This window comes from Mesoplodon densirostris, chromosome 2 (genome assembly GCF_025265405.1).
Source record: "Mesoplodon densirostris isolate mMesDen1 chromosome 2, mMesDen1 primary haplotype, whole genome shotgun sequence".
Taxonomy (NCBI): Eukaryota; Metazoa; Chordata; class Mammalia; order Artiodactyla; family Ziphiidae; genus Mesoplodon; species Mesoplodon densirostris.
The window spans coordinates 81237280-81309368 of NC_082662.1; the positions used below are offsets into that span (position 1 = coordinate 81237280).

General features: G+C 37.7%; 1 protein-coding gene across 5 annotated transcripts; it reads left to right on the forward strand.

Moving 5' to 3' along the window:
• Positions 1 to 354: 354 nt before the first annotated feature.
• ZNF326 (zinc finger protein 326) lies at positions 355 to 37748 on the forward strand. 5 transcript variants are annotated; one of them, XM_060090087.1, is made up of 12 exons: positions 355 to 503; positions 2429 to 2473; positions 10844 to 10879; positions 10975 to 11086; positions 13233 to 13638; positions 15990 to 16188; positions 23030 to 23141; positions 25298 to 25445; positions 26588 to 26687; positions 30576 to 30706; positions 32196 to 32291; positions 36999 to 37748. In XM_060090087.1, the coding sequence occupies exons 1-12, from the start codon at positions 488 to 490 to the stop codon at positions 37356 to 37358; spliced, it is 1761 nt and encodes a 586-aa protein (XP_059946070.1). In that variant the 5' UTR covers positions 355 to 487; the 3' UTR covers positions 37359 to 37748. The 5 variants fall into 5 exon arrangements, with proteins under 5 accessions (XP_059946070.1, XP_059946073.1, XP_059946071.1 ...); XM_060090090.1 differs by having other exon boundaries at positions 13497 to 13638; XM_060090088.1 differs by lacking the exon at positions 10844 to 10879.
• The last annotated feature ends 34341 nt before the right edge of the window (positions 37749 to 72089 follow it).

Here is a 72089-nt window from a genome sequence, read left to right on the forward strand (position 1 = left end):
AGCCAATAAAAAGCAAAATGTCGGCACGTGGTATAATATATTAGTTCGGGCAGGAGGAAGGTATTCCAACCAGATCCTTTCGCTCTTGCCAGAATCAAACATGGCGGGCTGCAGGCAGACCTTGCAGAACACCCAGCTCTCTTTCCCACGACTCCGGCCAGTCTCTGGGGCTCCTTTTTTTTCCACCTTCCTTACCCCTCGTCCGCTCCGAGAGGGTCAGCACCTGGGAGCGTGACAGCAGACCTGCTTCCCGCCCCCACTCCAGGGCCCGCCCACCAGCCCGCGCCAGCCAATCGAAGGCCGCGCTGCGACGCCGGCAACGCCGGCCGGCCCCGCCCCCCAGCCTCACTCTGGCCTGCGGCTCCCGGGCCGGTAGCGCCGCTCTTGGTCGCGTTTACTGGCTGTGTGTAACCGCGGGTCACGGACACTCGCCTCCCACCGCAGCTCACCCCAGCGCCACCGAGGCCGTCGGCCCCGAGCCTCCGCCATGGACTTCGAGGACGGTAAGCGCGGCCTCTGGATGGTCGGTGCGGCGGCGAGAGGCGGGGTGGCCTGCCCCGGGGGTCTGTTTACCGTCTCAAGATGGCCGTGTGGGCTTTGTTCTGTGGGCCCGGAGGCCGCCCGCCCGCCGCGGGCCCGGTGCCCGGAGTCGGCCTCAGTGGGGACCCGCGCGCCCGATCCCCCGGCCCGGCGCCCCCTGTGGCCTGCGACCCTGGAGTTCCGCGCCAGCCTCGGTGTGGGTAAGGACGCGCCCAAAGCGCCGCGGCCTCCGGACTCGGCCCCAGACTGGTCCCCGCCCCGCTGCGTGGAAATTGCCCGGACGCTTCCAACTTCCCGGTCTCGGGCTAAGCGGCAAGTGGGCCTCCCTTGCCGCGGCTCGCACTCGCGCCGTGGGCAGCGACCCAGATCGTCCTTTTAGTCAATCCCCAAACCCAGGTTACTTCTCGCCAGATAGGATTTTCAGAGGCTTGTTCATGGTCGTGTTCCTGGTTGTCTTAGTTTAAGATGAGTTTAAAGGGCATCTGTATAGGTAGATCTCTATCCGGAATGGAAAGTAAGGTATTTCTGGTTAGCAAACTGGGATATTTATCCACCAACAAACATTGCCCGGGCCTTAATCCCTAATTTGAAATATGTCTGTGAACCGAAGCATTTATCTCTGGACGGTGTATGGATGGGACTTAAGTTAGTCAGAATTCTGGCACAGCATCACATGCCCTTCAAATTCAGACCTGTGCACAACCGCCTGGGTTGGACTTGCTATTTAAATAAACCGTATTTTAGCAGTACCTTTCAGTCGTCTCTCAGGCCAGTTCTTTAAAGCATTTTCATAGGCTCACGAAGTAAAATTAATTTGGTTTTCAACTTGTCTTCAAATCTTGGCCAACTTTATAGGAACGGGTGTCAAGGTAAAATGAGTACGTAATGACAGAATTAGGGAGACATGAGAAGGGGTGTGAATAAACTGAATTTAGTCCTGAGTAACCAGGCATTTCTAAATAAAATCAGTTCACTACCTAAGCCTCTAACCCAACCCCCAGAATTATCTTTGAATGTGCTGTGAGTCCGACTAAATGATCTTTTGATCTTTGATTTGATTTCATGCCACAAAGAGTTAAAGCTATCAAATCTAAGTATATGAAAGAGGATTGGAATAACCTTTTTGTGGAGAGTTTTAAGTTACTTTGAAACAGGAGGTTTAGGTATTAACAGTAGCACACTCTGGTGTTTTTTTTGTTTTAGTTGGACTTTGACTAATCCTGTGTAGTGTAGTTGGATTCTGTTATATCCAAATGACCACTCTGTTAAATTCTTTTCTTTCAATATTTATTAGTAAAATTAACTAAAGGATTTAACAATTGCCGAATTCGTTTTGACAGAGAAATTATCAATATGATTTTTTTGGTGATGATACCACATCCTGGGTAGATACAGCACCACACATATATACATGTATGTATATACATTTCTCAGATAAGATCTTGAAATCTTTCGAGAGCTAAAGATTAATTAAGTGCTAAAAGAAATATTAACTTGGAAAAAATTATATATTACATAGAATCAATTCTCAGATGTCCCTGCTTTTTGCATTATTTGATACATAATATATTTGCCTTCCTTTTTGTTACTCCATATAAATCAGTACTGGATCCCCTTTTTTGGATGTTATTATATATTAGGTTTTATAAACTAATTTTTACATTACCATGATTTGGATGATAAACTTGCCATTTGGGGAGATAGTGAAAAGAAAGGGATATGTATTTTCCCATATGAAATATTTATAATTATTTACACCCTATTTTTGCAGATAATTGCATTAATGGCATTTTAAAAATTGTGTTTGTTTTTAGTAGATGGGTATATAATTTCAGATTTTTGCTAATATTTTTGCACTAATTCCTTTCTGTTAAATGTGTCTTCATAGATTACACACATTCTGCTTGCAGAAATACTTATCAGAGCTTTAATGGTGAGTATCCTCTTTCATTTGCTCTGAAATAAGTTAAGGGAATGCATTTCAGTTTTTCTCTTCATCCATATAAACTACCAATGTAAAAAGGGAATTGTGCCTTGTTTCAGTCATTGTTTGGTCTCTTGATGTATCAGTGTTAATGTTGTTATAATATCTATATTATTTGTGTTAGAGAATTTGGAATCAGAAAAACTTAGGGCTATTGAGATTAATTTGACTCTGTTTTATTTGAATTATGAATCTTTTAATTTATTCCAAAAGGCCCTGACTGCACTGAGTGATGACTTAACAAGCAGCTAGCTGAGTTATTTTTGTTGAATTAGAGGTTTTGGTATTGAGTAAAGTAGATTAAGTGGATTATTGGCTTTGTTTTATACTGCTTCTTTTGTAACATTTTGACCTTGTTTCTGAGGTCATTTGCTTTAATATGTCCAAATGTGTTAGTATATAAAGAACTGTCTAGAGGAGCACATAAAGAAGCCTGATTGTTTATTGACATAAGCATGACATTAGAATTGTGACTACAGAGCTAGGTAAAATCATAAGAGGTATGCAGCATACAGTTGGGGTGGTGTTTTGATAGTTATTAGAGTTAAGGCTTTACCAGACAGGATAATAACACAAAAAGAACATGGAACAATTCAAAGAGGTTAAAAAGCATTATATGAATGACACCAGGGAGTGGAATTAAATATCCTAATTGCCAGAGAAATGCAAAATTCATCTGTTGTACAGGATGTAATATATTCACTAAATAAAACTGAAGTAAATGTACTACTACGTAAAGAAGACCATGTCATTTTATGGGAATAATTAACATTCAGTTAATTTCTATTTATCATATCTAAGAATTTAGAGAAACTTTGAATTTGATGTTGACTAAAAAGGTTAAACATATAGGAAGTAGTCAATGTATATTGAGTGCTGAAACATATATTTTCGAGCAGCAGAGTGATATAATAAAATTACCAGAAGTTTAATTTGCATCCACATGTAGGTTAGATTGAAAACTGGAAAATTATCAAGAAGGCTGTTTCGTAAATTCAGGTGTAAGGATTTTAGACCTTGAACTTGGGAGGTGATGATAGTAATTTAAAAAATATTAAGCTATTTCTTGAGCAAATTAGCAGAACTTTCAGGCTGCTTAGTAGTGAGTAGAAAATTGAGAAGGATGAATAAAAATGAATCCAGGATTTTAAACTGGAATCAGTAGGACTAGTACTTTTACCAAAGAGGTTTGGAATAATAGAAGGCCATGATCTCCAGTAGGATGTAACAGAGAGTTGAATTTAATGCCTAAATATAGGGCTTTGAGATGCAGAATCATAGAGGGCCAGAAGTTTATTTTCTTAATGTACAGTGTTGTAAAAAGAGCTTCAGAAATTTCTGTTACTAATGTTATGACCTTTTTAAAACATGCACTTTATTTTTAAAAATTTATTTATTTATTTATTTTTGGCTGTGTTGGGTCTTCGTTTCTGTGCGAGGGCTTTCTCTAGTTGCGGCAAGCGGGGGCCACTCTTCATCGCGGTGCGCGGGCCTCTCACTGTTGCGGCCTCTCTTGTTGAGGAGCACAGGCTCCAGACGCGCAGGCTCAGTAGTTGTGGCTCACGGGCCTAGCTGCTCCGCGGCATGCGGGATCCTCCCAGACCAGGGCCCGAACCCGCGTCCCCCGCATTAGCAGGCAGACTCCCAACCACTGTGCCACCAGGGAAGCCCGCACTTTATTTTTAATTGAAGTATAATTGACATATAACATTATATTTCAGGTGTACAACATAATGATCCCATACCTGTATCCATTGTGAAATGATCACCACAATAAGTCTAGTTACCATCTATCACCATACATAGTTTTCCTGTAATGAGAACTTTTAAGATTTACTTTCTTAGCAACTGTCAAATATGCAATACACTATTACTAACTATAGTCACTGTGCTATACATTACATCCCCATGACTTGTTTAATTTATAACTGGAAGTTTGTACCTTCTGACTCCCTTCACCCATTTCACCCACTCCTATACCTACCCCCCTTCTCTGGCAACCACCAATCTGTTATATCCACGAGCTTGGCTTTTTTGTTTGTTTTGTTTTGATTTGATTTGTTTTTTTAAGATTCTACATATAAGTGAAATCATACAATATTTATCTTTCTTTGTCTGATTTATTTCACTTAGCATATGCCCTCAATGTCTATCCATGTTGCAAAGGCAAGATTCCATTCTTTTTCATGGCTAAGTAATATTTCATGTATATACATACATATATATCACATCACATTATCTTTATCCATTAATCTATAGATGGGTATTTGGGTTATTCCATATCTTGGCTATTGTAAATAATGCTGCAGCGAAAATGGGGGTGCATATATCTTTTCAAATTAGTTTTTTACTGATGTTATGACTTATTTTTCTCTTAATTTTAGTTCCAACAGTGGTTCTCATTTAAGGGTGATTGTTAGACTTCCCTGTGGAGCTGTTTCAAAGTGTATCTGTTTAGGTCATACTCTAGTCCCCTTGAATCTTAATTTTTAGGGTAAATGGTCCCAACTGTGTAAGTTTTAAAGAACTACTTAGAATGATTTTGGAAAGCACCTTTAAGTAAACACCACTGCTTGACACCACTTTGAGGTCTGAGTTATCTACATTTTATAAATGAGGAACTTAATTTCAGGGATGTAATTTGACTTCAACAGATATTTATTGAGTGCTATGTATCAGATACTGTTCTTGGAGCTAGCAATATAGCAGTGAACAAAATGGACAGATATTCCTGCCTTTGTGAAGTGTACAGTCTAGTGGGGTGAAATAGACAGTAAACAAGAAGTAATATATATTGTACTATTGCATTGCTAGGAGAATAATAACACAGGGCAGGGTGTGTGTGTGTGCGTGCGCACGCGTGTGTTACAATTTTAAAGAGATTAGCTAGGGAAAGCCTCACTAAAGGGGTAACTTTTGAGCATAGATTTGAGGGAGATGAGGATGCAAGCCATGAAGCTATCTAGGGGAAGAATGCTGTAGACTTTAGGAAATAAAAGGTGTGTAGTAGTTACCAGTTGAAGCCAACAATGCATTGATTGTTAGTGTTGTATTTTCCAGCGACTGAAATGAAGTAGAAGACACTGGAAAACATGTCAAGCTACAGATTTCTTGGAAGGAAGTTGTATTTCCAGTGTCTTCATATTTCCTTCTTGCTTTAAAATAATTCTTCTTATATAAATAGCAGACAAAAAGAGGGAAAGCATTTTGGTTAGAGGGAAAGCAGGAACAAAGGTAGGGCTGAGTACACTGTGCTTCAGAGAGACTTAAGAAGCTGGGCTTGACTATGGCAGATGATTTTTGCTGAGTAATCTTAAAACAAGGTTAGAATAGTGAGGTGTAGCCAGAAGGCACTGAAAGTCAAAGACAATTTGCTTATATCTAGGAAGCAATAGAAGGTGAAGACCTGAAAGAGTTGAGGGTGTGAGCAGCACAGATACAGAAGAAGAGCATTCCAGGCAGAGGGAATAGCAGGTGCAAAAATAGATATATGCCTGTTGTAGTCTAGGAACAGCAAGGGACCTAGTATAGCTAGAGTGGAGTAAGGGGAGACCATAGATGATGAAATTAAGAGGCAGTGGGGTAGATAAAGTTAAGAGGTAATGGGCAGGATTTCTCAACTTTGGAACTGTTGACATTTTGGACTAGATAATTTTTCTTTGTGGGGGAATGTGCTGTGCATTGTGGAATGTTTTAGCAGCATCCTTGGCCTGTGTCATTTGATGCAGGTAGCACCCACTACCCATTTTGGTGACAGCCAGAAATGTTTTCAGACATTACCAGATGTCCTCTGGGGGGCAAAATTGCCCGTGGGTAAGGGCCACTGGTGTAGGGCCTTACAGATTATCTTAAGGCTTTAGCTTTTACTTGGAGTAAGATGGGAAGCCATTGGAAAGTACTGAGCATTAAACATAATGTAACTTACATTTTAACAGAATTCTTCTAGCTATTTTCTTCACAATAAACAGAAAGGGAGCAGAAGTGGAAGCAGGAAAACCAGTTGGGAGGCTGTTGCAATAATGTAGATGAGAGATGCTGGTGGCCTGCACCATGATGCTAGTAGTGTGGAGGTGGTAAAAAGTGGTCTCATTCATGACTTAGTGTCATACAGCTTGTTAGTTATTTTGATCATAAGTCAGTTGTTTTTTCATACTACTCCACAGCTCTTATCTTGTGATTTAATTATACATGAGTTTTAACATTTGTTGAGCTTATCATTTATATGATAGCATAATCAAAACAATAGAACAGATTTGATTTAAAATATGTCAGTTTAATTTTTGAGTGAGTTACTTTCATTTAATGTATTTTTTTAATCCAGAAATAGTTGATGGAATACTATATGTTTCAGATGTATAACAGTGATTCACAATTTTTAAAGGTTATATTCCATTTATAGTTATTGTAAAATACTGGCTGTATTCCCTGTGTTGTACAGTATATCCTTGTTCTCATTTAATATTAATAGTAAAGGTATGTTATAGTCTTACAACTTTCTTTTTAAAGTGATTTTTAAATTCATTCGGTAACCTGGAAGAATATTGTTTATATATAAATGGTCATCTTATAGAATCTATATCCCTGTAATCACACTGATTATATGCAATACGTATAAAGACTTTTCCTCTTTTCCTTTTTAATTAACTGAATAGTAACAGTAGTGTGAACAGTAAGCCCAAGTCATTGCTATATAAAGATAGCTCTATTAATTTTTGTGTACTCCACAGTGCCTGGCACAAGGTGAGTGTTCAATAAATGTTAGTAATTTATGACTCTGTAGTGAAATAAAAACACACAGAATCAAAAAACTGAAAGATTTAGTATCCAGAGGCAGCCTCTGCTGACTTAAAATAGAAATGAGCAGAAATAACAAAATACAAGTTTTTTTGTTTTGTGTACCTAACTGAACCTAACTCTAAAATTACATTTTAATATGAGGCCTTTAGAGGAAAGCTTTTTATTTTGAAAACTTTATTTTAATGTTGAAATTGTCCCCTATATGAGATATGAGCAAATTATATTGTATAATTACCAACTCTAAAGACAGATAACTATTTTATTAGTCTAGAACTGTGTTATCTGATATGGTAGACACTAACCACTTATGACTATTGAGCACTTGCAGTGTGGAGAGTCTGAATTGAGGTATGCTGTCTTAGTCTTAGTATGAACTTGACTTGAAGTCTTAGTATGAACAAAAAACAATGTAAAATACCTCAGTACTTTCTGTATATTGATAAACTTTTTGTTGTATTAAAATGCATTTGTATGCCTTTTTTGAATGGATCTTTTTACGATTTATGATCCTGTAATATCAGGCATTAGTTATTTGAAAAGTACTGGTTTATTGAGTTATTCAGATTTTCCAAATATTGACAGATTTTATTGTACAATGTAAAAAGTCATATTCAGTAATACTAGTATCAGTTTTATCAGAAAAACCTTTAAGTATTGGGAAGCTGTCAAGCTCAAGTTTTATAAAATTCTAATTTTCACGTGAGAGCTTGAATTTCATCTTTGGCAACAAATATTGTCACCTGTTTTCTTTGAAGTGAGTTTCACTTCATTTTTGAGAAAGTGTCTGCCAGATGCTCAAGTCTGAAAGCCATAGTTTTTGAATGTCAGTCTTTCCTTTTAGTAAAAATAGTATTCCTTGTAAAAAGTGGCTAATTCAATGGCTTTTCCTGGAGAGAACTATGGCACTTAATGGAACTTTATGCACTGATATGCAGCAAAATTGCTTTACATATACTTTCCATTTTACTGAGCAGAATATCATAAAGAGAGTGTACTCAAAGGTCATGATTTAATAAAATTAATAATTCTTACTGCTTCATCAAGGGCATTCTTTAAGCAATGGTGGCATTTTTATTTTATTATTTTTTACTGCAAGTGTGCAGTACAACTACTAGTGTGGTCTGGTGTCACTGCCTTGATTTGTGCTATAGCACCAACAGTTTTATCCACCAGTGCTTTTGCATCTTCAGTGCAAAAAAATTTTCAACACTGTGAAAAAGGCAGATAATATCTTAGTACTATTTATAAAAGTAGTTTGATCTTATGGACCCTCTGAAGGGGTCCTGGCAACTCTCAGTAGTCAACAGGCTATTGAAAACTTCTGTCCTAGGGTGCATAAAAAATTTGTGAAAAATTAGACCCTGACCCCAAGTCTAGTGTACATTTAAAATGAGGCCACAGGACTTCCCTGGCAGTCCAGTGGTTAAGACTTCACACTTCCAGAGGACACAGGTTCCACCCCTGGTTGGGGAACTAAGATCTCCGTATGCCGTGTGGCACAGCCAAAAAAAAAAAAAAAAAAAATGAGGCCACAAATAGCAGAATACTGTATAAGGCAGAGTATCATAAATACCATGTAAGAGCTACAGAGTTTTGTAGATATTCAAAAGAAAGAGATGATAATCAACTGAGACAACATCAGTAAAAATGTTCTTGAGGGCTTCCCTGGTGGCGCAGTGGTTGAGAGTCTGCCTGCCGATACAGGGGACTCGGGTTCGTGCCCCGGTCTGGGAAGATCCCACATGCCGTGGAGCAGCTAGGCCCATGAGCCATGGCCGCTGAGCCTGTGCGTCCGGAGCCTGTGCTCCGCAATGGGAGAGGTCACAACAGTGAGAGGCCCGCGTACCGCAAAAAAAAAAAAAAAAAAAAAAAAATGTTCTTGAAAGGATTAGTATTTGAAATGGACTTTAAAAGATTAGAAAATTTCAACAAGCTGATACTTGGGGTGGTAGAAGAGAGTGTTTCATGTAGAAGCGACAGCATGAAACTAGAGGGGTGGTTATTTATGAGACTTTGGGAAAATCATTTCATCTCTTTGGACTTTTTAGTTCTATAATCTATAAAATGAAACGATTAAATTTGATCATTTAGGTTGCTTTCAGGTTTAAAGTTGCAAGATTTTGTTGTTAGGACCAGAAATCATATTTATATGATTATAATTAAAATTTAGCGTTTTTAAAAAATAAAAATTGGGCCTCCCTGGTGGCGCAAGTGGTTGAGAGTCCGCCTGCCGATGCAGGGGATACGGGTTCGTGCCCCGGTCTGGGAGGATCCCACATGCCGCGGAGCGGCTGGGCCCGTGAGCCATGGCCGCTGAGCCTGCGCGTCCGGAGCCTGCGCGTCCGGAGCCTGTGCTCCGCAACGGGGGAGGCCACAACAGTGAGAGGCCCGCATACCGCAAAAAAAAAAAAAAAAAAAAAAATTAATGTATTTGCTCCGTGTATATTCTTACATTTATTAGTGCATGAAACTTGAAGAGGGTGATAAATGAAGGATCTTAAAGGACTTTATAGGAAACACATTCTGAATGGTTTTTGAATTTTTTCAATTTTATAATCATAGTAAATTCATTTTATTACCTCTTTTGTTGTATTTGTTTTTCATGTCAGAGGTTGGGATGTAAGTGGAATTACAGTGTAATAAAATATACTTAAGTGCCTCGATTGTATCATAATTCTTTTAGTGTCTGCATTGCTAGAATTCACATTTATTCCCTTTATTCAAAGTATTTGAGGATTTAAATATTTGTTGAGTCATTATTTATAGGCACAGTACCACAGATTGGCCCTACTCTGATTTTACTTTTTTTTTTTTTGCGGTATGCCAGCCCCTCACTGTTGTGGCCTCTCCCATTGCGGAGCACAGGCTCCGGACGCACAGGCTCAGCGGCCATGGCTCACGGGCCCAGCCGCTCCGCGGCATATGGGATCCTCCCGGACCGGGGCACAAACCCGTATCCCCTGCATCGGCAGGCGGACTCTCAACCACTGCGCCACCAGGGAGGCCCTGATTTTACTTTTTAAAGATACCTATTTCAGTTAGTAATATGAACTAATTTCAATTGGGCTAATTTACAGTGTGGCTGCTTCTGAGTTTTTAGACATTTTGAGAGGAGTTAGATGTAGAAGACTATACTTGTAACAAAAATTTTTCCTTTTGACATTATTAAATACTGACTTTTCTTGAGAATAGGAATTATTAATTATGTACCATGTAGCACCTAACACAGGGCCTTATGGTAGTACCCTAGTCAAATAAACATTGGCTATATTGAAGATAATTTTAATATAGAACTTTTTAGTTGATAATGTTTTTCTTTGAAAAATTAGGTTTCATTAGCAAATCTGATTGTTCAGTAGATTATAATCTGTGTGTTTTTTCCTTCAGTGTCTATTGTGACTTTAGCTTAAATGTTAATGATGAATTATCATCTCAGATGATTGGTATGAATATCTTGTGTTTTATGCAAAGATTCCTGAAGAGAATAGTATCTTCCTGACCTTTTGCTATTGACTCTTTTAGGAATGGATCGTGATTATGGCCCCGGATCTTATGGAGGTCTGACATTCAAGGATATTTATCTAAAAATTCTTCTTTTGAGTGCCAGTAAAGGTGAGCGTCATTTAATTTTTTTCTTTTTAAACTCTTTGTAGGGATGGATCGTGACTATGGCCATGGATCCTGTGGGGGTCAAAGATCCATGGACTCCTACCTAAACCAGTCATATGGCATGGACAGTCACAGTGGTGGTGGTGGGGGTAGCAGGTAAATTGCTTCATCACTTGGCCAAATAATTAGATGACTGTAAGATTCTGGATATTCTAATTTCCTATTCCTTAGGCATGTGACGCTACTTGAACTTTGCTATTTAGAATCACCTTAAATGTTGAAAGGTGTTAATGGTTCTAAAAATTATCTCAGCATTACTGGCAGACATTAGGAAAATCTCAGGAAAACCTTTTTCATTTCATTATAATAGAGTAAGATTTTCTGTCTTTAGCAGTGAGCATTTTTTTTTCTTCTTTTACTTTTAACTGCTTATCAATCAGAATGTCCTGAACAAATGATATAAAAATGTTATTGGAAATACTATTTGTGAAGCTTTTTGTTATGAATTTCCAAAAATCTTTACTACTGTGGGGTACTCTATAAAGCAGCAAAGCAGTCTTTGACTAGAATGGGTTTAACTGAACCAGTCTAGCAACATTCAATTTCTAAGAAACATTTAAAATAGTTATTCTTTTAATTTTAATTTTAAAGTAAGTTACAAGAGCATATTGTAATAATAAAAGTGTTCTTTAAATAATGTCTAGATTATTTACTGGCAGGTACTGCTTATACCAGAAACACTTGTGCTCTAGACTAGGAACATTATATTAAAGCCATGAGTATGATACCTTTGCTTATTTTAATGCAGTAGAATTTAGATTGTACTTATGTTTCACTGTCAATGCTGTGTAAAGCTTAAACCTAGTTGAACTCCTACACGCTTTAGGGTTGACCACATTTCAGGTCAAGGGGGGTCTACTTTTTGAGGCACAAAGATTCCTACTAGATATAAGTAAAACTAGTTAGGAAACATTTGAAAATATTGTCCTTCTTCATAAATTGAAGGATCTGGATTCCTTAAGGATGGACCGAATGATGCTTACTTTTCTTTTTTCTGCTTCAAGTGTGCCATTATGGTTTATAGTAGAGAAAAATCAAGAAAATAGATACAACAATTTTGCTTACGTGATAGATGTTTTGAAAAATGTAGTTGGAAAGAGGAATAATTTTTATATGGTTACTAGGATTCAGAAGTAAATAGTACCTTCTATTTAGTGATCTGTAAATAATTGAAGTAACGTAACACATTTAAATGTTTTACCATATCTCTTCCTGCCCTATTACATTGTAAATGTAATGTGCGTAAACTATGTAGATGTTATCATTTATCTCGTGTAATTGTGGGCCTTTATAAAACTATGTTGTAAGATAAGTGACTTTTGTAATCCATGCTTTGGTGAGAAGTAAGATGATTTGTTTCTTCTGTTGATTCTATTAAAACCTTGAGGAGACTGTACACTCCCTTTTTAAGAGTAGCTTTATGTGATAATTTTATGTGATACTAGGGAATAATTTTTTGATAATAGGGAATAATTTTTCAAATAATTGAAGACCTTATAAAATGTATTCTTTCTAATCTGCCTTGAAAATTCATATGCAGAGGGTATATGTTGGTGGTCTTTTACTTTTATGTTCTATTTTATGTGCTTATCCTTCTAGATTTGTTAGATTTATTAGTATACAAGTAAAAAGTGACTGAGGATTGATTACTGACCTTAACCAAAGTTTGGCAGGTTGCCAAACTTTATAACCAGATAATTCTCCCAATTTTGACTGCTGTAGACACAATGAAGCAGTTTTGTCATATAGATTATTGGGGGTGCAAATGGATTTCTTCTGTGTCACAAGTAGCCTACATCTGTGTAGTCTTCAATTTGTGTCCCTATTGAAAACCAAAATATTGTAAATATTTTGTATTTTCCAGTATTAGGGATGGATTCAAAGAAAGTTTGAGTAGTTTGTGAACTTTAACAAATGACTTTTCCCAAGACTAGGGCTGGGCTTAAATAATGACAGACAAATCTTTTCTTTCTAATAAAATAGAAAGCTGCCAAAAAGCAGATTTTTAAGCTAAGGTTTACTTAACTCAATTCATATTTAAACGCTGACTCAGATAGCTTTCTATCTGGTCTCATGTTGAACTGCCCAGCCCTAATCAAGTGTGAACAAAAGTAGAACTGTGCAAACCAGTATGGTATAAATGAATTTTAGTTGATAAATGTCATCTGATAATTTGTCTTTTGAATTGTCTAACATTAGTAAGCTTACTTTTGTTTTTTCCCTCACTGTGCAACTCTTCCAGGTTTGGACCTTATGAGTCTTACGACTCCAGGTCTTCTCTGGGTGGGCGAGATCTGTACAGATCTGGCTATGGTTTTAATGAACCCGAACAAAGCCGCTTCGGAGGTAGTTATGGTGGTCGATTTGAGAGCTCCTACCGGAATAGCCTTGACTCTTTCGGAGGTAGAAACCAGGGCGGGTCTAGCTGGGAAGCACCTTACTCCCGTTCAAAATTGAGGCCTGGGTTTATGGAGGACAGAGGAAGAGAGAATTACTCTTCCTACAGCAGTTTTTCTTCACCCCATATGAAGCCTGCACCTGTAGGCTCTCGGGGGAGAGGAACGCCTGCTTATCCTGAAAGTACGTTTGGAAGCAGAAACTATGATGCTTTTGGAGGACCATCAACAGGCAGAGGCCGAGGCCGAGGAGTAAGTACAACAGAATCTTTTCAGATTCTTTTCACTAGTCACTCTTTTAAACCCTTTCAAGACCATGGTTTTCAACTAGAATAAACACTGTTCATCCCAGTGTATTTTGAAGAAAAGCTGAGTCCTAAGCGTAATTTTTAGGTTGCCTATAAAAGTTTTTCCACCTCAGAAAATACTTGGCAGTGTGAGATGACTGTTCATAAAGTTTTGCCAAATCTCCCTTTATTAAAAAGGTGAGGATATTAGGTTTGGTCTAAAAGGGGTTAAAAGGAGTTGCATTTTTCCTTGTAAACACTAGCAATTTTGCTAGTGGGACAGTTCTTGGATTATGTAAAGGTAATGAACCCTTCTGGAGTTTTTGAGTAGGTTAAAGGTGCAATGTATGATAAAATGTGTATATTTTGCTGCTAAACTCTAGCACGTAGAATTTCTTCAAAGCTTCATATTTCACGTTAAACACAAGAGACTAAAAGTCGGTGATAGTTGAGGGTAGCTTAGCCATGTTTACATGGTGAAGAAGTTGATATGTATTGTAGATGACTTGTGGTCAGTATAATTTTGCTAACTTACTCTCTTACAGTATGTCCTATTGCTGGGTGTTCTGTTTTACCTGTGTCACTAGTTTTACTATTGAGAAATAATTTCCTCCCTGTATAAACATGTCTACGGCTTCTTCCTAGGAAGTAATATTTTGTAAATTACTGCTTAAATGAGTAAATAGACTAGTCTTCAAGTATTTAATTTCAGGATATATAGTATAAAGATTTATGCCTTACATTCTCAGGTAACTTGACTGACATGAAATTTTACCTAGTAAGGGTATGTAGATTGTGGAGTTATTATGCACTTTGATCCTATAAAGAATATTGTATTTTTGCTATAACATGAGGAGTGTTTTATTTTTTTTAAGTCAGTTGCTCTTAATATTCTGTTTGCAGAGGAAAGTACTTCTGATAAAAAATGCTGTAGGGCACATACTTTTGACTGCCCACTAGCCTTTGGTACATCAGTGTAGTTTGTCATACTTGTGTAGAAATTTTGCATTTATAACAGTTACTCTTTACTTATGTAAAATGCATTGCACCTTTAATGGATAATTGATGAAGATTTTTCTGATGTGACTGTAAATTACCTGGAAACACTAATTTATTCAAGTCTGCTAGGTTAGATAGGTATTCCTAAGCATAATATACAAATGTAAGCAACTGATATGTTGCTATTCTACCATGCTTCATGATTGTAGATTAATTGAAAATAGTTGGGATAATAGGCTTTGGGTTTTGAAATTGAAAATCTATTCCAGTTGGAAAATTTGGAAAACTCTTAACGTTTTCCATTAGGCAAATAATTTTTTTCTCAATGAGACCTCAAATATCAATTTTGTTTTTATGATAGAAAAACAGGTATTCCTGTTCTTTGTTTCCACCATTCTAGTCGGAATGGACTTTTCTTTCTTTCTTCCTGTTAATGACATAGATGAACCAATAGGGCTTTCTTTTTTAATCTTCACTTGTACAATTCCCATTGGATCCTTCTCTTCAGATTACTCCTCAATCTTTATCTTCTAAAAGTAGGGTTAGTAGAGTAAATTTCTATGAACATGTGGCCTCTTGGTGTAGTGGATTTTGTTAACGACAAGAGAAGAGGAAGGGACACAAAGAGTCGTTTGGTTGCATGACTCTTCGTCTGTAAACTTTTGCTTCTTGGGCTTCTGGGTCAGAATATGTTTCTCTAGGTAAGAATGTGAATGGAACGTCAGATGCAATTCTTTATCTGAAGTGTGTCTTGGAAGTTGATGCATGGTTATGCTTTAACTCTCCTATTTCATACTAATGTTCCATCTCGCCTTCTCATCCCTTTTTCAACAGGGAGAAATCCTAAATCATTTCTGGATCTTTTTTTACTTCAAACTTCAAATATGGTCTTCTTTGTGTATCTTAGTTTTAAGCCAGGTTTTAGTAAAATAAAGATTTCTTTTAAGGTCTTTTCATGGGAAAACATCGATTAGGAACTCTGAAGAGGAGTTGTCAGAGAGTTGTACAAGTGGTAATATTCTGACAGGCACATATGTTGTTTATGATCTCAAGTAATTTTGAATTGTAAGAATCAAAAAACAGGAAATATTCATATTTGTTCTTCTGGAAATAAAAATACTAATTCAGTGGATTTGAGCTCATGTAATAATTTACAGAGTTTTTCAATGTATTTATTCAGAGTGGACTTGTAAAATTTAGTTACATTCTGAGGAATTTTCAGGTGAAAAATTTTAGATGGGTAATGTAAATTATATATGAATTCATATGTTATCTTTGGATATTGTGCTAATATTTCTTGATTTCACAAATTTGCAGCATATGAGTGATTTTGGAAGCATTCATAGACCTGGAATTGTTGTTGACTATCAAAACAAACCCACCAATGTGACAGTTACTGCTGCAAGAGGAATAAAGAGAAAAATGATGCAACCATTTAATAAGCCTGGTGGAACCTTTATCAAGAAACCCAAGCTAGCAAAACCTGTGGAGAAGATGAGCCTCAGCAAATCACCCAGTAAGTAAGAAAACATAACCTTGCTATGGTTCAAGGTACTTTTTTTTTCAACTCGGTGCATTTAGATAATTTTTTCATGTTTATATAGAGAAACAGTATAATAATTACAGTTGTAGAAATCAGATCTGCAGATGCCCTAATCAGTCATGGATATCAAAATTACTGAAAGATACTTTTTAAATTCACATGCCCCGGTTCACCCCTCTTCGCTAAATCTTGATTTAGGGTGGAGCCAGAATGTGTATATTTTTAAAAAGACCTCACACATGATTTTGATTCAGACTCCTTTCTTGGGTGTTATATTGTTGGATATATTATTGAAGAAGTGGTATGTTACATTACATAGAATCCCCTTCATGAGGTCAAAGGCAAGAAATTTTTCATGGTCCTTGGTACCAGGAAAAGCTGTATATTCTATGTATTCTTTTGTGTATTCTTCTTGAGAGCCAGTCGGAAAATGAAATTAAGAACACAATTTAATTCAGTTAGCATCAAGAAGATTTGAATACTCAGGAATAAATTTAACAAAAGAAGTGCAGGGCTTTCCTGGTGGTGCAGTGGTTAAGAATCTGCCTGCCAGTGCAGGGGACACGGGTTCGAGCCCTGGTCCAGGAAGATCACACATGCCGTGGAGTAACTAAGCCCGTGCGCCACAACTACTGAGCCTGCGCTCCAGAGCCCACAAGCCACGACTACTGAGCCCGCATGCCACAACTACTGAAGCCCATGCACCTAGAGCCTGTGCTCCACAGCAAGAGAAGCCACCACAATGAGAAGCCCACACACTGCAATGAAGAGTAGCCCCCTCTCACTGCAACTAGAGAAAGCCCACATGCAGCAATGAAGACCCAACACAACAAAAAATAAATAAATAAATTAATTAAAAAAAACCAAAAGTGCAGAACTTATGCTTTGAAAACTATAAAACATTGTTGAAAGAAATTAAGGATCTAAATAAATGGAATACTAAATAAATGTTCATAGATCAGAAGACTTAACATTATTAAGATTGTAATACTCTCCAAACTGATCTACTGATTCAGCCCAATCCCTATCAGAATGCCACCTAACTTCTTTGCAAAAATTGACAAGTTGATTCTAAAATTCATAGGGAATTGCAAGGGACCTAAAATAGCCAAAACAATCCTAAAAAAAGAACAAATAAGAAAGACTCATTACTTCATGATATCAAAACTTACTACAAAGCCACAGTAATCAAGACAGAGTGGTACTGGCACAAGGACAGACATATAGATCAATGGAATAGAATTGAGAGTCCAGAAATAAACTCATAAATCTATGGTCAAATTTATTTTAGCAAAAATGCTAAAATTATTCAATGAGGAGAGAATAGTCTTTTCAACAAATGGTGCTGGAACAACTGGATTGCCACATGCACAAGCTAAAATGCAGCACCTAAATGCAAGGACTGAAACTATAAAACTCTCAGAAGAAAACGGGGTAAGTCTTCATGGCTTTGGATTTGGCAAGGAATTCTTAGATATGACACTAAAAGAATGAGCAACCAAATAAAAAATAGGTAAATTGGACTTTATCAAAATTAAAAACTTCTGGGCTTCAAAGGACACCATCAAGAGAGTGAAAAGACAGCTCACAGAGTAGGAGAAAATCTTTGCAAATTACATATCTGATAAGGGACTTGGTGTCTAGAATATATAGAATTTTTAAACTCAATAAAAAGACAAATAGCCCAATTGAAAAAAGTGAGCAGAGCATCTGAACAGACATTTTCCCCAAAGAGATATACAGATAGCCAATAAGCACATGAAAAAGTGCCCAACAGTTAGTTAGCAGGGAAATTTAAATTAGGACCACGATGAGATACCACTTCATACTCACCTGGATGGCTGGAATCCAAAAGATAATAACAAGTCTTAGTGAGGATGTGGAGAAATCAGAACCTTCTTATACCACTGGTGGGAATGTAAAATGGCCCAGGCACTTTGGAAAACAGTTCCTCAAATGGTTACACAAATTACCATATGATCCAGCAGTTCCACTCCTAGGTATATACCAAGAAAAATGAAAACATATGTCTGCACAAAAATTTGTGTACGGATACATACAACATCATTGTTCACAGTAGCCAAAAGGTAGAAACAACCCAAATGCTCATCAGTGGATGAATGGATAAACAAAATGTGGTATGTCCATACAGAATAGAATGGTAGAATATTTTCCAGCCATAAAATGAAATGAAGCACTGATACATGCTACAACTTTGATGAACTTTGAAAAGAGTAATGAAGTGAAAGAAGCCAGTCACAAAAGTCCACATAATATGATTCTTTTCATTTGAAAGTGTAGAATACAGAAGTCTGTAGGGATAGAAAGTAGATTAGTGGTTGCTTTGGGCTGTGGGGTGTGTAGGAAGTAATACTAGGGTACCAGATTTCTTTGTAAGGTGATGAAAATGTTCTAGAATTGATTATGGTAATGTTTGCACATATCTGTGAATGTTCTGAAAAACATTGGATTACATACTTTAAATGGATGAATCGTATGGTTTATACTGAATTATATCTCAATAAATCTTAAAAAAAAAAGTTCAGAGCCAGATTACTCTGTTTCTTTTCTCCGTCATTGTATTTTATTTAACTTTGTAATGTATCTCTAAATGAAATCAAGTACATTTGACCAAATTAGATTGTCAAGAGGATACATAAATAAAAGATAAGGAAATGTCTTTCTCAGCATTCTTTGTGAAGACATAATAACAAAATAATATACAATAAATACTTTGCCTGTTTTTGACTGTACACTGAATTATTTTTTGTTTTTTATATTTATTTTATTTTTGCCTTGATGACTGAAAAGCATTTTATCTTTTCAAGTTAGGTAATATTGCAAGGGGGCAAAAATTACTCTGTTCTTTAGAATTATTATTTGCTTGCCTAATCTTGTTGGGACTGGAGGAGGTTAAGATCATTGTAATGAATGAATATTGCAAATTTTTCTAGTCCAGTTTTTCAAATTTTTTACATCCAGTTTTAAAAATAAGATATATATATATATATATATTAAACATCTTTATTGGTGTATAATTGCTTTACAATGGTGTGTTAGTTTCTGCTTTATAACAAAGTGAATCAGTTATACATATACATATGTTCCCATATCTCTTCCCTCTTGCACCTCCCTCCCTCCCACCCTCTCTATCCCACCCCTCTAGGTGGTCACAAAGCACCAAGCTGATCTCCCTGTGCTATGCGGCTGCTTCCCACTAGCTATCTATTTTACATTTGGTAGTGTATATATGCCCATGCCACTCTCTCACTTTGTCCCAGCTTACCCTTCCCCCTCCCCATATCCTCAAGTCCATTCTCTAGTAGGTCTGTGTCTTTATTCCCGTCTTGCCCCTAGGTTCTTCATGAACTTTTTTCTTTTTTCTTAGATTCCATATATATGTGTTAGCATACAGTATTTGTTTTTCTCTTTCTGACTGACTTCACTCTGTATGACAGACTCTAGGTCCATCCACCTCACTACAAATAACTCAATTTAATTTCTTTTTATGGCTGAGTAATATTCCATTGTATATATATGCCACATCTGCTTTATCCATTCATCTGTTGATGGACACTTAGGTTGCTTCCATGTCCTGGCTATTGTAAATAGAGCTGCAATGAACATTTTGGTACATGACTGTTTTTGAATGATGGTTTTCTCAGGGTATAGGCCCAGTAGTGGGATTGCTGGGTCGTATGGTAGTTCTATTTTTAGTTTTTTAAGGAACCTCCATACTGTTCTCCATAGTGGCTGTATCAATTTACATTCCCACCAACAGTGCAAGAGGGTTCCCTTTTCTCCACACCCTCTCCAGCATTTATTGTTTGTAGATTTTTTGATGATGGCCATTCTGACTGGTGTGAGATGATATCTCATTGTAGTTTTGATTTGCATTTCTCTAATGATTAGTGATGTTGAGCATCCTTTCATGTGTTTGATGGCAATCTGTATATCTTCTTTGGAGAAATGTCTATTTAGGTCTTCTGCACATTTTTGGATTGGGTTGTTTGTTTTTTTGATATTGAGCTGCATGAGCTGCTTGTAAATTTTGGAGATTAATCTTTTGTCAGTTGCTTCATTTGCAAATATTTTCTCCCATTCTGAGGGTTGTCTTTTCGTGTTGTTTATAGTTTCCTTTGCTGTGCAAAAGCTTTGAAGTTTCATTAGGTCCCATTTGTTTATTTTTGTTTTTATTTCCATTTCTTTAGGAAGTGGGTCAAAAAGGATCTTGCTGTGATTTATGTCATAGAGTGTTCTGCCTCTGTTTTCCTCTAAGAGTTTGATAGTGTCTTTTTTAATCTAATTACAACATTACAGACATTTTAATGTATCATATTTGAAAAAATAATTGAAATTGCAAATGTTGGATTTTTTTCCTTAAAGTTATAAATTATAATACAAGACTCAGGAATGGTTTAAATACTATTCTTAAATCTACTTTCCTGCCATGCTTTGCATTGGACATCTATATTATTTAGTAAAAAATGGCAATATTCTGGAATTCAGGAAACCTGATAATAGGTAGAGTGTGTGTTAGTAAGGATAACTTTTATACTGTGTTAGTTGATAGATTGCTATTTACTGAATTGTGTACTCTCTAGACTAGACAATTCAGTTGATCCTCTTGGGATAGATTTCAAAGATATATTTTGTAGGTACAGTTAAATAAATATTGTAAAGTTTGATTCAGAAACTGATTTGCCACTAAAGCAGCTATATGTGACCCAACTTTTTTTTTTCTTTTTAGCAGAACTTGAGAGAGCAATGTAGTATAACTAACAATGAAGCCAAAATCCTTAGTCAAATCAGGCTTTCACTGTTAGGCATGAGGTGGGCATTCTGAAAGATGTCTGCTTAATATTTAGGAATAAAAAGTCTTGCTACACTGTAGTATATAGACTATATGATTTGTTGAAAAGCAGTAGGAAAGGAACCATATTCAGTCATTTGGATAGAGGTACAACATATATTGTAGTTTTAGCACATGAAGGGAAATGGAATTGCTTCTAGTTTAAGGTCATATACAAGTGGATTTTCTACAGAGTGAGGATTTGAGGGGAACTGAAGGAGGATATTGAAAATGGTTAATAAAATAATAATGTACATTTAAGCTCTTATAAAATGATGAAAAATAATCTAGATATTGAATTTTAGGGTATTTTATATTGTTTTGAAACATCCTACTGTATGCATAGCAAGTACTTAATATTTGTTTACTGTTAAGTTTATGAAATCCCCAGGTGTTCATGATTTTGTATTAGATATTTTTCCAAAGGTAATCCAAAAGGATAAACAGTGTATAAAAGGAAAATTTGAGGGCAGATGAGTTTTTTTTTAAGTCTAAAGTTAATTGTATTATAAGAAAGAACCTTTTTCTTTTAATACAATGAGATATCACTTCACACGATGTGAAGTCGATGGCCTTAAAAATAAAAAAAGGGAAATAACAAGTATTGACGAGGATGTGGAGAAATTAGAACCCTCATACATTACTGGTGGGAATGTAAAGTGGTGCAGCTGCTGTGGGGAACAGTTTGGTGGTTCCTCAAATGATTAAATGTAGACTGACCATATGAACCGACAATTCCACTCCTAGATACCTACTTCAAAGAATTGAAAAGAAGTATTCAAACAAAAAGTTGTATATAAATGTTTATAGCAGCATCATTCACAAGTGTTAAAAGGTGGAAACAATCCAAATGTTCATCAACAGATGAATGGATGAAAAAAATGTGGTGTATTCACACAATGGAATATTATTCAGCCATAAAAAGGAAGGAGGGGGCTTCCCTGATGGCACAGTGGTTGAGAGTCCGCCTGCCGATGCAGGGGACATGGTTTCTTGCCACCGTCCAGGAGGATCCCACGTGCCGCGGAGTGGCTGGGCCCATGGGCCATGGCCGCTGAGCCTGTGCGTCCGGAGCCTGTGCTCCGCAGCGGGAGAGGCCACAACAGTGAGAGGCCTGTGTACCGCAAAAAAAAAAAAAAAGGAGGTACTGATACATGGTACAACACATGGGTGAACCTTGAAAACATTATGCTAAATAAAAGAAGCCAGACAAAAAAAGGCCACGTATTGTATCCTTTGTTTATATAAAATATCCAGAATAGGAAAATCTGTAGAGACAGAAAGCAGATTGGTAGTTTTACCAGGTGCTTTAGTGACTGCTTCACTGGTTTCTCTTTGGAGTGATTAAAAAGTTCTGGAACTAAATAGTGGTGATGGTTGCACAATATTGTGATGCACTTAATGCCACTAAATGGTACACTTTGAAATGGTTAAAATAGCACATTTTGTACTGTGTATTCACATTAAGGCATGTTTTGAGAAGAAGAGGAAGAATCTGCTTTTGTTTCAGAGTTTATACATTTTAAGAAATTTTGGGAGAGCTGCTATAATAAATGAGTTTTTGTATCCAAGGCTCTCTTTCTAATGCTCATTGTTTTTCCACATTCATGCAAGGTCAGGTTATTTCAGTGTTTCCCAGAGTGTGGTATTCAAAATTATTTTAGGTGATGTGGATATTATTGCTTAAAATGAGGATAAGAAAAAATGAGCAGATCTAGAGAAAAATATGTAGCAGATAATAACATAGGTGAGAAGTAAATAGGCAAAGTTCATGATGATGTTATGCACATGAATGAAGTTTCAGAAATGCTGGGTAATCTCAAATTCTGATTTTTCTGGTGAGTTCAATGTAGATAATGACTGTCAAGTAAATCTTGTATGTCTATAGTTTATGAACTGGGGACTGGAAAAGGAGAATGGAAAAATGATTTTTAGTTTTCACTTTTTTGTCTGATCCCCTAGCAAAAACAGATCCTAAAAATGAAGAAGAAGAAAAGCGACGAATTGAGGCTCGGCGAGAGAAACAAAGGCGCAGAAGAGAAAAAAACAGTGAGAAATATGGAGATGGATACAGGTTTGTGCTTAGTAGAGTCTGAAAATTGGACTCATAAAAAAAGTGTTTCCGGGGTTTGGGGGTGGGAAAATTGAGTAGATGGCCAAAAGGTGCAAACTTCCAATTATAAGATAAATAAGTTCTGGGGATATATTGTACAGCATGGTGACTATTGTTAACAATACTGTATATATATTTGAAGTTGCTAAGAGAGTAGATCTCCAAAGTTCTCATCACAAGAAAAAAATATAACTAGTGAAGTGTTGGATGTTAAGTAAACTCATTCTGCTCATCATTTCACAATAGATACATGTATCAAATAATTATGTTGTGCATCTTAAACTTACACAGTGTTATATGTCAATCTCAATAAAACTGGAAAAAAGTAAAAAAAAGATATTTTTTAAAAAGCTGTTATTATTGTTGTCTTAAGCTGGTGCTGTCGTTGTGTAGAGTTAGCCTATGTTTGATTCCTGTCTCAAGGATATTGACATATTCAATTTGCTACTCTCCACCTCTCCCACAGCTATTTGGTTGTCAGGGTCTAAAAGAATGCTGTATAATTGTCCTTGGGACTTTCAAGCCACTGACAGTCACTCTACAGATTTTAAAACTGGAATTCCTGATTTTTGTACATGCACAAGCAATAATCTATCTGGCCAAAAGAGATTGTGATATGTCATTAATTTTATGATACAGACTGATTTCAGAGATGCAATAAGGAAAAATATGTCTTAGAATCAATAAAGTATTGTGTTTAAGCAAACAAAAACAAAAACCTGTTTCCTTGAAAAGGCAGATACATCAATTCGGATGTGAAAAAATTCCTGAGAGTCAAATGAAAAGGTTTGATCAAAGATATATAGGGATGGGACTTCGCTGGCGGCTCAGTGGTTAAGAATCCGCCTGCCAGTGCGGGGGACATGGGTTTGAACCCTGGTCCAGGAAGATCTCACATGGCGTGGAGCAACTAGGCCTGTGCGCCACAACTACTGAGCCTGTGCTCTAGAGCCTGCGAGCCACGACTACTGAGCCCGCGTGCCACAACTACTGAAGCCTGCGCGCCTAGAGCCCTGTGCTCTGCAACAAGAGAAGCCACCACAATGAGAAGCCCACGCACCGCAATGAAGAGTAGCCCCTGCTCACTGCAACTAGAGAAAGCCCCCACACAGCAACAAAGACCCAACAGAGCCAAAAAAAAAAAACAAAGATATATAGGAATGATTTTGATTTTTTTTTTTTTGATATTTACAATCATCGCACAGTGGATTAGTTCTAGGACCACCACCCCTCCTACCCGACCCCCACCCCCGCCCGACCCTCAAATACCAAAATCTGAGGATGCTCCAACACCTCTATGAGGGTTTTCATCTTACTAAGATAAGAAAACTAAGGCCCAGAGAAGTTAAGTTGCCTGAGGTCACATAAGGGTGCTAGGAAATAAACCCAGCAGTAGATATCAGATCCTATAATCTTACTCAGGAAAATAAATATAATAGTACTGTAAGGAATTAGTTGGAAAATGGAGACGTAAAGAAACCAATTAGGAAACTAGTGTCGTAATTTGAGGAAAAGGAAGTTACAAGAATATATGAGATAGGAATAATTAAATGGCAGAAAAAGGGAAAATTCATTCTGGAGTGGCTCCTGAGCTTCTAAATGAGTGCATTTGTCCAGTCCAGGCCGATTAGTCATCCTGAAGTGATTTTTAGAGGGCAGGACTTTTGATCATCCAAGAGCTCTAACAGAATTATGGTTGTCTGATGTTCCACCTGGCTTTGTTGTCACTACTTTAGTGGTTTGGAAGCTTGAGGATAGAACAGAGTGTAAAATAAGTAGTAGAACTTCGGAACTTGATACTGCTTGAAGTTTCTCTGGCTTTCTAACTGATCTAGACTTGAAGTGGATAGTTTAGGATTAGATTAAGTAGATTCATTGATTCATCTTTCATACTCAGAAGCTCCAGTGTGGGCCAGCAATGCCAATTGGTATAATAACAGTGTCCAGACAGGTACTTAGATACTATCTTTTTCTGACTTAAGCTAAATTTAAATCAACCATTAAATAGAAGAGAGGAAATCATTTATGCTGGGAAAATTAATTTCATTGGTATAGTCTTATGAATTTCTAAGTAAATAAGGTAATATTTAAAGAAAACCTTTTTTTTCCCCTTACAGAATGGCATTCACATGTTCATTTTGTAAATTTCGAACATTTGAAGAAAAAGATATTGAACTGCATCTGGAAAGTTCTTCACACCAGGAAACATTAGATCATATTCAAAAACAAACCAAATTCGACAAAGTAGTTATGGAGTTTTTGCATGTAAGTAGCTGTTTTTGAAGTGAGAAGCACTTTATCTGACATTTGAATTTCTTATATTTTCATAGTTTCCCATCTTTCTCCCATTTTATGTATCTAAGAATTTAATATACTATTCACTTGAAGAAAGGGTTGTTTTAAAATTAGCTCAGAAGTAGATGTGAATTCCTCTTTCATAGATTTTAGATTTGTTATTTGAGAGTACATTTTACATTTTTCACAGTAGTTTCTGGCAGAGGTGTCAGAAAAAAAATTCCTTTAACAGCTGTTTATTGATACAGAATCAGCTATCATCTATTAACAGTCTTCTGTGTACCTGGTGTTGTGCTGGGTACTTTTCTTCATATTTCATTTCAACCTTATACTAACTCCTCTTTATCCTAAAAGATCATGCTCAGCGCAGTTCAGTGACTTTCAATAAATGGAAGTCTGAATTCGGAGCCAGAGAGCCTGGTGTTTGATTAGTGTCCTTTATATTATCAGAATGTGGTCATCAGTTCAACAGTTTTTCTTGAGTACTTACGGAAGGTGCTGTTCAGGCACTGAAGACAAAGACACTCCCCTTAGTGAACTAACAATAATTGGAAATTGAACACACTCACACTTACACAGATGACACTATTAAGTAGAAGGCCCCAGAGTGATGGTGTAGGCAGAAGTGGCTTGGAGAAGGGGTGGATAGTTGGGGCCAGGGCTGGATCTGGACTGCTAACTGTACATACAATTAATTTGGGCAAAAGAGGTGGAGTTGTTAGAAGGTTAGAAGTACAGGGATCATTTACTCCTCTATATCCTTGCAGAATTGTGTACCTTAATTAAAATTTCTTTCTGTAATTTTGTTTAACTGGTTCCTAACTGTTATTTAGGACTTTAATATTCACCTGTTCTGAGAAGATCTCTTGCCTATTCAGCTGTCTTCGATCACTCTCTCTCTGTGTGCCTAAAATACATCTTGAAAAGTAAATACTTTTTGTAGTTTCTTGGTACTTTATAGTAGTCTTTCCAACTAAATTGTAAGCTTCTTGAGAACATTTACTAGTTCTTATATAACAGATATTGTTATCTTCCATAGGCCAAGCATGGTGCCAGGCCTATACTATATGCTCACCGAAAACTTTTTGGATTCTTTCTATTTTGTTTTCTAGGAATGTATGGTAAATAAATTCAAGAAAACATCTATTCGTAAGCAACAGACAAATAATCAAACAGAAGTAGTCAAAATAATTGAAAAAGATGTTATGGAAGGTAAGTATTTAAACAAATTAATTTAGAAATTTACATATATATTTTATATACCATAACCTATTTCAGTGTAAATGATGCCCATTAGAGCAGGGGTCCCCAACCCCTGGGTCATGGACCAGTACTGGTCTGTGTCCTGTTAGGAACCGGGCTGCATAGCAGGAGGTGAGCGGTGGGCAAGCGAGCAAAGTTTCATCTGTATTTACAGCCACTCCCCATCGCTTGCATTATCGCTTGAGCTCCTCCTCCTGTTAGATTAGCGGTGGCATTAGATTCTCATAGGAGCTCGAACCCTACTGTGAACTGTGCATGCGAGGGATCTAGGCTGCGCGCTCCTTGTGAGAATCTAACTCCTGATGATATGAGGTGGAGCTGAGGTGGTGATGCTAGTGCTGGGGAACAGCTGCAAATACTGATTATCATTAGCAGAGAGGTTAGACTGCACAGAGACCATAATAAATCAATTGCTTGCAGACATATCAAAACCCTATCAGTGAGTGACAAGCGAAAACAAGCTCAGGGCTCCCACTGATTCTGCATTATGTTGAGTTATATAATTATTTCATTATATATTACAATGTAATAGAAATAAAGTGCACAATAAATGTAATGTATTACATGAAACATCCCGAAACCATCCCTCCTCCACCCCGTCCATGGAAAAATTGTCTTCCACAAAACCGGTCGCTGGTGCCAAAAAGGTTGGGGACCACTGCAGTAGAGTGATATAGTACATAGTCATATGTGGTAGGCCTGAGTGGGTTATCAGAAATGGAATCCTTTGATTCCTGTTCTCATGCTTACAACTTTATCACTACCTGCCCTTACGTCTTTCACTTCATTTCCTTCATGGAGGAAAACTCAGCTTTGCCTCCACATGGAAGATACAGTTGTCCCTAGGTTCTGAGAGAGATTGGTTTCAGAACCTGCTTCAGGTACCAAAATCCGCAGACGCTCAAGTCCCATAGTTGGCTCTCCAGTGTCCATGGATGCAGAAGCCATGGATACAGAGGGCCGCCTGTACTTCTGTATGTCCTCTGTCTCTCTCATCCCTTCTCATAAGCCCCAAAGGAAAAGAAAAAAAACATAGACACTAGTTCCTCTAAAACCCGCCTTTGTTTAAACAACCACACTTCTTTAAGCATAGTCCACACTGGTCTCTCTTTTTTCATTCTCATTTATTACTTTACCCACAGCAGACAAGTTTCTGCTACCATTAGTCTACTGAAACTGCTGTGACAGAGGTTACCAACACCAACTTCAGTATTTCTTTTGAATCATTATCTTTCTTTTGCAACATTTTCCACTGATAACTGTATTCTTTGTGAATCTGTTTCCTCCCTTGGTTTCTGTGGTATCTCAGTGCCCTGATGTTTTCTTTATTCCCTTCTCTTTTTTTTTTTTTTTTTTTTTTTTTGCGGTACACGGGCCTCTCACTGTTGTGTCCTCTCCCGTTGCGGAGCACAGGCTCTGGACACGCAGGCTCAGCGGCCATGGCTCACGGGCCCAGCCGCTCCGCGGCATGTGGGATCTTCCCGGACCGGGGCACGAACCCGTGTCCCCTGCATCGGCAGGCAGACTCTCAACCACTGCGCCACCAGGGAAGCCCCACCTTGTCATTTTTATTCTTTGTGCTTTTCCTTCTCTACTAAACTTTTGGAAGTTGGTATTTTTCAGTATTGTCAGCCCCATTATCATCTCTCTTTATATATCTTCCTGATGAATTAATTTACATACAGAGTTTAAATCAACGTCTGTATGTTGATTACTTATAGACCTATATCTTAAGCACAGATCTCTTCTAACTCCAATCTCCTACATGCAACTGCCTACTGATATCTCTCTTTAGCAGTCTCACAAAGTGAACATATCCAAAAAATTTATCCTCCCCTTGAGCGTCCTCCACCCCAAAAAGAAAACAAAACAAAAACTTAACAAATATCTCCTCATTTATCTTGGAGAGAGGCCCCATCATCAAAACCAGAACTTTGAAGTTAATCTTAGTACTCACCTTTACTATGTCTGTAGCATTGTGTTCTTTTGGTTCTATCTTTTAAATATGTACCAAGTCTGTTTCTTTACTTCCTCTTTAAATATTGAATTTGTTCAAAGCTTTATCTGTTATCTTGGCAGTTACAGTATTTTTCTAACCAGTTTCCTTACTTTTAGTCTTTCTTATCTTTAATTTTACTGCATGATTTTATTACTTCAGGAATTTTCAGTGGCTTCCCCATCCTCCACAGAATAAAGTTCAGATTCCTAGACATGGCACACAAAGCTGTTCATGATCTAGGCCCTGCTGTTTTTCCCTGTTGTCCCTTCTTTATAGTCTGTGCCCCAGCCATATTGAATTACTTGTAATTCCTGGAAAGTGCCATTTTCTCTTATATCCTTCCCTTGCATAGACAGTTGTCTTTATGTATCTGACGGAGATTGGTTCTAGGACTTCCCTGCAGATAACAAAATCCATGATGCTCAAGTCCCTTATATAAAATGGGTGTAGTATTTGCATATAAACTATGAATGTCCTCTTATATACTTTAAATCATCTCTGGATTACTTATGATACTTAATACAGTATAAATGCTGTGTAAATAATTGTCAGCATGGAATTCTGCTTTTTGGAACTTTCTGGAATTTTTAAAAAATATTTTCTACCTTTTTTATTTTAAATATATATATATATTTTAACATCTTTATTGGAGTATTAAATATTTTCTATTTAAAAAATTCAGCCATGGTTGGTTGAATCTGCAGATGTGCATCCGGCAGATACAGATGGTCACAGTACTAGTACCTTAAAATGTTACTTCAAGAATGAAATATAAGATCATGGGGATCTTTTTATTTAATTTAAGCTACATGTTGTCTACTGTTTTCTTTTCTTTTTTTTTTTTTTTGCGGTATGCGGGCCTCTCACTGCTGTGGCCTCCCCCGTTGCGGAGCACAGGCTCTGGACGCGCAGGCTCCGGACGCGCAGGCTCAGCGGCCATGGCTCACGGGCCCAGCCGCTCCGCGGCATATGGGATCCCCCCAGACCGGGGCACGAACCCGCATCCCCTGCATCGGCAGGCGGACTCCCAACCACTTGCGCCACCAGGGAGGCCCGTCTACTGTTTTCTTAATCGAATGTCATGATAAGTTCAGTTGCCCAAAGGAAGAGCCAAGTCAATTTTTTCAACATAAAAAAATACATGGTTCTTTAAAAGTGATACAATTCCAAGGAAACTGGTGTGTTCCCAACAGTTTTTCATGTATAGCATTTAAAGAAAATTCCTGTGACTATACATATAACTTATTAATTTAACATATTTACTGAGGTCCTATTATGTGTCAGGCACTGTTGCTAAGAGCCAAACATACAGTGATAAGCCAGGGAGCCAAAGCTGCTACTCTCTATTGGGATGTGCAGAAATCAACAAATAAAATAGGTGTTAAAAACATATAAAGTAGCCTTCACCTGTAATACACCTCAGTCACATTTTTAAGATCTAACATGTTTTTGTTCCTTATGAATACAATTTTGACATATTTTTCCAATCCCTACCCACCCACATTCATAAGCATGGAAATACTTATTTTACTAGAAAATCAACTCTTTTTTTTATATTATATTTTTTGGGGTTGGACTTATAGACCTCAGAGCATCAATGTATATAACAGGGTTAGGAAATATAATTATACTTTATAATTTTAATCTTTTATCCATATAGTTTTCAGTCTATATATGCAGATGTATGAGATACGGCAAAAGAACTCTACCTGTATACTCTGATCCTTTTTTTGGAATAAGGGGTATAAATAATCATGGAAATGAAATAGTGAAAACTTGATTTGTCAGAAGTATGTGAATCATTACTTTTCTTATTAATAGTTGCATTTCTTTTGTAGGTGTTACTGCAGATGATCACATGATGAAAGTAGAGACTGTTCACTGCAGTGCTTGCAGTGTGTATATCCCTGCTTTACATAGCTCAGTTCAGCAGCACTTAAAATCTCCTGATCATATCAAAGGGAAGCAGGCAAGTTTTAATTTGTCTTACTGAAGTCATTGAATTGTTCATTAATCCCTTATTGCCGTTTAAAGGCTGTTGTCTCACACCTACCTACTTGTGTACAATCCAGTTAATCTCATGAGTGAATTACTGTAAAGATACTTAGTGTAATATAGTGGTTAAGTATAGTATTGTGGGCTCTGGAGCAAGACTTCTCTGAATCCTGGTTCAGTACATACATGTGTTAAGCAAGTAATAAACTTTTCTTTGTCTAAGTTTCCTTATCTATAAAATGAGGATGGATAATCGCTCTTCTCTTATGTGACCGATTAAGGATTAGGTTAATTAAAATATAAAAGGCACTTAAAGTTGTGCCTGGCACATAGTTAGCATTCAGGAAATCATAGCTGTTGTTGAACGGTTCTTTTTATTGTTAACATTTTTTAAACCTGGTACAAAATGATTTTATGAGTGTGTGTTTGTGTATTTTAGAACAAAAAAGAAAGACTTGATTATAGCATACATTTTTTTTTATTAGTTTCTGCTTTATAACAAAGTGAATCAGTCATACATATACATCTGTTCCCACATCCCTTCCCTCATGCATCTCCCTCCCTCCCACCCTCCCCATCCCACCCCTCCAGGCGGTCACAAAGCACCGAGCTGTATAGCATACATTCTGATGACTGGGAAAAATAAATTTAAAAAGTAGGATTACCAGTTACTATGTATTATTATGTTTTTAGTAGAATTTACTCAAAAATTCTAGGAAAAATTTACTATTTTCTTCTTGATTAGTATATTTCTGCTTCTGTATTGGTTTTATTTAGTCAAATTTATTTCAAATAAAAATATTTACTTTGTGAGAAATTAGTTTGTTTGAAAAGCAAATTAAAAATTCAAATATTAAAGACTTAAGTTTTAAATAGAGCATTCCTGAGTCTTAAATTCATATTTTGTATTGACATGAACCTCATTTAACTCAGATTTTTTTAGCCACTTTGAGCACGTACAATCTTTTTTTAAATCTTTGTCCTTTCTTTTTTGATATTCCCTTGACACCTTTTTGGCAATTAGACATTCCATTTTATTACCTTTCCTCCTTTGTATAATACATTCTTGTACTATTTACAGCCCAGAGAAAGACTGATTACTCTAGCAGTATGAAAAATTAGTCTTTCTTTTTTTGATAGTGTGAAAATGAATAGTTGGAGTAGCTGGGGCTGGGGGAGTTGGATGTAGCATGAAAAGGAGAGAAAGCAACTGTTCAGTAGACCCAGACTTAGAGTGTTTAGTGACTGTTTTTTGCTGAAGTTGATTGGCTTTTTGAATCTTCATTGTTTTAATTCATAGATGATTTAGATTGTGGTCACAGTAGCCATTGTTGCTTTATAGCTTAATTTGCCAGAAAATAAGTCATTTAATTCTAAGGATTCGAGCATGCAGTCATTTTAATTAAGGAAATATTTTTCATGGCATGGTTTTCAAGTATCTCAGTGTGTTCTGTTTTTCATAGGCTTATAAGGAACAAATAAAAAGAGAGAGTGTCTTGACTGCTACAAGCATTTTAAATAATCCAATAGTGAAGGCGCGATATGAACGTTTTATTAAGGTAAGATTTTAGTGCAAAAACTTCAGGTTATATTGTAGTATTGTAATAGTTAAATGATGTTATGGTAACTCTTTGTGGTGTTTAATATAGTACAGAATGAGGAGAATTTTACTTAATATTGTACATATAGGTAAAAAAATACCTTTTTTCCTAATTATTGGGATTTATTGGGGGAGGGATCAATAAACCATTCCTTTCTCATCGCCTTTCTAGCTCTGGGTCATTTGAGAGATACACAGGAGTCTGATAGAAGACCCAAATGTCAGACCCAATATTATCCTTGATTTTTTAAAAACAAGAGTGACTTGGTGGATATGTCTTAGATAGTCTAGTATTTCACTCCTAGACAGACTCACCTCCCTGCAACTTCTGTTACTGGTTCAGCTGGACAGCAACAGGGTTTTCCTAGTCTATCACATGGCATAGAACAGAGTAGAATGTACCCTTTCTGTTGCTAAGAAGATGCAAAAGAGGGTCTTGATGCCCAACTCAGTCCCTTCTTTCCCCTCTTTTGGGTCTTCCTAGCAAAGAGAAACTCCAAAGAGGAATGATGTATCCAATTTGTATTTCTTTTTCTAAGTCTACCAATTAGATAAGTCATTCCTCTACCTTGGATAAAAGTTGGAGGGGAAGTAGGAAGATCAGATATGTTGCTTCAGAAAAAAGCTCCCTCAGAGAATCAGGAGGCCAGGAGGAAAGAGGTTTGCTTCTAATGTTAGGAAACTCAGAGGTGAACAGTTAGGTATACCTGGCCTACTGCTTCTCAGGATTTTTGACATATATTATTCCAGTAATCCTTCTTTACATATTATGAGCACTTATTGTATAAATAAGAAACTTATTATTATTCAGGAAATTAATAGAAATTTTTAAAGGTTAGTTTTTGAGTCTTCATAAAATAATACCTCATTTAAAATCATCCTGCACTGAAGTGAGCCTGTTATGTTGAAGATTTACAAAAGTGTTATTTACATTAGTAACTAAATATTTTATAAATTAGAGAAGTTTTGTTTAATTTGGCTGTTGTGATTAATAGGTACTATTTGATGATCATTAAATTGTTATATATGTATATCTAATATAAATATATATATTTAGTGATCATTAAATTATTCCTCACCAGATGACTTACAAGCTGAATAAATCTCAGTTCTTTCAGCTTGTTCCTGAGGGCCCTGTTTTCTGATTTGTCCTATTTGGCACTGTTTACTGCACTCTTGACACCACTTTTAAAAAGAGAATGCAGCCCTAATTGAAATCCAATTTTGTGGGAGATATGACATCAGAAAGATTAAAGCACCATAGCTAAATTAGGAAATACTAAATTTTTTATCCTTGCTGTATCACAAACTTTTGAGAAGTTAATGGTTTCTATCGATGTATGAAAGTAATTTTTTTTTTTTTTTTTGCGGTACGCGGGCCTCTCACTGTTGTGGCCTCTCCCGCTGCGGAGCACAGGCTCCGGACGCGCAGGCTCAGCGGCCATGGCTCATGGGCCCAGCCGCTCCGCGGCATGTGGGATCCTCCCGGACTGGGGCACGAACCCACATCCCCTGCATCAGCAGGCGGACTCTCAACCACTGCGCCACCTGGGAAGCCCGAAAGTAATTTTTAATGAGAGAAGAATACAAATTAGAATTTCTATGTAGGGTTTTCAGGCTACACTTTAGAGTCACTTCATGGAATGGGAGACATCACTAAGTGGGAGTGTCTTGCTCATGTGCATCTTGTGGAGAAAGTACCTGAACTGAGGAGAACTCTTTTAGAACCTTGTTACTGCATATGATCCAAGGATCCAGCAGTATTGACATCACCTGGGAGCTCATTAGAAATACAGTTTCAGTTCATATCTGGGCCTGTTGAATAAGAATCTTCATTTTAACAAGATCCCAGTTGATTTATATACATGTTAAAATACAAGAAGCACCGGTGTCACATGATTCAGTGATGTCCTTTGTCCAGCATTTTTTGTCCAGCATTCCTGTCTGCTCTATTCCCTGCTGTCTGCTCTGTTCCTAGCTGTTCTAGATGTCTGCAGAACATCCTCTGCTCATAATCATCTCTGGTCATGGCTTTAAAATACTTTCATCTTTAAGTGCTCTCAGAATGACAAAATACCTTTTTTAATCTGCCCCGTGAAATAATCAGTTCATCAGTTTCTCCCACTTCTCCAGCTATATCATCATGTTCTGCCTTCACTGCCTGGACACTCATGGTTAGCCCTTACGACAATGCAGTGCTGCCATTCTAAAATTCTTTACTTAGTTGTTCTACCACTTAACAGTTTTTTTTTTTTTTTTTTTTTTGTGGTACACGGGCCTCTCACCGTTGTGGCCTCTCCTGCTGCGGAGCACAGGCTCCGGACGCGCAGGCCCAGCGGCCATGGCTCACGGGCCCAGCCGCTCCGCGGCATGTGGGACCCTCCCGGACCGGGGCACGAACCCGTGTCCCCTGCATCGGCAGGCGGACTCCCAACCACTGCGCCACCAGGGAAGCCTGCTTACCAGTTCTTAACTCTGCCATCTATGGTTAGCTTTACTAACTGTCTTTCCTGCTAAAAATATCATGGAATTATGCCAGTACTATGTTTGCCAGATTTTCACTGCAATTCACAATTTTACTTATTATCACTCAGTGTAACGTGCTTCCTGTAGTGACTATTTCAAACTTTCCACTCTTCACATATCCGGATTTCATTCTTACTCCCTTCACTTACCATATTCTTATCTCTTCTCTTGCTTTAGGGAGGTTGGACCATTAGATGTGAACTCTATAACTTTTCTCCTTTTTACTTTAGAATTATGTATCTTTTTTCTCACCCTTATTGTTTTTTGTGAAGGAAAACACTCTTTTTTTGCCCTTCATCTGTGTTCTTGTTTCATCAGTTATCTCTCTCCTTACTTTCATCTCATTTTTTTTCCTGTTTATTATCTTACTATTCTTCCCCAAAGAGACATGCTTATGAGCTCCCTAAGCTAAAAATGACTTGACTTTTCCTAGACTCTAGCCCTTCTTATCTTATTATCTCTTTTCTTACTATCATATTTGAAAAGGTAATTAACCTGCATTGTGCTCTTTGCTTTCTATATATTATTCAGTCTTTAATCTTGTATTTCCCAATTGGAGATGTGTGATTAGAATTCCCTGTGAAGCTAAAATCAAATAAAAAAGCTACCCAGGCCCCTTATAAAAGACCTTCTGAATTAGGGTTTCTCAGACTTCTCCGATAAAGATATCCCTAAATCTTTCTTAAATATGCAGATTACCAGACTTCTTTCCTGGACACTTTGATTCAGAAAGTTTAGGTCTGAAACTAATTCAGGAATTTGAGCTCCAGTACTTGATTAAATTAAAATATTGGAGTATGGGCCTGGGCCTGTGTGTTTTGAGAGCTTAGGAGGAAATTGTGCAGATTCATTCTTGGGCAGTCATTGCTGTCCAACTTCCATTTACATCATACTTTTGAAACTCTTCTTTCTAAGATTACCAGTGACTTAATTTAATTTTCAAAGAAAAAATTTTAACATTTTATTGTTTATTATTTTAAACATACAAAAGTAAAGGGAATAGTATAATAAATCCTTTAAGTACCCTTACTCAGTTTAATATTTATCAGCTTTAGTGAACTTTTTCAGTTCTTTTCTGTTACCTCTTTGTATCATTGGACACTGTTGATCTATTGATTTATTCTTGTAACTTTGTTTTGCCAGATGATATTTTACTATCCTGAGTTTCTTCCTGCACTGAGTATTCCTTTTCTAACTTCTGTCCCCATGTACTTTCCATAGGTTTTATTCTCAGCCCTTTTTTTCTATTTACTTTCTCAGCCTACCCTGGGCTTTCCTATTTAAGACCTGGCTTCACTATTCACTCTGTGCAGGCAATTCACAAATCTAAATATCTTATTTTGAAGTCTCTTCTCTTTTTTAGTTGCAGATTTATAGTTGCCTATTGGACATTTAGACATCTTAAATTCCAATTATATATAGCATATACCTGCTTCTCTTTCTCCGTCTTAATTTATCCATTCTGTTAATGGTGTCACTACATCTTTTACCCTTTCCTTTCCTGGGCTATTAGAGTAGCCCCCTCACTAGTATTTCTTCTCTTGCTACTTCCATTCATCCTGCATCTTCCTACCTGGAATATCTTAAAGTGTAGTACCATCTTATACTTGCCTGCTTTAAAAACCTTCATTGCCTCTTCATTTCTTACATCATTAATATAGCCTTCTAATATGCTCCAATTTGTGAGACATCATCCAGATACATAATTTAAGTATTTAAATAAATTAAAATATTAAAATTGTATCTGTTTAGTGAATTAAAGATGTCTGTTTTTTTAAAGTAAAAGTAAGGCATTATACCTAATACGTTTCTGATTTTCATTTGAGTTTTTAAAAGTGCTTGATTTTCATTTGAATTTTGTAAAGAGAACTTGCAACAGTAGTGCATTGAATATTGATGTAATTAAGTAGAACATAAATCTTCATATGCTTTGTTTTATGGAGTATAAAGTAATGACTTCAGGAATTTATATACCCACATTGGTATGAAATAAGTACTCAACAAATATTAAATGAATTTGTTATAAGTTGAAATTAAAAGTTTCAAATAGTGTTTATTTTTAATGGTATAGCAAATAAAAATTTCACTGATAAAAAATGAATGTGCTGACTTTAAAAGCTATTGTTTTTCATGTTTTTAGGGTGAGAATCCCTTTGAAATTCAAGATCATTCTCAAGATCAGCAAATAGAAGGAGATGAGGAGGAGGAGGAAAAGATTGATGAACCTATTGAAGAAGAGGAAGAGGAAGAGGAGGAAGAAGAAGAGGAAGTGGGGGAAGTAGAGGAAGTAGAAGAAGTGGAGGAAGTAGAGGAAGTGGGAGAAGGTGGAGGAGTAGAAGGAGTGGGGGACACAGAGGAAGGAGGGGACATAGAGGGAGAGGGGGAAGTAGGGGCAGTGGAGGAAGGAGAGGGAGAAGGAGAGGGAGTAGGGGAAGTAGAGGAAGAAGAAGCAAAGGAAGAGCCTGTCAGCTTCCCCGTTGACCAACCAGAAGAAAATTAAATATAAGGTATTAGTCAGTTTTAAAAGAAGCTTTAAATTTCTGTCCCAATGTGGAAAAGGGTAAGAATATCAGTAGTTTAAAATGAGAGTTAACACCCATGTTGCATGCATTCCACAGATTACAATTTGTTTTATATAATTTCTAAATGTTTGACATTTGTTTAATAAAATGAAGGTAAGACTATTTTAGTTTAGTTTTTATAGCTACCTAACTTAGATTCAATAAATTGTTTGTATAATTTTTAAGCTTAATTTTTATTACTTTATTGGTGTTGAGGATAACAGATGTGTATTGTTAGTGTATCTATTCTAATCATTTGAACTTAAATGCTGCTCTTGGGAGTATATATTCAAGTGTGCATTAATGTTTTGAATACTTACCCTAGAAGAGATGAATTGGGCAAGTATTTTGTGCTCTGTGTATTTTTTTACTGCATTGGACATTGAATATAGTAATTTGCGTTAAGATACGCTTAAAGCCTTTTTGTGACCATGTTTCCCTTTGTAGCAATAAAATGTTTTATACAAAAACTCTCTCCCTGGATTAGCAATTTAAAATGAAACAGAATTCATCATTAAATGAGTATATAAAATCAGGATTTGCCTTAATGTATGAGTTCAGCTTATAAGTGTTTTAAGATAATTGGAAGACTTGAATTAAAAAAATGTACTTCACTTTTTTTTAAGTATGATTAAAATATTTTAAAACATGTTTCAAATAGAAGTCAGTCTGTAACTGACCTTTTTATATTTGTTTTAATTCATTCCTTTACTCTGTGCCTGTGTCAGATCTTGAAATCTTAGAAATACATTTGAATACAAATAATTTTTCATAGTTATATTAGTTCTTTTGTCATGCCTGTTTTTGGCTGAAGAACCAAGAAGCAAACTATCACTTTTTTAAAAAGAATTATTTCTCTCTTGAATCTCTCTCTCCTTTTTATAGCTTATATGCTTCATATTTAAAAGAGAAAATGAGATTGATAGATTATCTATTTTCAAATGACCATCTGTGTCACTAAAAAATGTAGTGCTCTTATTTGAATCTTTACTCTGGTCTCTTTTGAGAGGGGGACTCTTCCAGTGAAATTATCTTCTCAAAATTTTGAGGCATTGAATGGGTGAACATATGGGTATATCAAGTAATTTTAAGGCATTAAGGGGATGAATGTATGGGCATTTGTAGAATTTCACAGATAATTTCTCTTTTTGCATACAACAAAGCTTTTAAAAATACATTTTTGAGGTCAATTTGGGTTTATTGTTGTGGGCTAGATTTGCTTATCTTTAAGATGGGAAAATCCAATAGACATTTATATCCCCTTGTAGGGATTTGGAGCCAAGTAAGAGAAGTTTAGTTGAAAACAGGAGAAATTTGGATCCTATCTAGGAGTCTGTATTTACTTAAATAGGCTGCAGAGAGCCTTTGTGCTCAGGAGTTCAGATTTTAAAGCTAATAGGACTTGATGGACCCTCCTGTTTCTCTTTTATTTTAAAATTTGGGGGAAGGGCTAAGGTAAAAGGAGAATAGATGCCTTTGAGATTAGAATTGCAGGCGGCCCTCTGTATCCCCAGGTTCCACATCCCCAGATTCAACCAACTGCAGATCGAAAATATTCGGGAAAAAAAAATTTCAGAAACTTCCTAAAAGCAAAACTTGAATTTGCCAAGCACTGGCAACAATTTACATAGCATTTATATTTTATATAGCACTCACATTGTAATTAGGCATTATAAGTAATCTAGAGATGATTTAAAGTGTAGGGAAGGATGTGCGTAGGTTATATGCAAATACTATGTCCATTTTATATAACGGACTTGAGCATCACGGATTTTGGTATCTGTGTGGGTCATAGCACCAGTCCCCTGCAGGTACTGAGGGATGACTGTATTGGGTTATTTTGGAACTAGTAGAGTGCTTTAAAAAAAAAAAGTGTCCCAAGTACTTTGGCTGATATGTGAAACTTTTGGAATTCTGTATAACAAGAATCTGTGTAACAACTTCTAAGTAAATGTTTTAGAATGAGAGATAAAGAATAAGTATTAATTTTTGTCAGAAATGTAAAAACCTTTATTCAGATTAACTTATTTGCAGGGTATTAATAAAGTATTTTGTTATTGTACTTTATTCAGAGATTTAAATTTTATATATCTTATCAGATAAATTGTAGATGGGCAGTTTAGTTTGCCGGCAGACTAATTTTTGTGATCCTTAGTGTTTATATTTTCAATACTTTTGTGATAAGGATTTATGTAATATCTATAATACCCTTTCAACTTCTCTTACCCAAGTATTATTTGTTTTCTTTATGAAAAGGCTAAAACATGTAGTTCTAATAACCAAAGAAATTTATATACAGCACACACAGTTGTTTAAGCCAGAAGCCTAGGGACTATCCTACAGTATTCTCTTTTTATCACTGTCTACCTCCAATCTATAAGAAAGTCTATGTTTTCTACTTCCAAAATTTATCTGCCCATTCTAATACCTCTGCTGCTCCCAACCCCAGTTCAAGTCACCATCATCTCTTTCCTGAACTATTGAAATAGCTTATTAACGAATCTTGCTTCCACTCTTACCCTGCTAGGATTCAGTTTTCCACACAGAACTATAGTCTTTTAAAAATGTTAATTCAGATAATGTTAGTCTCCTGGGGTTTTTTTTTTTTTGGTACCCGTACAGTCAGTCCAAACTCCTTATCATGGCATTCAGGCCTGGTTTAGCTTTCTGACTTAATATCATGTCATTTTTCCCACTAGCTACAATGGCTTTTTTAGTTTTTAATGAAACTCTTGCCTATCTCCAGACCTTTGCATTTTCTGAAACCTATACCTGTCAGCTTTCTTTAGCAGACTCTTCAGCCTTTCTAACATTTATGGGTATCATAAATATTAGAAAAGGCTTTTCTGAGGAAAGAAGGATAGTAGTTCTTAGATTTTTGTAAAAGAGTTTGGGGCCATCTGTGCCCCAGATGTACTAGATCATATTCTTTGGTGATGGTATGTTTTTAACAGGTATCCCAGGTGATTCTGATGGTAGTGGTCAGTGATTGCATTTGAGAATATTTATAGTGCCTTCAAACAAATTTAAGTGCCTTCAACTCTCATATCAAAGCAGGAGCTTTTGTCCTTTAATAAGCTGATACAAGTTTGGGAGAGACTCCATTATATTTTACAAAAGCATTGGAATGACCTGTTATAGACTTCTGAGGAGTCAGAAAAGGGCCTTGTTTTTGTTCTTTTCCCTCTTATTAGATTATTTAATTCTTACAAGCATTTTGTAAAGTCAAAGGAATAGTAGTTCTCCCATATAACAAGCTTGCTATTGTTTCATTCCCCTACTTGAAATCCTTCATTGGCTTTCATTACCAGTTAGTATAATATCCAAATCCTTTTAGTGTGGCATCCGTGTTTTGTTTTGTTTCTTGTCTGCTTCTCCAGCCTTATATATCAGTCTTAACATATTTATATTAACTGCCTGTTCCCATAAACATTTTAATTTATGATCCTACTTCAGGAGACAGGAGTGGTTCTTAAGAGTTGCCAAGATATGACTATAACCTGACTATATTATAACATCTAGATATTATATTTGTATTTTATATCACACTATTATAAAATATACTCATTTATATCATAGTTTATAGTATAATATAATATAATTATATAATATAATCCTTTCTAAGAATGAGATTGAGGTAAAAATAACAAAATATCTACAGAAATTTGTATCCCAAAAGTCACAGACATACATATAGATAAAAGAACTACAAAGGCAGTATTGGTAGTATTACATGTTAAAACATATTTGAGAATTCTATTTTTATTGACAAGATTGTTTTTATTATAGAGATAGATAGTATCAAGTTATCTTGTTATTAGACTTAAATTCTTTAACATTTGCTTCACCTACCAAATTGTCCTTGTTTTGAATACAGACTTTTTTCTATATATATGTAAAATATACATACCATAAAATTTACCACTTTACCATTTTTGAGTGTACAATTCAGGGGCATTAATGACAAGCAAACTTTTTATTACAGTTTGCCATCCATTGTCATTATGCTGATGGACAGAAAATGGAGTAGTCATGCTGGCAGAAGTGTTTCAGTCCATGGGGCACTTACAGTTCATGTTATAAATTAATAATTTCACTTTATTTGATAGTTATAGTTCCTACCCTGATAGCTGGATCTCTACTTGGCATGCAAACAAAATCAGGGAGCCTGCAAGGCTGGGGGCAGATTTTTGGCCGTGGTGAATTCAGTCTGCGTTGCCACCATTTGAGGGCTCCTTGGAAACAGTCATACTAGTCTCTTCCCACTTTTCTCTTCTCTCTTGATTTTCCTAGTTTTTGTTCATCTGTTTTCGTTTAAAATTTTTTTTTAAGTTAGTATATTGGGATAGAGGTGAGGTGGTGTTAATGGAGATGGGAGATGGTCTCCCTGGTGACTGGGAGTATGGAAGGGAACTACAAGTAGCTTCGTTATTAGATGAATATGAAGTATGAATTTGGGTGGAGTTCCAGATCAAAATGCATACTGGATTTAAGTTACTGTCTTCTAAAGTTCTATTAAAATTACTGAAGTTACACAATGATAAAAAATTACAATAATGAAGATAAATCCATAACCACACTGGAAACACAACCAGGGTGCTGTGAGGCATTTCTAGAAGATATAAGATAAGGAACCAGATTTTGGTGAAAAGAAGAGAGCTACAGCCACATACAGATGACAGTTAAGGAATTACCTCTATTTTTAGAGGCAGCTGTGAGAGTGGGTGGCTATAGTATGACAAGACAGATTTTTTTTAAAAAAACATCTTTCTTGGAGTATAATTGCTTTACAATGGTGTGTTTCTGCTTTATAACAAACTGAATCAGTTATACATATGTTCCCATATCTCTTCCCTCTTGCGTCTCCCTCCCTACCACCCTCCCTATCCCACCCCTCTCTAGGTGGTCACAAAGCACCGAGCTGATCTCCTTGTGCTATGCGGCTGCTTCCCACTAGCTAGCTATTTTACGTTTGGTAGTGTATATATGTCCATGCCACTCTCTCACTTTGTCCCAGTTTACCCTTCCCCCTCCCCATATCCTCAAGTCCATTCTCTAGTAGGTCTGTGTCTTTATTCCCGTCTTGCCCCTAGGTTCTTCATGACTTTTTTTCCCCTTAGATTCCATATATATGTGTTAGCATACGGTATTTGTTTTTCTCTTTCTGACTTCACTCTGTATGACAGACTAGGTCCACCTACATCTCTTCAAATGACCCAATTTCATTTCTTTTTATGGCTGAGTAATAGTCCATTATATATATATGTACCATATCTTCTTTATCCATTCATCTATCGATGGACACTTAGGTTGCTTCCATGTCCTGGCTATTGTACATAGAGCTGCAATGAACATTGGGGTGCATGTGCCTTTTTGAATTATGGTTTTCTCAGGGTATATGTCCAGTAGTGGGATTGCTGGGTCATATGGTAGTTATATTTTTAGTTTTTTAAGGAACCTCCATACTGTTTTCCACAGTGGCCGTATCAGTTTACATTCCCACCAACAGTGCAAGAGGGTTCTCTTTTCTCCGCACCCTCTCCAGCATTTATTGCTTGTAGATTTTTTGATGATGGCCATTCTGACCAGTGTGAGGTGATACCTCATTGTAGTTTTGATTTGCATTTCTTTAGTAATTAGTGATGTTGAGCATCTTTTCATGTGCCTCTTGGCCATCTGTATGTCTTCTTTGGTGACATGTCTATTTAGGTCTTCTGCGCATTTTTTGATTGGGTTCTTTTTTTGCTATAGAGCTGCATGAGCTGTTTGTATATTTTGGAGATTAATCCTTTGTCCATTGCTTCATTTGCAAATATCTTCTCCCATACTGTAGGTTGTCTTTTCATCTTGTTTATGGTTTCCTTTGCTGTGTGAAAGCTTTCTTTCTTTTCTTTTTAAAAATATATTTAATTTATTTGTATATATCAGAGAAAAAGAATAAGTGAAACTGAAGGAATTGTCAAACGTCAAGTAAAGTAAATATCTTTTCACAGTAAGATATACTATTTCTTGGAATATTCTTCCACAGTTAAGAAAAAAGACTGCAAAACATGAAGGTACAGTGTCATTCTTTTTGAGAAGTAACGTATATACAATAAAGTGCACAAATCTTTGTATAGGTGTCATTGGTGCTTTTAGGTTGTGTTTTAGTTGTAGACAGTCAGGTATCTTATACTTCTTCCCAGAACCCCTCCCGTACTTTACTTCTCAACTTTCATATACTGTGAGATTTATTACATTTAGTTCTTTAGTCATAATTCCCATGATTTTTTTTTAACATCTTTATGGAGTGTAATTGCTTTACAATGTTGTGTTAGTTTCTGCTGTATAACACAGTGAATCAGCTATATGCATATGTATATCCCCACATCCCCTCCCTCTTGCATCTCCCTCCCACCCTCCTTATCCCACCCCTCTAGGTGGTCGAGCACTGAGCTGATCTCCCTGTGCTATGCAGCTACTTCCCACTAGCTATTTTACATTTGGTAGTGTATATATGTCAGTGTTACTCTCTCACTTCGTCTCAGCTTACCCTTCCCCCTCGCCATGTCCTCAAGTCCATTCTCTACATCTGTAACTTTATTCATGACCTGCCCCAAGATTCGTGAGAACCATTTTTTGTTTTGTTTTTGGATTCCATATATATGGTTTAGCATACGGTATTTGTTTTTCTCTTTCTGACTTACTTCACTCTGTATGCCAGACTAAAAAACTAAAAATAGAACTACCATATGACCCAGCAATCTCACTACTGGGCATATACCCTGAGAAAACCATAATTCAAAAAAAGTCATGTACCACAATGTTCATCACAGCACTATTTACAATAGCTAGGACATGGAAGCAACCTAAGTGTCCATCGACAGATGTGTGAAAGCTTTTAAGTTTAATTAGGTCCCATTTGCTTATTTTTGTTTTTATTACTCTAGGAGGTAGGTTATAAAAGATCTTGCTGTGATTTATGTCAAAGAATGTTTTTCCTATATTTTCCTCTAAGAGTTTTATAGTGTCTGGTATTACATTTAGGTCTTTAATTCATTTGGAGTTTAGTTTTGTGTATGGTGTTAGGGAGTGTTCTAATTTCATTCTTTTACATGTGGCTGTCCAGTTTTCCCAGCACCACTTACTGAAGAGGCTGTCTTTTCTCCATTGTATATTCTTGCCTCCTTTGTCATAGATTAGTTGACCATAGGTGAGTGGGTTTATCTTTGGGCTTTCTATCCTGTACCATTGATTTATATTTCTGTTTTTGTGCCAGTACTATACTGTCTTGATTACTGTAGCTTTGTAGTATATTCTGAAGTCAGGGAGTCTGAGTCCTCCAGCTCCTTTTTTTTCCCCTAAAGATTGCTTTGGCTATTCAGGGTCTTTTGTGTTTTCATACAAATTGTAAAATATTTTTATTCTAATTCTGTGAAAAAATGCCATTGGTAATTTGATAGGGATTGCATTGAATCTGTAGATTGCTTTGGGTAGTATAGTCATTTTCACAATATTGATTTTACCAGTCCAGAAGCATGGTATATCTCTCCATCTTTTTGTGTCATCTTTGATTTCTTTCATCAGTGTTTTATAGTTTTTGGAGTACAGGTCTTTTGCCTCCTTAGGTAGGTTTATTACTAGGTATTTTATTATTTTTGTTGCAATGGTAAATGGGATTGTTTCCTTAATTTCTCTTTCTGATCTTTCGTCATTAGTGTATAGGAATGCAAGAGATTTCGTGCATTAATTTTGTATCCTGCAACCTTACCAGATTTATTGATTAGTTTTAATACTTTTCTGGTGGCATCTTTAGGATTTTCTATGTATAGTATCATGTCATCTTCAAACAGTGACAGTATTACTTCTTCTTTTCCAATTTGTATTGCTTTTATTTCTTCATCTTGTCTGATTGCTGTGGCTAGGACTTCCAATACCATGTTGAATAATAGTGGCATGAGTGGACATCCTTGTTTCATTCCTGATCTTAGAGGAAATGCTTTCAGCTTTGCACCATTTAGAATGATATTTGCTGTGGGTTTGTTGTATATGGCCTTTATTATGCTGAGGTAGTTTCCCTCTATGTCCTCTTTATGGAAAGTTTTTATCATAAATGGGTGTTGAATTTTGTCAAAAGCTTTTTCTGCATCTATTGAGATGATCATATAGTTTTTCTCCTTCCACTTGTTAATATGGTGTATCACATTGATTGATTTGTGTATATTGAAGAATCTTGCATCCCTGGGATAAATCCCACTTGATCATAATGTATGATAGTTTTAATGTGTTGTTGGATTCTGTTTGCTAGTATTTTGTTGAGGATTTTTGCATCTATATTCATGAGTGATATTGGTCTGTAATTTTCTTTTTTGTGTGATATCTTTGTCTGGTTTTGGTATCAGGGTGACGATGGCCTTGTAGAACGAGTTTGGGTGTGTTCCTCCCTCTGCAAGTTTTTGGAAGAGTTTGAGAGGATAGTTGTTAACTCTTCTCTAAATGTTTGATAGAATTCACCTATGAAGGCATCTGGTCCTGGACTTTTGTTTGTTGGAAGATTTTTAATTACAGTTTTAATTTCACTACTTGTGATTGGTCTGTTTATATTTTCTAATTCTTCCTGGTTCAGACTTGGAAAGTTGTACATTTCCAAGAATTATCCATTTCTTCCAGGTTGTCAATTTTATTGGCATAGAGTTGCTTGTAGTAGTCTCTCATGAGCCTTTGTATTTCTGTGGTAATTTCTCCTTTTTCAGTTGTAATTTCTCCTTTTTCATTTCTAATTTTTTTGATTTGAGTCTTCTCCCTTTTTGTCTTGATGAGTCTGGCTAAAGGTTTATCAATTTTGTTTATCTTCTCAAAGAATCAACTTTTAGTTTTATTGTTCTTTGCTATTCTTCATTTCTATTTCATTTATTTCTGCTTGATCTTTGTGATTTCTTTACTTCTGCTAACTTTGGGTTTTCTTTGTTCTTTTTCTAGTTGCTTTACGTGTAAGGTTAGATTATTTATTTGAGATTTTTCTTGTTTCTTGAGGTGAGCTTGAATTGCTATAAACTTCCCTCTTAGAACTGCTTTTGCTGCATCCCATAGGTTTTGGATCATTGTGTTTTCACTGTCATTTGTTTCTAGGTTTTTAAAAATTTCTTTGATTTCTTCAGTGATCCCTTGGTTATTTAGCAGTGCACTGTTTAGCCTCCATGTGTTTGTGTTTCTTACAGTTTTTTTTTTTTTCCTGTAATTGATTTCTAATCTCATAGCATTGTGGTCGGAAAAGATGCTTGATACGATTTCAGTTTTCTTAAATTTTCCAAGGCTTGATTTGTGATCCAAGATGTGATATATTCTGGCGAATGTTCCGTGTGCACTTGAGAAGAAAGTGTATTCTTCCGCTTTTGGGTGGAATGTCCTATAAATATCAATTAAGTCTATCTGGTCTATTGTGTCATTTAAAGCTTGTGTCTCCTTATTAATTTTCTGTCTGGATGATCTGTCTATTGGTGTAAGTGAGGTGTTAAAGTCCCCCACTATCATTGTGTTACTGTCAATTTCCTCTTTTATGGCTGTTAGCATTTTTCTTATGTATTGAGGTGCTCCTATGTTGGGTGCATATATATTTATAATTCTATGTTCTTCTTAGATTGATCCCTTGATCATTATCATTATGTAGTGTCCTTCCTTATCTCTTGTAACAGTCTTTTTTTTTAAGTCTATTTTATCTGATATGAGTATTGCTACTCCAGCTTTCTTGTGATTTCCATTTGCATAGAATATCTTTTTCCATTTCCTCACTTTCAGTCTGTATGTGTCCCTAGGTCTGAAGTAGGTCTCTTATAGACAGCATATATACGGTTCTTGTTTTTGTATCTATTCAGCGAGCCTGTGTCTTTTGGTTGGAGCATTTAATCCATTTACATGCAAAGTGATTATCGATATGTATGTTCTTATTACCATTTTCTTAATTGATTTGGGTTCGTTTTTATGGGTCTTTTTCTTCTCTGGTGTTTCCCGCCTAGAGAATTCCTTTAGCATTTGTTGTAGATCTGGTTTGGTGGTGCTGAATTCTCTTAGCTTTTGCTTGTCTGTAAGCCTTTGGATTTCTCCATCGAATGTGAATGAGATCCTTGCTGGGTAGAGTAATCTTGGTTGTAGTTTTTTCCCTTTTATCACTTTAAATATATGCTGCCACTCCTCAAGAAGCATTTGAATTGTGTTCCACTGAACTGCAAAATGGAGGGAGGTTTATAAAGGCAAAAAACACAAAATTACATAAATTGTCAAAAATTACAATTGGAGCTGGCAAGAAGTAACTGCTTTTTAAGCAAGGATTGATTAGGGGCCGAAATGGTTGCATAGTTACAACAGGAGAGCTTGAGACCACAAGGTTGCAGTTGGCAGCTGCTAGCAGATATTGTTTTGAGAATGGCTGGTGGTGTCCTTGAGTATGATACAGTTCCTTTAGTATGATACAGTTCCGAAAATTCAAGTTCTCAGTGATGAAGAAACATGTCTGATACCACATCCACAATGGCCACCAGCTCCATTTTGAATGCTTGAACCACAGTTACTCCATTTTGATTTTCAAATGCATTTTTTTGGTGTAATGTTTAAAGCAGATGTACAATGCATGTTTAATAGGCTGCAAACTGGCAGTTTTGGTTAGCCTAAAGTTCAGGTTAAATCATGTATAAGCCAGAATAACTTCCCCATACCTCAGTATGTGAAAATTACTTCCATTGATCCCACTGCTTAAAACATCCACATGAACACACCTGCCAAAAAGGCAGGGAATTGTATATATTCTGTATGGTCATGTTCCCAGTAAAAAGCAGGGGTCTGTTAATAAGAAAGGTGAAAATGGATATTGGGGTACTATGAGCAGTATGTGCCATTTAAGCTGATTCAGAAATTCATACACAAAGTAAATAACCAAGAAAAACAAACTTGAAAAAAGAGCAATGAGGAAAACTTGGCTTATGTTTATTACTAGAGATGAACAACAAAACTACAGTAATATATTAATGATCAATAGATCAATGGAACAGATTAATGAAACAGGCTACACTATGCAGATACATAGTATATGATAAAGATACCATTTTGAACCATGGGTAAAAGATAAAATACACTGAATGATCTGGAGACAGTAGAATAGTTACATTGGAGGAAGGTAAATGCCTGTGTCACTCTATACACAAAATAAATTTCAAATGGATTAAAGAGACCAAGGTTAAAAAGAAACTACACAAGTTCTAAAAATGTATGAAAATCATTTATAATTTTGGGTTGGAGGTCTTTCTAAGCAAGATATAAAGCCCAGAAGACATAAGGAAAAATACTGACAAATTTGGGACATGAAAGAAACTATTGCAGGGTGAAAGACACCCTAAATGAAGTTGAAAGAGGAGTGACAGAAGGGGAGAAAATATTTGCAATATGTTTAAGAGATCAAAGATTAAGTGAAAGAGCTCTAATTTATCAACCATTGTGTTGATAAATATTCAAATATTTATAATAGCCACTATGGTGAGGAAAGTAGGCCCTCTGTCAGATGGTTGATGGCTGAATAAATTGATTCGCCTTATTTAGGAGGGATATTTGGAAGTAACTTGCAAAATTTAAAATGCACATATAATTTGATCCAGCCATCTTACCTATAAATAGCTATACATTCGCCTGAAATCTGAAATGCATGTGAATGCAAAGATAACATTTCATCTAACCTAAAATGTATTGAGGTTGATGCTTTTTTACTATTACCAGAAGGTATCAAAAAAATACCACCTGGCTGGCAGCAATCATAAGATGTCATCAATTGTAAGATGCATTCCAGTCCCAGAGATGATAAAATGTGGAGGGAAAGGGTGTGTCTAAAAATTGCTGAAGCAGAATATATCTGAAGGAATTATCTTTGCAATATTATTTGTAACAATGAGAAATTGGAAACAACCTAAATACTTAGCAATAGGGGAATAATTAAATTGCCATACAAGCACAACAGTTGAATACTATATAGCCATTAGAAAGAATGAGAGACCTGTATGCTTTGACATGGAAGAATGTCTAAGACATACTGTTAAGAAGATAAAAGCAAGTTAGAATATAATGTATATATTAGAATTTTACTTGGAAAAACCACATGTGTGTATATATAAATATATAAATTCCAAACTATATATTTGTATAGAAATGCATAAAATTAAAAGTAATGTATTTACATAGAAAAAGTCTGAAAGAATACAGAAACAGTGTTTACATGTAAAGTGGGAAGTTGCATTGGGAAAGTGGTAACTTTTTGTTTTTCATTTAACCTATTTGTTTTTTCTTTTTTGTTTTTAAACAAGGATATAATCATATGTCATGTGTGTAATGTAAATGTTTTAAATGAATCTGGAAAATCAGAGCAGTATAAAGAATAAAATAAAAAACACCTAGAATCCAACCACCCAGATAACAGCACAATTAGCAGTTTTTGTGTATTTCCTTCTAATCTATTTTTCTTTGCAACTAGGTAGATGTTAATACTGTTCCTTGAGGTAGGAGAAGCAAGAAGAAGAGCAAGTTTAGGTGAGGTAGATGATAAATGGATTGGGGGCATGTTAAGTTGCTATTCCCTGTGGAACATTGAAATGGTGCTATCAAATAAGCAATTGGATATGTAGGCATGGAGCTATGGGGAACTCATGATCAACTTTTATAGTATTAATGCTTTCTCTTTCAATTGATGAGTTTTAATATTCATGTGTCTGACAAAAATAAAAATATAATTTCTTGTAGCAACATAGTGTAACACAGCTTCTTAGCCTTGGGATTCAACAGATCTTTCTTCCCCGCTATTCCCCACTCCCTATCCCAGCTGTACCATGTTCTAGTTTTGTCCGTCTTAGGAAAAACATTTAAATTAAGAAAAGCCCCAATTTTCTCATATATAAAATGAAGATACTATTATCTTCCCTGTATGATTGAAACAAAGATTAAATGAGTGTAAATAAACACCTAGTACTGTCTGGGGTGCTTAGTTGGCTTTCAACATTTACATTTTAGTTTTCTTACTGTTACATAAATGTCAGAGTTCATTTATTTATTTTTAATTAGAGATAAAAGAGAAAAGGATGTATTGGCTTGGTAAACCTTTATGTAAAATTAATACAGAAATTTAGTTTTTTTTCACATTTATTTTAACCGTCTTGATCTTTCATAATGTGTTTTGAAGATTACATTACATCTACTCTTTTCTCCATAACGTTTGTGCAGACCTTTGGTCAAAATTAATTATGAGCTGATAATCTGATATAATTAAAGGGAAATAATTAATAAATGGCTCATATAACAGAACCAATCATAATTATTCCCAATAATTTTTTCCTTCAGCATCAGAGTTCCTCAACTGTCAAGGATATTCATAACCTGCTAATGTTGGAGCTCCAAACTCAGCCACCACAAAGAGTTAAATAACTCTCCTCAACTGCGGTTTGAATTGCTTGTCAGAGCTGAGGTCACTCTCACTGTTAAATGACAGACGTTTGCTTGCAAATAACTTGTATCTCTTCTTGGGATATAAAGTTCAGTGCCTGCAACAACAGGGTGGTATTCTTTAATAACTTAAATTTATTCTTTAGAGATTTTACAAAGATGTCCTATTGCTCCTGGAGGACTCCCTTGACACCCAACTCTGCATTTTCTTTTTGCATAATGCCTACAATTTAGAGCCACTAAGCTCCCTGTTGTATAGCTCCTATATCCTTGGTTCAGCATAACCAAAATACTCATAAATCTCCTTTTCTTTCAGTAGCTTTCTGCAGCAGCTGGGGTATGACAGTGATGTCCCTGATCTATAATTTCAGACAGCCCTAGGGTGAACAGACAGACCAATCCAGAGCTACTACGTCAGATAAAGTGATGTTGTTTGTACAACTCAGTGTCCTCAAGAGGTAGTCATGTAATACTCCCAATTTGTATTCTGCATAAAACTCCTTTTACAAGTTATAAACTTCCTACAGGGAACAAACGTATCCAGCTAAAGGATGCTGAACATATGACTATGTAATGTAATTTTAAACCCAAAAGGAATGGGCTAAGTCTTTTCCATCCTAGAAGCTGAAAGCTATAAAAGAACCCACAGTTTCTATTTAAGAGTGACATTCTTCAATTTGGAATTCTAATCAAGCAATGTGTTCCTAAGACCCTGTGTTTGGTATGTGGTGCTAGGAATATGACTGATTAATGCAAATATTTGAATTGTACATATCATGAGACTTTATTCATAGTTATCACAAAAAGCTAATTATTGTTTTATTATTTGTGTTTTATTGACTTACATTTGAGGCAGCTATTAAATGTTCCTGTTATCACATTAATTACATTAGAGAAATCTTGACTAAATTATATACTTGTGTTTTTATTTGCATGGTACTTCCTAATTCTTCTGTCATTCGAGATCAGGGATTCTTAATCTTGGCACTGTTGACATTCTGGAGAGTCTAATTCTTTGTTGTGGAAGGCTGTCCTGTGCATTATAGGATGGTTAGCAACATCCATGGCCTCTGCTTCATAGATTCCAGTAGCATACTGCCTGTCGTGACAGTCAAAAATGTTTCCAGTCATCGACAAATGTCCCTTTGGAGGCAAAATCTCTCCCAGTTGAGAACCACTGGTCTAGATGTATTAAAAACAGTTGGGTGTGGAATTTGAACTCTAAATGTTTTGCTTGAATGTATTAGGGTTAAAAAAAAAAGCCTCCTTAGGAAAAAAAAAAAAAAACCTCCTTAGATTCAGTGGTTCTAGGAAGCATTCGCAGGCTTTTTGACCTTTTCTCCCTCTACTCACCAATAGACGTGCTGTAGATATTTCTTTCTCTACCCTATCCTGGAGTCCTCCGCTTCCCAGAAAGGTCTGTGTCTTACTCTTTCTTCCACCTCCAGCTTCTAACACAATGCCTTGCATATGGTAGGCGCTCAAAAATAAAATGAACTGATTGTATGAATGAATGTTCTAGTTATTTTTCTCTTGGAAGTATATGTCTATAAATATACAGACCTTTTTGAGAATAGATGTGTCCAGCTATTTTATTTTGTTTTGTGTTACCTACTTTCTATAAGTCTGAATGTTCATGAAACATTATTTATTCACCTCACATCCACTGAGTGCTTACTAGGTGCCAGACATTAATACCAGGAGCTGAGGATACAGTTATAAACAAATGAACATAATCCTTGTCCTCAGGAGTCTTACAGAGGGCTAAGCGGTGATTACAATTCAGGAGTGGCCTACTCACTTAGCTCTGTCTGACCGCACTGGTTTCCAAACAAATCAAAATTGTACATGCCTAGAAACCACCTCTGGATACATGGCATGTTAGAAACGTGGCCTGTAGACTTTAAGGGTTTCCCTTCTGCTTCAGAGATCCTAAATTATTTCTTCTAGCTTTTCCCACACTCCAAAACACCAGAGGAGGAAATCTGGAGTCAACAGCGGTGGGGTTATCTTTGGGAAGTAATGAAGAGTCAGAGCTCTGTTCATGAGAACACGGGGGGCCTGCCAGGAACCTAGAGAGGCAGCATTCCAAGGAAGCACAAGATTTTGAGTGAGAAAAGAAAGTGCTGAATAGCTTTCTTTCTCCTCTAGTTACAGATGCATCCCTAAATTTCATTAGGCTCAATCAGCTGTCTGTGGGTACTGATGGGATACAGTAACCACCCAAATTCTCCTGCTCTCACCCCTACCTGCTTGCTAACTTATTCTCTCTAGTTCCCTTGTAAAGTCCTCACCCCCACTCCAGCTTTCCACACCAGGGAGTATCCCACATGTTCATGAATATTTGTTCACACTGCTTTCAGTCACTGCCAGACACTGAGCTCTCCCCTCTGCATGACATCTCTGAAAGCTTCATTTGAATCTACCTTTGGTACCATGCCAGCAGTTCCATATGTGATCCTGCAGATGTCTTTCTGACCACATCTCTTACCTTACTCATGATGCCACAGGTACACTGGCCTTCTTTCTGCTCCTCTGACATATCACACTTTGCTCCTGTCTCCTGGCCATTGTGTTTAGTATTTTCTCTGCCCAGAATGCTCTTTGCCCAAACCATGGCATGACTGGGTCTCTTTCCTCATCCAGCGAGGTTAAACCACAGCTTTCTCAGAGGACTTCCCATGTAGTCATTGTCTATCCCTTTACCCTTTTACTGCTCACTAGATGTAGAATCATTTTATTTATTTGTTCATCACCTGTCTCCTTCACTAGAGTGTAAGCCCCATGAGAACAGGAATTTTTTCTTTGAATTCAGCACTGGATCCTCGGCACCTGGAATGCGGGCAGGCGCTCAGTAAGTACTTACTGACGTAACTAGTTAAGCAGTCAGTGCTGCCACACACACACAGGAGTTCTTACGGCTGAGCCGAGGTGTGTGTCAAAAAGGGAAAGAATATGTTATCCTTATTAGCATCTTATTTTATTAGGACAACTTTCTCAACTTCAGCACTACTGACATTTTGGACAGAATAATTCTTTGTTGTGGGGTTGTCCTGCATTGTAGGATGTTTAGCAGCATCCCTGGACTCTACCCACTGGATGCCACCCCTCCCCAATTTAAGACAAGCAAAAATATCCCCAGACATTGCCAAATATCTACCTGGGGGCAAAATCACCTCCGGTTGAAAACCACTTTATTAAAGAGATCCAAAGCTGGGAAACTTGAACATCTATGTCTTACAGAGTTTTTGGAGGTATAGTTTGTTCCGGTCATTTTTATAATAACGCTAAGTAATGTCCCCCAAACTCAGTGGTGTGCAGCAATATACATATTTTGTTTTGTTTTGTATTTTGTTTTTGTCATGTGTCTGCAGTTTGCCTGGGATTGGTATGGTATTGGTAGAATATTGGTCGGGCTGAGCTAGGTTTGGCTTCAAGCTGCAGATTTGATCCAGTCTGTTCCAAATATCTCTCATTTTCCTTGGGTCAATGGCCACCTGAGTCCATTCATGATGAAAAGGAGATGTGCAAAAAGGGAAACCCAATCATGTTAGTGTATTTCAAGCCTCTGCTTTTGTCATATTCTCAAACATCATTGAAAAAGCAAGACACGTGGCCAAGACCAAAGTCAAAGGGTGGGGAAATATACCACCTGCAGTGGGAAGTGGGGGGGATTGAGTATTTGCTGAATGGTAACCCAAACGATCACACACATCTTTCAATTTTCTCTCACAGTTCTCTCTTTAGACATAGAACCAATAGACTAGAGCAGGAGACATATCTAAGTGATAATCACACTGAAATCTTCCCCGACAATTATTTTCTTAATGGGTCCTTCTTGCTTTTCCCCTCCGGATTAGTTTGTTTCAGGATGATTCTTAGTTTAATTTGAGCCCCTCTTAGGCTTTAAGGTAGAAAACTCCTAAAAAGAGTTTTGATAAAATATTTGACGTTTATGCTTTGAAGAGTCTTTGAAGAACAGAGCTATTATTAATTTACTTTTTTATAATGTTCTCTTACACTCACCATAAAGTAATTTTGGTGGTTGAATCCGTTTTGATCGTGTCTTTACTGCAAGCAACAAAAACTGACTTATGTTGGCTTAAACAAATAGGGTTTACTTTTCTCACATAAGAAATCTGGAGTCAGACAACTACTGACATTGGTTCAGCTGCTCCATGTTGTCTGTCGATCCTTCTGGCCTTTCCCTCATCATGTCAAGACACAATGGCAGCTCCAGGTAATGTATCTACATTGAAAGCAGGAAGAAAGGATGGCAGGGAAGGCAGTCTTCAGACATATCCATCTCCATTATTGGGAAAGCAAATATTTTCCCGGAAATTCTCCAGCAGACTTCTGCTTATGTCTCTTTGGCCAGAACTTATCACTTGGTCATCTCCAGCTGCTTATAGTGGAAGATGGCAAGGAAGAAGACAGCTGGCAAAGACCATTGAGTCAGTTTTCTAGCAAGCTCTGGGGAAGGGTTTTGATATGCTACGATTCAGAGGAAAATAGTAGTTATAAATAAGTAACAATAGTAATAGCCTCAATTGGTCGAACATTGACACACCAGGGATTGTGTTAGTTGCCTTGCATTTATTGTTATTTAACTCTCATCCAAACTCAGATCAGGACAACAGAGGGGCTCAGAGTGGTTAATTAATTCCCCCAAACCCATCAAACCCCAGTACACACAGCTGGTAAATAAAAGAGCTGTAATTCATGCCTAGTTCTCTCTGATACCAAAGTTTGTGTCCTTAACTTTGTTATGAGTACGGTTTAATTGCCAAATAATATTTTTTGTTTTGTTTTGTTTAGTTTTTGATGGAAATGTTTGTCATCTTTATTGTAGTGATGGTTTTATTTGTACATACATTTGTCAAAACTGAATAAATTGCATACTTCATATATGTGTGGTTTCATATCAGTTATATCTCAATAAGGTTGGAGAAAAGTGAATGCTTTAAAAAATCATGTATTAGCACCTTTAATTCCAATCCAATATTACAGGATTCTTCCTCTCCTTTCCCATTCTTTATTTGTATCTCATCCCTCCACAATGATTCTCTCAAATACGTTCTTAACCTCCCTGGATCTCAACAACATCAATAAATTTACTCGTAGGCTCATTGCCATAACATATGCAAATAATTTTGAAATTGCTGTACCCATACCACTACCAAAACAATACTATTAGAAAAAGTCAAAATTCCTTTACAGTTCTTATTTTTAGAATATGTCTCACTGAGGATGTACAGTCCAAATACTAACCAAAAGTTAGTTGGATTAAATTTTTTCCTTTCTATATAGTTATCTTACCAATTTAACATGTAGATATGTTAATTTGTTTCTTCTTTTCGAATTTTATTAAAAATTTTTTTAAACAGAAGGTTCTTATTAGTCATCAATTTTATACACATCAGTGTATACATGTCAATCCCAATCGCCAAATTCATCACACAGCCACCCCCCCCGTCGCTTACCCCCTTGGTGTCCATATGTTTGTTCTCTACATCTGTGTCTCTATTTCTGCCCTGAAAACTGGTTCATCTGTACCATTATTCTAGGTTCCACATATATGCGTTAATATATGATATTTGTTTTTCTCTTTCTGACTGACTTCACTCTGTATGAAAGTCTCTAGGTCCACCCACATCTCTATAAATGACCCAATTTCGTTCTTTTTTATGGCTGAGTAATATTCCATTGTATATATGTACCACATCTTATTTATCCATTCGTCTGTCAATGGGCATTTAGGTTGCTTCCATTACCTGGCTATTGTAAATAGTGCTGCAATGAACACTGGGGTGCATGTGTCTTTTTGAATTATGATTTTCTCAGGGTATATACCCAGTAGTGGGATTGCTACATTATATGGTAATTGTATTTTTAGTTTTTTAAGGAACCTCCATAGTGGCTGTAAGAATTTACATTCCCACCAACAGTGCAAGAGGGCTCCCTTTTCTCCACACCCTCTCCAGCATTTGCTGTTTGTAGATTTTCTGATGATGCCCATTCTAACTGGTGTGAGGTGATACCTCATTGTAGTTTTGATTTGCATTTCTCTAATAATTAGTGATATTGAGCATCTTTTCATGTGCTTCTTGGCCATCTGTATGTCTTCTTTGGAGAAGTGTCTATTTAGGTCTTCTGCCTATTTTTGGATTGGGTTTTTTTTTTTTAATATTGAGCTGCAAGAGCTGTTTATATATTTTGGAGATTAATCCTATGTCCATTGATTCATTGGCAAATATTTTCTCCCATTCTGAGGGTTGTCTTTTCGTCTTGTTTATGGTTTCCTTTGCTGTGCAAAAGCTTTGAAGTTTCATTAGGTCCCATTTGTTTATTTTTGTTTTTATTTCCATTACTCTAAGAAGTGGATCAAAAAAGATCTTGGTGTGATTTATGTCAAAGAGTGTTCTTCCTGTGTTTTCCTCTAAGAGTTTTATAGTGTCCAGTCTTACATTTAGGTCTCTAATCCATTTTGAGTTTATTTTTGTGTATGGTGTTAGGGAGTGTTCTAATTTCATTCTTTTACATGTAGCTGTCCAGTTTTCCCGGCACCACTTATTGAAGAGGCTGTCTTTTCTCCATTGTATATCCTTGCCTCCTTTGTCATAGATTAGTTGACCATAGGTGCGTGGGTTTATCTCTGGGCTTTCTATCTTGTTCCATTGATCTATGTTTCTGTTTTTGTGCCATACCAATTGTCTTGATTACTGTAGCTTTGTAGTATAGTCTGAAGTCAGGGAGTCTGATTCCTCCAGCTCCGTTTTTTTCCCTCATGCCTGCTTTGGCTATTCAGGGTCTTTTGTGTCTCCATACAAATTTTAAGATTTTTTGTTCTAGTTCCATAAAAAATGCCATTGGTAATTTGATAGGGATTGCATTGAATCTGTAGATTGCTTTGGGTAGTATAGTCATTTTCACAATATTGATTCTTCCAATCCAAGAACATGGTATATCTCTCCATCTGTTGGTATCATCTTTAATTTCTTTCATCAGTGTCTTATAGTTTTCTGCATACAGGTCTTTTGTCTCCCTAGGTAGGTTTATTCCTAGGCATTTTATTCTTCTTGTCGCAATGGTAAATGGGAGTGTTTCCTTAATTTCGCTTTCAGATTTCGCATCATTAATGTATAGGAATGCAAGATATTTCTGTGCATTAATTTTGTATCCTGCAACTTTACTAAGTTCATTGATTAGCTCTAGTAGTTTCCTGGTGGCATCTTTAGGATTCTCTGTGTATAGTATCATGTCGTCTGCAAACAGTGACAGTTTTACTTCTGCTTTTCCAATTTGTATTCCTTTTATTTCTTTTTCTTCTCTGATTGCTATGTCTAGGACTTCCAAAACTATGTTGAACAATAGTGGTGAGAGTGGACATCCTTGTCTTGTTCCTGATCTTAGAGGCAATGGTCTCAGTTTTGCACCACTGAGAATGATGTTTGCTGTGGGTTTGTCGTATATGGCCTTTATTATGTTGAGGTAGGTTCCCTCTATGCGCACTTTCTGGAGAGTGTTGAACTTTGTCAAAAGCTTTTTCTGCATCTATTGAGATGATCATTGAAGATATATTGAAGAATCCTTGCTTGTATATTGTAGAATCCTTGCATCCCTGGGATAAATCCCAGTTGATCATGGTGTATGGTGCTTTTAATGTGTCGTTGGATTCTGTTTGCTAGTATTTTGTTGATTTTTGCATCTGTATTCATGAGTGATTTTGGTCTGTAATTTTCTTTTTTTGTGGTATCTTTTTTCTGGTTTTGGTATCAGGGTGATGGTGGCCTCATAGAATGAGTTTGGGAGTGTTCCTTCCTCCGCAATTTTTTGGAAGAGTTTGAGAAGGATGGGTGTTAGCTCTTCTCTAAATGTTTGATAGAATTCACCTATGAAGCCATCTGGTCCTGGACTTTTGTTTGTTGGAAGATTTTTAATCACAGTTTCAATTTCATACTTGTGATTGGTCTGTTCATATTTTCTATTTATTTCTTCCTGTTTCAGTCTTGGAAGGTTATATCTTTCTAAGAATTTGTTCATTTCTTCCAGGTTGTCCATTTTATTGGCATAGAGTTGCTTGTAGTAGTCTCTTAGGATGCTTTGTATTTCTGTGGTGTCTGTTGTAACTTCTCCTTTTTCATTTCTAATTTTATTGATTTGAATCCTCTCCCTCTTTTTCTTGATGAGTCTGGCTAATGGTTTATCAATTATGTTTTTCTTCTTCTTAAAGAACCAGCTTTTAGTTTTATTGATCTTTGCTATTGTTTTCTTTGTTTCTATTTCCTTTATTTCTGCTCTGATCTTTATGATGTCTTTCCTTCTGCTAACTTTGGGTTTTGTTTGTTGTTTTTTCTCTAGTCCCTTTAGGTGTAAAGTTAGATTGTTTATTTGAGATTTTTGTTGTTTCTTGAGGTAGGCTTGTATAGCTATAAACTTCCCTCTTAGAACTGCTTTTGCTGCATCCCATAGGTTTTGGATCATCGTGTTTTCATTGTCATTTGTCTCTAGGTATTTTTTTATTTCCTCTTTGATTTCTTCAGTGATCTCTTGCTTATTTAGTAACGTATTGTTTAGCCTCCATGTGTTTGTGTTTTTTACGTTCTTTTCCCTGTAATTCATTTCTAATCTCATAGCGTTGTGGTCAGAAATGGTGCTTGATACGATTTCAATTTTCTTAAATTTACTGAGGCTTGATTTGTGACCCAAGATGTGATCTATCTTGGAGAATGTTCCATGTGCACTTGAGAAGAAAATGTAATCTGCTGTTTTTGGATGGAATGTCCTATAAATATCAATGAAATCTATCTGGTCTATTGTGTCATTTACAGCTTATGTTTCCTTATTTATTTTCATTTTGGATGATCTGTCCAATGGTGTAAGTGAGGTGTTAAAGTCCCCCACTATTATTGTGTTACTGTCGATTTCCTCTTTTATAGTGATTAGCAGTTGCCTTGTGTATTGAGGTGCTCCTATGTTGGGTGCATATATATTTATAATTGTTACATTTTCTTCTTGGATTGATCCCTTGATCATCATGTAGTGTCCTTCCTTGTCTCTTGTAATATTCTTTATTTTAAAGTCTATTTTATCTGATATGAGAATTGCTACTCCATCTTTCTTTTGATTTCCATTAGCATGGACTATCTTTTTCCCTCCCATCACTTTCAGTCTGTATGTGTCCCTAGGTCTGAAGTGGGTCTCTTGTAGATAGCATATATATGGGTCTTGTTTTTGTACCCATTCAGCAAGTCTTTTGGTTGGAACATTTAATCCATTCACGTTTAAGGTAATTATCAATATGTATGTTCCTATGACCATTTTCTTAATTGTTTTGGGTTGGTTTTTGTAGGTCCTTTTCTTCTCTTGTGTTTCCCACTTAGAGAAGTTCCTTTAGCATTTGTTGTAGAGCTGGTTTGGTGGTGCTGAATTCTCGTAGCTTTTGCTTGTCTGTAAAGCTTTTGATTTCTCCTTGAATCTGAATGAGATCCTTGCCAGGTAGAGTAATCTTGGTTGTAGGTTCTTCCCTTTCATCACTTTAAGTATATCATGCCACTCCCTTCTGGCTTGTAGATTTTCTGCTGAGAAATCAGCTGCTAACCTATGGGAGTTCCCTTGTATGTTATTTGTCATTTTCCCCTTGCTGCTTTCAATAATTTTTCTTTGTCTTTAATTTTTGCCAGTTTGATTACTATGTGTCTCGGCGTGTTTCTCCTTGGGTTTATCCTGTATGGGACTCTCTACGCTTCCTGGACTTGGGTGGCTATTTCCTTTCCCATGTTAGGGTAGTTTTTGACTATAATCTCTTCAAATATTTTCTCGGGTCCTTTCTCTCTCTCTTCTCCTTCTGGGACCCCTATAATGCGAATGTTGTTGCGTTTAATGTTGCTCCAGAGGTTTCTTAGGCTGTCTTCATTTCTTTTCATTCTTTTTTCTTTATTCTGTTCCTCAGCAGTGAATTACACCATTCTGTCTTCCAGGTCACTTATCCGTTCTTCTGCCTCAGTTATTCTACTATTGATTCCTTCTAGTATAGTTTTCATTTCAGTTATTTTATTGTTCATCTCTGTTTGTTTGTTCTTTAATTCTTCTAGATGTTTGTTAAACATTTCTTGCATCTTCTCAATCTTTGCCTCCATTCTTTTTCTGAGGTCCTGGAGCATCTTCACTATCATAATTCTGAATTCTTTTTCTGGATGGTTGCCTATCTCCACTTCATTTAGTTGTTTTTCTGAGGTTTTATCTTGTTCTTTCATCTGGTACATAGCCCTCTGCCTTTTCATCTTGTCTGTCTTTCTGTGAATGTTTTTGTTCCACAGACTGCAGGATTGTAGTTCTTCTTGCTTCTGCTGTCTGCCCTCTGGTGATGAGGCTATCTAATAGGCTTGTGTAAGTTTCCTGATGGGAGGGAGTGGTGGTTGGTAGAGCTGGCTGTTGCTCTGAGGGGCAGAGCTCAGTAAAACTTTAATCCACTTGACTGCTTATGGGTGGGGCTGGGTTCTCTTCCTGTTGGTTGTTTGGCCTGAGGCAACCCTACAGTGGAGCCTACCTGGGCTCTGGGAGGGCTCACGCCAAGGAGTACTTCCCAGAACTTCTGCTGCCAGTGTCCTTGTCCTCACGGTGAGCCACAGCCAACCCCCACCTCTGCAGGAGACCCTCCAACACTAGCAGGTAGGTATGGTTCCGTCTGTATGGGGGTCACTGCTCCTTTCCCTGGGTCCCAATGCGCACACTACTTTGTGTGTGCCCTCCAAGAGTGAAGTCTCTGTTTCCCCTAGTCCTGTCGAAGTCCTGCAATCAAATCCCACTAGCCTTCAAAATCTGATTCTCTAGGAAATCCTCCTCCCATTGCCAGACCTCCAGGTTCGGAAGCCTGACGTGAGGCTCAGAACCTTCACTCCGGTGGGTGGACTTCTGTGGTATAAGTGTTCTCCAGTTTGTGAGTCACCCACCCAGCAGTCATGGGATTTGATTTTATTGTAATTGTGCCCCTCCTACCATCTCATTGTGGCTTCTCCTTTGTCTTTGGATGTGGGGTCTTTTTTGGTGAGTTACAGTGTGTTCATATTGATGATTGTTCAGCAGTTAGTTGTGATTCTGGTGTTCTCGCAAGAGGGAGTGAAAGCACGTCCTTCCACTCTGCCATCTTGGTTCAGGGCCCTATGCCGCTGAATAATTTTTGAAGTCAGGAATTCATAGAATTTGTTAGACTTTCAAAGTTAGAGTTAATCAGTTCCTTGAGCATGGGAAGTGAGTAATGACCCTAAAATTCAGCTATATAAGTACCCTCAATACTTTTATTGGTTTATTCAAATACTTACTGAATAATAAACACATGTAATACACTCGGCTTGGTGCTATGTGTGATAGAGGCATAAAAAGTGACCAGGAGATTGAAACACTGATACTCATTTATGAATTTTTCAGGCAAGTAGGAAACATATACACAGGATGAGAATACAAGTTGGAAAGTATAAATATTAGACTGTAAGATACACAAGGATAGTGAGCATGTCTGTTTGTGTTTCCCTCAATGTGCCCAGACCTGGTATATTCCCTTACACAGTAGGAACTCAATAGACATTTGCTCACTTGAACTGAAAGAAAGGAACAGATAGGATGTGATTGGACTTCAGACAAAGATTTGTTCTAGTTGAAGGAATTAAGGAAGGCTTTGTGGAAGAAGTGGCATTTGACTTGGGACTTGAAAGATGCAAATGATTTGGACATAAAGAACTGGGGATAGTGGAGGTGGTGGAGAAAAAGCATTAAAGGAAGAGGTATCATCAGGAGCAAGGCACAGAGGAAATCATGGACTGTCTCTGGGGAACAGCATGAGCCTGCACATGGCTGCAGTCTTGGGCTTGCATATGGTAGCAGAATTGGGTGGTAGCAGATCATGGAGGGCCCTGAATGCCAGAGTGAAGCATTTGCAGTTTATTCTGAGGCAAGAGGGAAACAGCAGAGTGACATGAGCTGAGCCGAACTTCAGAAAGAAAAATCCGTCAGCAGTTTTTTGTTTTGTTTTGTTTTGTTTTGCGGTACACGGGCCTCTCACTGTCGTGGCCTCTCCCGTTGCGGAACACAGGCTCCGGACGCGCAGGCTCAGCGGCCATGGCTCACGGGCCCAGCCGCTCCACGGCATGTGGGATCTTCCCGGACCAGGGCACGAACCCGTGTCCCCTGCATCGGCAGGCAGACTCTCAACCACTGCGCCACCAGGGAAGCCCCATCAGCAGTTTTAAGACGTACTGGAGTAAAGAAAATCTGGTAGGAGGTGGAGACTGCAGATGGAAGGTTAGTGGAATATTTCAGATGGAAATAGCAAGGGCCCAAAGAAGGCCTAACCCAGGCTAATAGTGGAGAGGAAGCCATAGGTGTGAACAGTGTTGCAGTTCATGTGATGCCGGGGCCTAGGGAAAGGAAGAAAAAATCAAAGATTGTGTGCAATTTTTTGACTTCAGTGACCGGAGAATAACAGTGCTGTTAAAAGAAATCAAGCTCACTGGAAAAAATCCTCTTATTGTCTGGCTTTTGAGGGGGAAATGCTGCTGGTTTTGGTCATTTGGAGTTTGAAAGCCTTGTTGGATATCCAGGTATGAGTAAAGCATGGCTGGTGAGGGTAGGAGATTCTCGGTCAGCATGGACGCGACAGCTGAAATCAGAGGACTGTGGCAGAAAGAGCACAGACGGGGCAGATGCTGCAAGCTGGATCCGCTCAGCGAGAGGCCACCGTGCAGGGCCTCACCTTGCTTATCACTGCGAGCAGGTAACCAGTGTTTAGATAACAGTGGTGCTGAGTTGATGGAGGATGTTTTCGGAACCCCTAAGTTTTGGGGTGTGTGCACATGTGTGTGAGAGAAAGTGTCCTTCAGCGAGTTAGTGATTTCCAACTCTCTCCTCAGCACTTTTTGTAGTGGAAGGCAGGGGGCAGCAGAGTCTCACTTTTCAAAGGCGATTCAGGCTGTAATTTGAAAGGTTTTTTATTTTCTGTTTGTTTTTTCCTTTATCTTTTTTGTTAATGAAACCATCCCCCTTTTAAAGTTGGAGAACATAATTTGTTTCCTAAGTTGCTGTCTTTGGGTACAGCATATGAATCCGAAGTTTTACTTTGGGGGAGCATGTCTCCAAGGTGATTGTCAACTTTTTTAAGGAAATGAGTCAAGAACTTATTTACTGGTGAAGGTCTGATGCTATTTCAGAGGAAGGCTTGGGGTTAGATATGTAAGGGAGAGTTTTAGCCTGAGAGCTAACTCTATTCTGAAGACAATGGTTTGTATTTAAAGAAAAAATATTACGTCTACCACAGCAGCACTTTCAAGATACATTTGCTGTTATAGTTTCAGTCTATAAAAGCACAGTCCACAGTCCTTGTTGCTGCTGTTGGCTGGTTTTCTTGAGTCAGGTTGATCTGGGATAAGGGTGGGAAATGAAGCCATATTCACAAATAGAACTTATATTTCTTTGGTTTTTAACCTGACTCACTATTGCAGTCCCTCTAGTACTTTCCTTTTTTTTTTTTTTTAATCATTTTACCTTTCAGTCTCCATCTACTGTCTAGTCTGCCTGTGAAGCAGGTGGTACAGAGGCTTCTCATTTCTGTTTCTAGTGCTGTGTTGTCTGTCACCAGGTGATGTCACCACTGGGCCCTGAGTGGTGGGTCCTACCATTGCCCTTCTGTGTGCCCGTCATGCTGGATCCCATGCACAGCTGCGGGGCTTGCTTCTCCCTTTGCATTTTGCTTTGTTACACAGACAAGGACCATCTCTGCCTTGCACGTTACCGTATCTGTAACACCATCACTATGCCTGCTATGGAATAAGTGCTTGATCTTTGTTTTTTTTTTTTTTTTTTTTTTTTTGATTGTTACTGAAGAGGCACAAAAGCCTTTTCAGCTCAATGTCTTATAGAATTTTAAATAAATTAAAACAATTTTTTCAGTTCTTCTACTTGTACTTCCTCTTTTTCTAGGCATGTGTCCATGAACATGTGTCCATGGGGATAACTGCAAAAGAAAAACTTCCCTCAGTTCCAGGAGGAAGGAGGGGGCAGTGTGCAGATAGCTGGTGCTTAGTGCCAATGGCCAAGTTGAGATGAGCCAGGGGCCGGGTCTGCCCTGGGTATCTTTGATACTGTTCTGTACTCCACACTATCTTCAATTCTTTGATTATGCCATTCCTTTTACACTTCCAGGCCTTTTGTTCATACTGTTTTCCCCCTTAGAATGTCTTTCTTTCCTGCTTCATGAACTTATATTTCTTGCCCTACTGTTTCTTTTTCCCTCACAGCATTTGTCATTTTTTTTTTTTTTTTTTTTTTTTTTTGCGGTATGCGGGCCTCTCACTGTTGTGGCCTCCCCCGTTGCGGAGCACAGGCTCCGGACGCGCAGGCTCAGCGGCCATGGCTCACGGGCCCAGCCGCTCCGCGGCATATGGGATCCTCCCAGACCGGGGCACGAACCCGTATCCCCTGCATCGGCAGGCGGACTCTCAACCACTTGCGCCACCAGGGAGGCCCCATTTGTCATTTTTTATCAAGTTATGTAGTTTATCTATTATGTTTGTTGTCTGTTCTCCTATCCTTCTACTAGAATGTAATCTCCATGAGTGCAGGGTTCTTTGTTTTGTTTACTGATAGATCCCAAGCACCTAGAATACTGCTTGGAACATATAGATACTCAATAAATATTTGTTAAATGAACAAACAGATCCTTAAAGGCTCAACTCAAAAGGCATTTCCTCAGTGAAGACTTCCATGTCTGACATCAGCTCCCAACCCTAGATAAAATTTGTTTATTTGCCCTCTATATTACCGTAGAGTTTATATTTGCATTATAGCACTTACCGCATTGTATGATAGTTGCTTTATACTTCAATAAAAATGATAATTTAAAATGTAACAGAGGGCTTCCCTGGTGGCGCAGTGGTTGAGAGTCCGCCTGCTGATGCAGGGGATGCCGGTTCATGCCCCGGTCTGGGAGGATCCCACGTGCCGCGGAGCGGCTGGGCCCGTGAGCCATGGCCGCTGAGCCTGCGCGTCCGGAGCCTGTGCTCCGCAGCGGGAGAGGCCACAGCAGTGAGAGGCCCGCGAACCGCAAAATAAAATAAAATAAAATGTAACAGAGTATGAAATTGAAAGTTTTGATTAAGGCACCAGGATGCAATAAGTATGAAATTTCAAAGTGAGATAACATCCAAAGATGCAAATTTCCATGAGTTTCTTGACTCTTAAAAAACCCCACCCACACTGGAATATTGAAGGATCAAGAGAGTGGCGATTAGGAGAGGGTTTTTTTGTTTGTTTGTTTGTTTGTTTTTTGCGGTACGCGGGCCTCTCACTGCTGTGGCCTCTCCCGTTGCGGAGCACAGGTTCCGGACGCACAGGCTCAGCGGCCATGGCTCACGGGCCCAGCCGCTCCGCGGCATGTGGGATCTTCCTGGACCGGGGCACGAACCCGTGTCCCCTGCATCGGCAGTCGGACTCTCAACCACTGCGCCACCAGGGAAGCCCGAGGAAAGGTTTTTGAGGAGGATTTCTTTTGCAGGAGCTGTGCTCTGAGTCTTCCACCCCTACCAGGAGGAGCATGGAGAGTGTTCTACTGTCAGGAGAGGGGTTTCAAAATGATTAATGGAGATATGTGTCCCTGGCTGTTAGGGAGACAGAGTTGCTTGTTGAGTCTTGCCTAGAAATTGTAAAAGGCAAGACTGGCTGGCCAGCCGCTCTGAGGTCAGGAGCAAGGAGACACTCCCAGAGATTGTTGGGGGCAGTGGAGAGTTTCCTTTGGAGCAAATGTGAGCCATGCGGGAGACTGAACCAATCTGGAGTCATCATTTTAAATCCTTCCCGAGATTGCTGCCTGGAGAAAGGAGGTGGCCAGCAAGAGGCCAAAAATACATTACCTTTGTCAGAGGAAGGACAGTCAAATACTCCTAAGGATATTGAAGAACCTGTGAAATTGTTAGAGAGAAAGGGTCATCTTTAAACACCCAAAGCAAGTTTGTCCCCAAATGCAAGAAATTGTCCCTAAAGAGAATCGGTCAAAAATAAAAACTTTCTGCCCTCTACCTCTCCTCCTTCCCTTTTTTTAAAAAAAATTTTGCCTCTGAGAGGGTGGGAAACCTAGTGGCAAGCTGGGGAAAAGAAATGCTGGGGGCTGGGAGAAGGCACCGTGTGGAAGAGGACAAGGATGAGGGCTGTCTTTCCCACTAAACACAACATTCAGCAAAACCCTCCTCAGAAACGATGTCACATTAAACCAGATTAGAGATTGTACTTCTTACATGGGACTGGGCGCTCTGATTTCTGAATTAAGATAGTTATTTATGACAAAACTATCTGAATACTCTTTTTATTACCTGGGAATCTTCAGAAATGTGATGATGTCTGACACTTTGCCCAGGGCCAGTGGCAGTCATTTCCCCTCAGCAGAAATTTTAAAGGAACAGTGGAATCAGGCTCTGTGATTACCTTCCATGAACCCTGCTTGCTCATAGTGTCAGTGACAATAATCAGATTAGCTAATTCTATTGTGTGTCCACTGTGCTAACTATTAATATATCTGTCTCATGATTCCACCCGATAACCCTATGTGGTGGAAACTCTTTATCATATTTAACGTGCAAGAAAACTGAGGTTGAAAGAGATTAACTAATCTCCCCGAGGTTTGCACACCACTTAGAAGTAGAGTTAGTATTGGAACCCAGTTCATCTGATTTTTTTTTTTTTTTTTTTGGTATGCAGGTCTCTCACCGTTGTGGCCTCTCCCGTCGCGGAGCACAGGCTCTGGACGCGCAGGCCCAGCGGCCATGGCTCACGGGCCCAGCCGCTCTGCAGCATGTGGGATCTTCCCGGACCGGGACATGAACCCGTGTCCCCTGCATCAGGGGGCAGACTCTCAACCACTGCGCCACCAGGGAAGCCCTGATTATGCTTTATTCTTTACTAGCTTCACATTTCCTCAGGAACAAGGCTGCATTCATGTCCACATTCCCCACGCACAGCACGAGGCCTAACATTCAGTGCTCCACAAAAGTTTCGACTATGAACAATAGGTACATATATGTTGTTGGTAATATTTCATAGTAACATTTATACAAAATTAAGCAAAATATAGTATGGAGGAGCTTAGGCATTAGAATCAGGGGACATGAGTTTAATCCTGGTTCTGCCTGTTCACAGTTATACTGTCTTTGAGAAAATTACTTAACCCCTTCATGCCCCAGTTTCCTCATGTACAGAATGTAATAATAATGCCCACTTCGTTGTGTTGTGCTGAGAACCAAAGAAGATAATAACTATAAAGCACCTAACAGTACCTAGCATTTAGCACACAGTAACCATACTTGTCATAGCATGTGGCTCAACAATATGATGACATTGGCTTATTTGGGTTTTGCATTATATTAGATTTCTGAATTAGCAGGGGGAGAATGTGGTAATGGTAGACAGACACAACTCTAAGCAAAATTGTGAAGCACACTTGAAGCTATCAGCCAATCCACATGCTGGCTGATGCCCCATGGCTGGCTGGACACTGTCTAATTGGCATTTGTCTTCTTTCACAGAGAGTGGTACAGTATACATTGTAATTAAATTTATAAACAGGACCTATGGTATAGCTTCTCCAGGCTGCAGACTATGCTCCCAACTTTTACTCTTTTGTGACAAACCCCAGGTCCAGACCTACTCACAACACTTAGTCTGTTTACTGTGTTGTGAATTCCCCCAGGGTGAAATATATCCTTTATCTTTGCGCACTGCCTTGGTAAATGCTTATGGAAAAAAAGACTTGATTCCCACTTAACATATGTCGGTTTTAATTTTCCTTCCATGCAGAATTAAGAACATGATACAACTAGAATCATACAATTAGAAAGGACTTAGGGAAACTCTAGTCCAACCATCTCATTTTATACATGAGGAAATTAAGCCGAAGAGAGATGAAGTGACTTGTGGAAGGTCATACACTGAGTTAATTCCAGACCTGGATCTAGAACCCAGGTCTTCTGACTCCTATCCTGGGGCTGTTTTGCTGCTCTAGCTATTACATTTGAAAATGTGTTAATAATATCCAACATTTATGGAGTGTTTACTATAGTCCAGGTGTAATTACTAGCCCTTTACATTTATTAACTCATTGTTTTCTCACAACAACCCTACAAAATAGGTCCTATTTTTTCTTTTGCTTTGTTTGTTTAACTATCAGAGTGATGACAACCTACCGACTTCATATTGTGAACCAAACAATTTGAATTAATGTTATTTTAAAGAGAGATCACTATTCTTTAACTTCAAACCCTCAGCCTTGAAATATATTTTTATCAGGGCTAAAGAGATATTATCTGAAAATTCTACTGCTAAAATTTTTTTGTTTGTTTGTTTTGTTTTGCGGTACGTGGGCCTCTCACTGTTGTGGCCTCTCCCGTTGCGGAGCACAGGCTCCGGACGCGCAGGCTCAGCGGCCATGGCTCATGGGCCTAGCCGCTCCGCGGCATGTGGGATCTTCCCGGACCGGGGCACAAACCCGTGTCCCCTGCATCAACAGGCAGGCGGACTCTCCACCACTGCGCCACCAGGGAAGACCTACTGCTAAAATTTGAGGTCGTACTGTCCAAAGCCCCCCACTGCAGATGCACAGTTGAGCTAAAATGGCTTGCTTAACATCACATGGCTCTTCAGTGACAGATCTAATACCAGAAACCAGACCTCTTTATCCTCACTGCGCTGCTCATTCCTTTCAACCACAGCTGCACTCACTTGTTCTTTAAAGCAAGTGTCTGCATTAATGACCAGTTTTGCACCACCCAAGCTGCTGTGTAACCAGGCCCCTGACTACAGGTTTACTTCTCTCCAGGACAAGGTATGAACAGCCACATCTGGGAAGCAAGAGGGAGCCCTACAATGACCTCTGTGGGCTTGAGGAAGCTGCCTTCTCCTGGGGTGTCCTCTGTGTGGCATTCACAGGGGAACTGAACCACTAAGTGTTCCCTGAGGTTCCTGAGGAATAAAGGGCGCAAACAGAGATAGTGGTAGGTGGAAGCAAAACGTTTTGCCAAATGCCTTCCTGGAAAATTATTTTCCAGCTGCAGTCATATTCGCTTTTACAAGGGCATGTGCAATTGTGACCCTGCTCAGCATCCAGCTTCTCCAGCGTGGCCATAGGGCGTATCTATGACTGGGCTAGAAGTTCTCTTGTGAGAAATCTGTGAGCTACATTCCCTGCCTCTCAGCCACCCCAAACCACGGGGACACTGTGGCTACCCTTGTGTGTTACCAGATGAGGGTACAGAAGGAATTAGAGAGGTACCTGTCACTGAGTTTAAGGCTAACATAATTGCTATAAGCTCGCCATTGAGGGCTTTACAGAGGAGCTAAGCACCATCAAGTTGCAAGGTTAATTTTCCTGTCCAGTTCTGAAAAGGAACTGCCTTCAATAAGTCATCTTCCTAATGGAAATGACAGAATTATTCTCCCAGGAGGGGTAAACCTGGAGAAATGCACAAACTACACATCCCTCTCAAGGGCAGTAGGAAGGAAACACAGAGCCATAGCTGCCTGGGAGGATCTAAGGCTTCCTAGAGATTTGTTCCACCTCTCTTCCTCTGAGGTCATTCTTTTCTTTTTTTTTTAAGATTAAAAAAATTTGGGCTTCCCTGGTGACGCAGTGGTTGAGAGTCCGCCTGCCGATGCAGGGGACATGTGTTCGTGCCCCGGTCCAGGAAGATCCCACATGCTGCAGAACGGCTGGGCCCATGAGCCATGGCCTCTGGGCCTGCGCGTCCGGAGCCTGTGCTCTGCAACGGGAGAGGCCACAACAGTGAGAGGCCCGCGAACCAAAAAAAAAAAAAAAAAAAAAAAAAAAAAAAGATTAAAACAATTTAACTTATTTATTAAAAAAAAAAAAAAAGCAGTTCACCCATTTCTTGCCCCCTTCCCTGAAACCACCAATCTGTTCTGTTTTTTTTTAACATATATACACACATTTCTTAGATTCCACATGTAAGAGAGATTATACAGTAGTTATCTTTCTCTCTCTGACTTATTTCATTCAGCATAATGCCCCTGAGAATGATCCATGTTATCACAAATGGCAAGATTTCATTAGTTTTTATGGCTGAATAATATTCCATTGTATATATATATTATATATATATATATATATAATATATATATTATATATATATACCACATTTTCTTTTTCCGTTCATCCATTGATGGACACTCTTAGCTATTGTAAATAATGCTGCAATGAACATAGGATGTATCTTGTCAAGTTAGTGTTTTTGTTTCCTTTGGATAAATACCTACCAGTGGAATTGCTGGATCCTGGATCGTATTGCATTTCTATTTTTAAATTTTTGAGGAGTCTCCACACTGTTTTCCATAGTGGCTGCACCAATTTTCATTCCTATCAAAAGTTCATGAGGGTTCCCTTTTTTCCACAACCTCACCAACACTTGTTATTTCTTGTCTTTTTGATGATAGGCATTTTAATCAGTGTGAAGTGAGATTTCATTGTGGTTTTGATTTGCATTTCCATGGTGATTAATGTTGAGCACTTTCTCATGTACCTGTTGTTCATCTGTATGTATTCTTTAGAAAAATGTCTATTCAAGTCCTCCATCCATTTTTTTTTTTTTTTTTTTAATAAATTTATTTATTTATTTTTGGCTGTGTTGAGTCTTCGTTTCTGTGCGAGGGCTTTCTCCAGTTGCGGCGAGCGGGGGCCACTCTTCATCGTGGTGCGCGGGCCTCTCACTGTCACGGCCTCTCCTGTTGTGGAGCACAAGCTCCAGACGCACAGGCTCAGTAGTTGTGGCACACGCGCTTAGTTGCTCCGCGGCATGTGGGATCTTCCCAGACCAGGGCTCGAACCCGTGTCCCCTGCATTGGCAGGCAGACTCCGAACCACTGCGCCACCAGGGAAGCCCCCCCTCCATCCATTTTTAATCAGACTTCTCTTTCTTGTTGTCCAGTTGTATGAGTTCTTTCTATATTTTCAATATTAACCCCTTATCAGATATATGATTTAAAAATATTTTCTCCCATTCAGTAGGTTGCCTTTACATTTTGTTCATGGTTTCCTCTGTTGTACAGAAACTTTTTAGTTTGATTGTAGTCCCACTTGTTTAATTTTGCTTTTGTTCCTTTTGTTTTTGGTGTCAAATCCAAAAAAATAATCACTCAGACTCATGTCAAGGAGCTTGCTACTTATGTTTTCT

Bases quoted from the DNA above. Each gene is read 5' to 3' on its own strand.
- ZNF326 (XM_060090087.1), top strand. The intron at 10,880-10,974 runs GTCTGACATTCA...AACTCTTTGTAG, and splicing joins TGGCCCCGGATCTTATGGAG to GGATGGATCGTGACTATGGC. The intron at 23,142-25,297 runs GTTTGTGCTTAG...TTCCCCTTACAG, and splicing joins AAATATGGAGATGGATACAG to AATGGCATTCACATGTTCAT.